Source organism: Macrotis lagotis, chromosome X (assembly GCF_037893015.1).
Source record: "Macrotis lagotis isolate mMagLag1 chromosome X, bilby.v1.9.chrom.fasta, whole genome shotgun sequence".
Taxonomy (NCBI): Eukaryota; Metazoa; Chordata; class Mammalia; order Peramelemorphia; family Peramelidae; genus Macrotis; species Macrotis lagotis.
Genome location: NC_133666.1, coordinates 141,942,002 through 142,014,090, shown reverse-complemented (window position 1 = coordinate 142,014,090; position 72,089 = coordinate 141,942,002).

Here is a 72,089-nt window from a genome sequence, read left to right as displayed (position 1 = left end):
TTTTCTTCTATTGATGGATTTTAACAAAACCAATACAAAGAAGTGAAATTATATATCAGGCCCTGAAAATGGTTAGCCAGTGTTTCTGCATTTTCTGATCCAATTACATTGGTTTACCTGCTGTTTCTCACTCACAGCTTGCCATTTCTCATTTCTGAACCTTTGCCTTGGCTGTCCCTGGTGCCTCCAATGCCATTCCTTCTTATCTCTACCTCCTAGCTTCACTGGCTTCCTTCAAGACAGTTCAAATCCCACTTTCTTGATTCCCTTTTCCCCCTAGCTACTGGGGACTTCCCTCTCAGATTACCTTCTAGCTTTTCTGTACATGACTTGAACTAGGTACATATACCTAGTTATTTATTATATATTATCTACCCTACTAGAATGAGAGTTCTTTCAAGACACAGAGGCTGTGTGATATTGGGCACAGTGTAGCAATATTTCTTAGAGTTTACATTTTTTTTAGTTTTTTGCAAGGCAGTGGGGTTAAGTAGCTTGCCCAAGGCCACACAGCTAGATAATTATTAAATGTCTGAGGCTGGATTTGAACTCAACTACTCCTGACTCCAGGGCTGGTGCTCTATCCACTGTGCCACCTAGCTGCCCCAGCAACATTTCTTAGAATGAATAGATTAGATAAATTCAAAGGGCAGGCAGCACTTTATTAATAAGATAAGAATACAAACTTAAAAAAGGGAAAACCTCCAAATGAAAAGAAATTCCCAAGTGGGTTTCACAAAGGAGTAGGAACAACCAAGCAACATAAGAATACAAACAATAATTTGTATTATTACTAATAATTAATAATTATTAATTAAAATAATTGTATTGATTTCCTCATCAGAAATAACCCCTCATACGGCCTCACACCTCTCAGACTGGTCAATATGACCAGAAAGGACATTGATCAATGTTGGAAAGGATGAGGGAAATATGGGATACTAATGCATTGTGGGGGAGCTATGAACTCATACAACCTTTCTGGAGAGCAATTTGGAATTACACTCAAAGGGCAACAAAAATGTGTATACCCTGAAGAGATCATGAAAAAGATTAAAAACATCACTTGTACAAAAATATTCATAGCTGCCCTGTTTGTGGTGGCAAAGAATTGGAAATTGAGTGAATATCCATCAATTGGGGAATGACTGAACAAACTGTGGTATATGTATGTTATGTAACACTATTGTTCTATTAGAAACGAGGAGAGATGGGAATTCAGAGAAGCCTGGAAGGATTTGCATGAACTGATGCTGAGTGAAATGAGCAGAACCAGAACATTATGCACCCTAACATCAAAATGGGGGTGATGATCAATCTTGATGGACTTGCTCATTTCGTCAGTGCAACAATCAGGGACAATTTGGGGCTGTCTGCAATGGAGAATACCATCTGTATCCAAAGAAAGAATTGTGGAGTGTAAACAAAGACCAAAGACTATTACCTTTAATTTAAAAAAAAAATTATTATGTACCTTATTATGTAATTTTGCTCTTATACTTTATTTTTTCCTTAAGGATATGATTTCTCTCTTAACACATTCAATTTTGATCAATTTATAGCATGGAAACAATGTAAAGACTATCAGACTGCATTCTGTGGGGGGGGGTGGGGGAGGGAAGTGAGATGGGGGGGGGAATTGTGAAATTTGAAAAACCATTAAAAAAAAGAAGGGGGGGGAAAAGAAATAACCCCTCAGCAAGTAGTAGCTTTTCTTTGGTACCCTCCTTTCTCTACATTTTGTTTCTCATTTCTCATTCCTCCCTTCAATATTTTTTACATGTTGGCCAAATGTCAGCTCTTTGGAAAGTGACTAATAAATTCCTTCATGCTAAGGTATAGATGTAGATAAAGGGTGATGTGTGAGGGAGAAGGAGTTTTGCATTTTATTTTTTATTTTCTTGTTAAATTTTAACAAAATCAAAAGAAAGAAGCAAAATAGTATAGCATCTTTGAAAAGATGGGCAAATTAACACAAAACAACCCCAATATTGCTCCTTCTGCTTCATAATTTTGTAATTCCAATTGTTAAAAAGTGCTTAGTGATGATGACTTAAATAAGCCTAAGTTTTCCTATCATATCAGATTGAATTAAATGGTTCTTCACTCTGCATTACTTTTCATAAATCTTCCCATTCTTCTTTGGTTTCTTCCTACCTGTGATTCTTTACATTTAGTTGTATGAATATACTTTAATTTATTCATGTTTTTACCAGTTGTTGGGCACATCATTTCCAATTTTTTGTTTTTATAAATAACAATATTGGTAATTTTTTTTGGTTCATAGGGATCTTTTCTTCCTTTTTATACTTTGTTAGGGTACAAACTTGATAGTGGGATTTCTGGATCAAATAATACAAGGTTAAAGGAACAGAGAAACACCCAGTCATCTTCTAGCTCTGGTGGGTGAAGAACATAAGAAGGTAATCATTATGTGTAACTTGTGGTCAGAGAAACTAGAGCTCCCCAAACCTCTTCTTAACTATGAATTTAATTCTGCAGTCCAATCTAGAACCCATCTTAATTTAAATAGGTTCAAGTTAAAACATTAAAGTAACAGGGATAGAGGCAGGAGTGTTCTACAGTCACCTCTTATTAGCTGAGAGCTGATTGTTATATTTTCTTTTTTTTCCCCTTTCTATTTTTTCTCTTTTCTCTTTTCTAATTCTTTTCTATTTTTTTCATCTTCTGAGTTCAAATATGGCCTCAGACACTTAGTAGTGGTGTGACCCTGAGCAAATCACTTCATCCTGTTTACTTCAGTTTCCTCATCTGTAAGATAAACTAGAGAAAGAAATGTCAAAACCACTCCAGTATTTTGCAAGAAAACCTTAAATGGGATCACAAAGAGTCAGACATTACTGAAATGACTAAGCAATAACAATTATTGCTATCTTTATTATTATTAACTGTATGACCTTGGGGCAAGTCACTTCCTTAATTTCTCCATTTTATTAAATGAAAGAATTGGACTACTGGCCTCCAAGGTCCCTTCCTACTCTAAATCTAGATGAATTTAGCAATATTTTTGAAACTTTTATTTTATAATTTCTTTTGCTTTCCAAAATGGATAGTCTGCAGGGAATTCATTTGGAGGTGGAATAGAATACATTTTAACAAATACAAATTTGGGCGGCCCTGGAGTCAGGAGTACCTGGGTTCAAATCGGGTCTCAGACACTTAATAGTTACCTAGCTGTGTGGCCTTGGGCAAGCCACTTAACCCCGTTTGCCTTACAAAAAAAACTAAAAAAAAAAAACTACATGGATTCCATCCATTTTGGGGCCACTAGGTAGCACAGAGAATAGAGCACTGGCCCTGGAGTCAGGAGTACCTGAGTTCAAATCTGACCTCAAACACTTAATAATTACCTGTGTGGCCTTGGGCAAGCCACTTAACCCCATTTGCCTTGGAAAAAAAAAACCGAAAAAAAAATACAAATTTAACAAAAAAAATACATTTAGCAATAATGTCTTGTTTGTCTACCTTCAGAATATGAGCTCTTTGAGAGTATAGAGTACCTTTTTTTTTTTTGGTGGGAGAGGAAATATTTGCAAGGAATGGGGCTAAGTGACTTGCCCAAGGTCACACAGCAAAGTAATATTAAGTATCTGAGGTTGTATTTGAATTCAGGTCCTCTTGACTCCAGGGCTGGTGCTTTACCACTGTGCCCCCAGTTGCCTCTGCCTTTCTTTCATTTTATATTCTTAATGCTTAGCATGGTACTTTTTTCTACATATTAAGAAATTTTAAAAATGCATTTTTGTTCCTTCTTTCAGTTGATATCTATTGTTTGAATTTGAGACCTTAAGGAACTTAAGGGAAGACTGGGGGAAGGGATGCAGGAAAAGAAATAGGGAAGAGGCCATTTGCTCTCCACTTAACTTTCATACTTGATGCTTGAGATATTTAATAATTAGCTTTGTTCTGACCACTGTTCCCATGACAACCAGCTAAGCTGGGTCATCCATTCTGCCTGTAAGTCAGAAGGGACCTGTTCAATAAAATGTCAAGACCTGAAGGGACCTGCGGAGATCATCTAGGTGGGAGGGTCAAATGAGATGATAATTGTCAGTCCCTTAGCAAAGTGCTTGGGACATCATCAGTGCTATGTAAACATTATTATTATCATCATCATCATCATCATGTAGTGCAAACACTTTGAACAGAGGGGATGGTCACTTGGCAAAGGGGAAGCATCTTAACCAAGATTACAAAATTAAGTCAATAGTAGAACTAGGACTAGAACTCAAGTTTTTTCACTTGCCATTCTTGGCACTATACCAAAAGTGGGTCTATCAGAATTGTGAGGAATGACTTCAGAAATGCTCTAGATTTTTCCTTTATGAGTAGGTAGATACTGCAAAAGTTTATAGAGTTAGTGGATAGAGATGGAGCCCAGAAAAAGAGATAAGGATGACATGGGAGTCAAAAGATCCTGGCCAGTAACTAGCTAACTGACCTTGGGCAAGTCCCTTGTCTCCCCCAACCATCCAGTTTCTGGAATACCTTTCTGTAAAATGAGGAGGTTGGACTAGAGGAGTTCTAAAGTCCCTTTCATCTTTCAGACACTAGAGAGGGGGTTGGAGAAGAATTGAATTCGACATTCCAGTATGTGTGGGTAAAGGGAACTCGAGGCTGCTGTCTGTGTGGGAAGGGTATGCAGGCTGAGGCCACAGAGGCTTGGATAGAAAAGCCATTTTTTTTCTGCGAAGACCTCTCAGTGATTTGAATTTTTTCCAAGACACAGATAAACAAGCTGACTTGATTGTCAGAGACCTCTAAACGCCAGTCCCTTTGGGATCAAAGACTTTGCTTTCAAAAGTAGTGTATTCTCTTTCTCTTCTTCGAGTTCATGGTCTTTGAGTCCTAAGAAAGACAAGAGCTGGCTTGGGGACATTCAGAAGTGGTACCCTCCCCCAACCAGTAATCATGGGTATCTGGGTAACCTGAGCTCTGTTTACTTAGCAAGTAAAAAGATTGAAAGGAGAGAAAAAGACAGCAGAGCATTGCTTATGACCCGGAGTTTGGTCTTACATTGCAAGGCCTTGAGCTGAGTTGGGCTGGGGCTGGGCTGAGCCCCATTGGGCTGGACTGTTTCCACTCTAGTCCCATTCATCAGGGACTTCCATTCATTGGGGAGTTACAGGGTCACTTCCCAGACAGGTGTTTAATTAGGAAAGACCATCCTTCCTTGTTGATTAAATGAATCAAGGGGGGGGCACATTTCCACCCCTATTCCCTGAGAGGGAAATTATATTAAAAAAAAAAATCTGTTCATATGTAAATCCTAGACCAGCTCTTCCTTCTTTCAGATTCTTGTCCAGAAGCCTCAGTACTTTCTGGTTTAATGAAGGAAGGCTGAACCCTTGAACAAATCGCTTCCCCTCCCTAGCCTCATTTTCTTTCTATGTAAAATGAGGAGACTGTACTAGATCTAGGATTTTTAACCAAGAGTTGTGGATAAATTTCAGGGGGTCCATGAAGTCAATGGGGAAAAGTTTACACTTCTTTGTGGAGTGAACTCATGTTCTGCCTTTATCTGACTCTGAGAATCTGTTTCATTTGCCCCCCCCTCAAAAAATAAGACAGACCCCAAGCAATTACTCAATTCTAGCAGTGACTTGGGCCCAAGGGTGAAACACAGTTTAAGTAAGATATAATTCCTACTATTGTGGAGTTTAAGATTAGAAGATAAAACACAAACACAGATAATTATGAACTATAATTATGTTATATGATTAATTAAAAATGAAATTATTTCAATACTAGGGAATGTCCTTTGGGAACATATCCATTGTTTAAAAAGAATTAGGTACAGATAAGGGAATAATTCAATGTGCTTCTCAAAACAATCCTGTAAAGGAAGCAGTACAAATGCAATTGTATTTTTAAATTTTATTTTTCCAATTAACAAAAATTTACTTTTCTTCCTTCTTCCTCCCCCCTACTGGGGGAAAAAAAGAAAAACTAAACTCATAACTAATAGTCATGGTTAAGCAAAACAAATTCCTTCATTGGTCATGTTCAAAAACATGACTCATTTTGCATCTTGAAACCATCACCCATTTATCAGGAGATAGTTATCAGAAAGTGGGGTCCTTCACTGGGTCCCTGGAATCATAGTTGGTCATTGCATTGATCAGAATTTTGAAGTCATTGAAAGCTGTTGGTCTTTATACCACTCTGGTCATTTAGAGGTAAATTGCTCTCCTGGGTCTCCTCACTTCACCCTGCATCAGTTTGTTCAAGTCTTCCCAGGTTTCTCTAAAACAACCCTTTTGTTATTTTCTTCAGCACAATGATGTTCCATTTCATTCCCAGACCCTAATTTGTACAGTCATAGATGGGCACCCTCTTGGTTTCCAATTCTAGGTCACTACTCAAAGAGTTTTGTACCCTCTTTTGTACAGAGGGTTCTTTTCCTCTGACAGAACTATTTTACATATAACACTGGAGTCTAGAGAGGTTAGGTGACAGAAGCAGGTTTGGAATCCAAGTCTAATGATTTGTTAAACCGTCATCACATTGTCTTCTTAATTACTTTTTGGTGCAAAAGATTAAATTTTTTTATCCTCATTGTGGCCTTCCTTTGGCTACATAGGTAACAAAAAAGTATATTTGTTATGCCTATTGAATTAAATTGGACCAACTTGATAAAATCTCTCATTTATCCCTTTGATCTTTCAGACAGTGGAATACATGGACCTAGCTCCAAATCACCTTGCTTTTAGGATTGATGTTCTTGATGCTGCTGCTCAGAATCCGTAGGATTTGGGAGGCTGAGGGTTTAGGGGGATGGGAACACAGATCCCATCATGGATTCTCAGGTGCTGTTTGTTTCTAATCTCTGCTGCTAATGGGCAGGAAAGAGTGGGAGCTGAGCTGAAGGATGGATTGGAGGAAGGCAGTTTATCTATAAAGCTTCAGAAGTCCTCTCAGGTCACTTTGGTCATTGTTTGACCATTAGGGGATTCAGGCTGAGTGAGAGAAGACAGATGGTCTGATGAGAAGGCAGATTGATAAAGCCTAAGGGGAAAGTTAACTGCATTTTTCCTGGCCTCAGATTGGCCATCCACTCTCCTCTTTGACCCTGTCCACACCTTGGGGAGACTCTTGTAGCAAAAGACCCAAAGGCTTCCTGTTAACCCATTTCCAGTCTGTCCCAGAGGGACTGAAGTATGATGGGGAAACCAAGAGGGCTAACTGAAGCAGGGAGAGGGTAGATAAAAGGGATCTGAGCTCTCTTACCCTCACAGAAGCCTCTTGGTTTATTGCCAGGAGACTTTTCTGCCACTACTGCTTATATCCTATTGAAGTCGGAAACCTTAAATTTTTCATGTTAGATTTAGAATCCTGGGACAGCTAAGTAACACAGTAGATAAAAAGCTGAACATGGTGTCAGGAAGATTCATCTTTCTGAGTTCAAATCCAGCCTCAGACAGTTACTTGCTTTGTGACCCTAGACAAATCACTCCACCCTGTTTGCCTCAATCTCCTCATCTGCAAAATGAGTCGGAGAAGAAAATAGCAAAATATACCAGTATCTTTGCCAAGAAAACCCCACACGGAGTCACAAAAAGTCCAACATGACTGAAAATAATAAAACTTTACTTGTGTTTTCTGGGGCATATTCATTTAATCCCTCTGGGGGAAAGAAGGAGAGAAACATAATTTTATTGAGTGTCTACTTCTGCTAAGGCCTTTACCATTGTTATTTCATATCACTGATCTTCCCAACAATTCTGGGAGGTAAATGCCAATATTATTCTGATTTTGTTAGTTGAGAAAACTGAGGCAGAGAGAGGTTAAGTGACTTATTCAGGATCATTGTGGTTCAGTGTATTCAGTCCTGTGACTTTTGACCCCATTTGGGTTTTTCTTGGCAAGGACATAGAGTGGCTTGCCACCTTCTCCAGATGAGGAAACATTTGCCCAGGGGCATACAGCTAGAAAGTATATGAGGGTAGATTTAGATTTAGTTCTTGATTCTAGGTCCAATCCTCTATCTGCAGAACAACTAAGAGAAAAACTTTCAGATTCCTCATCTGTAACATGAATGGATTAGAAGAGATCTCAAAGTCACTTCCATCTCTGACTTTATGTGGTTCTTACAGTATGATAATGATAACCATAATAACTAATATTTCTATTGTACCAACTATGTAGCTTTATTTTCTTAGTTGATTCTCATAGCATCTGTAGGAGGTAAGTGCTATCTTCCTTTTATAGATGAGCAGACTGAGGCTGAGAGGAGTTGTGATTTGCCCAGGTCAAAAAGCAAGTGTCTGTCACTGGATTTGAATTCAGGTCTTCTTGACTTCAGGCTTGGAACTCTGTCCACTCAGGTTCCTCTTTATTACATGATTCATGGCATATTTCAGAGGGATTTGTTTTAAAATACATGCCAGAGATGACGGGATTTGTCCCTGAGAATAGATGATGAATGTGCTTCCCTTCTCTGGCAGGGGGAGGAGGTACTATAGGATGCAGAATGTTGCAGCTGCAGTTTGTTGGGTTTTTTTAAATTGGTTTTCTTTGTTCTAAGAGACATTTTTCTTTGTTGTAAGAAAAGGAGTGGAATAGGAGCAGAGGTATTTTAGAGGAAATTATTAGGATGTGAAGAACAAAAGACATCTGTAAAGATGTAGATAAAAAATGATTTAAATAAAATACATAACACATCATTGGTGGCCAAGAAAATGTAAAGAATCCAGCTGTCTTGTCCTCTCTCCCCATGTCCTTCAGTGGATACAGCTGGACTTAGAGTCAGGAAGACGTGAGTTCAAATGTGACCTTAGACACTAGAGCTGTGTGACCCTGGCCAACAGTCTGCCTCAGTTTCCTCATCTGTAAAATGGGAATAATGACAGCATCTCCTTCCAAGGAGGAGATATCAAATCATATAAATTTATAAAGAGCTTATTTGTAAAGAAACATTTGTTTCTTTTCTTCCTGTGGCCAACAAGGTTAGGTGACTTGTTCACAGTTATATATTGAGAAAGCATCAGAGATAAGATTCTTAGCCAGATTCTACCACATCACACAGATCATCTCTGTCCCTAGAGATATATATAGTCAGCTTCCCATGGGGTCAGATGTCAAGTTCAATCTCTCTGACTGAGATGACCTTACTCCCACCTACCCTATTTTATAAGTAAGACCCAGAAGGCAGAAAGTTCAAAATAAATTAGTGGCAGATGCAGAAGAAACCCAGGTTTTCTGCTACCCAGACCAAAGCTTCTCCCATTATACTTCCTGGTCTTCTCTGATGGAATTCAAATGAATTTAAAAGGGACTTAAAATTTAGACAGATCTTTATAATATCCAAACCTGTTCCTGAGAAAGAGAGAGAGAAAATATACCTTACTCTCTACTTTGCAGAAATAGGAATTATGGAGGTGACATATTAAATCTGCAATTAGATACAGTTAATATATTCATTTGCATGAACTGTTTTTCTTTTTTTGTTTATATTTTTTGTTACAAAGGATAGCTTTGCAGGGGAGAAGGGAAGAAGGGAATATGAAATGAAAAGATATCACTAAACATTTTTTAAAAAGGTATCCAGTGATAATTTATATCCACCTTTTGTCGACCAGTAATTTAGCTTATCATCACACCTAAGGACCGTAGCTCCCCCCTTGCAGAGATGCTGTCTTAGAAATCCTCCTGGATTGTCTGTCTCTTATGCTGAAGTACTTGGGAAGCTGAAGAAATAGCAACTAAAGATTTCTCTTGCTGAATTCACATCAGGTTTCCCCTGCCTGACAGGCCATCAGTTCTAGAGACCCATTGAAAACCCCCAAATTTCTGAGAGTCAATTCAAAGATGGAGAGGGCGGCAGCTTCCACCACCAGATGCTCTAGGACTAAGGCACTCACTCATTTCTTTTCCTTTTCCTTGATTCCAGTTAGGCTGTTAGTCACAATCAGCAAAGTATTATTATTCCCCTGTTTCTCTTTTCTGTTTTTAGCTGGCTTATGGGCAAACTGCATTGTTGGATCCAGCCCAAGCTAGACAGATAAACAGGGCTTTATGTCTAGGCAAAGTAGGCTTACACATAATGGTCTGACCCAGGAGGCAACCCTTCATTCTTTCCCAGGTCATCACCCCAACACTGTCTATCCTCTTCTCCCTTCCTTATCTTGACCCCTTGGAGAACCACTTCAACTCTACACTGTCTTCATCTCTCCAAATACTTGCCTCCTTATTTTATCATTGGTCCCTTGTTCTGCCAAACCACAGCCTTGGATTACTCCCATCATTTTGCTGCCTTTGCTCCTATTCACGTGCTACTAAACACAGCTGGAGAAAACCACAAAACCATGCTGAATGGGTCCATTACAATTTGTGACATAATTTCAACTGGACATTCTCTATAGTAAGGCAATCCTTTTTTTATACCTCCTTAATTGATCTCATATCCCATTTGCCATAATGGATTTTCTAAGCCTCCCATGGCTCCCCACCTCCAACCTCTCAGCTGAGAACCAAGCCTCATTTTTTAATTTTAAATGTTTTGTTTTTTAGTTTTGGTTCTCTCCTTACTTTCAACCCCTCACTCCCCCTCCTATTTTCTCATATTGCAATGAAAAAATGGTGGCCATTTACTGAGAGTTCCCTCTTCTCCCTTACTACATGTCCATCTGTTGTACTATATGATATATTGTTTTTTTGTCAAACAATGGATTCCTTTATAAGAGTTCTCTGATAACATAGTCCAATTCTAATATAGATTTTGAAATGCTTCATTCCAATCCTTACCCACACCCCCAAAACATAACAAACATATAACAAGTGTCTGACATGCTACACAGTGGTTATTTGGCCTGACCTCCAATGCCAGTATTATAAAAAGGTCCCACAGGATTAGAGTTCAGCTTAGGTGGCAGCAACCATAAGATTTAGAATGACTTTGTCAGCTCAAGTTGAAATCCAAATGCTGCCCTATTGGCAGAATTCCTTAGGTTCATGCAGAGACTGTGCTAGGCTACATGCTGACATCTGGATTCCTTTTGATTTTTTCCCCCAATTCAGGACAAAATTCTCAACCCCAAATCTGCTGTCTGCTCAACTTAAATAGGCATTCACATACAGAAGCTTGGGTTGGTGCCCATAAACCCTTTCTACATGCAGAGACTAGGCAGTAATTTCTGCATCCTCGCCAACTACTGCACTGTAGCCCTGTTCTAGGAGTTGGTATATGCATATCCATGTGCCCAGTAGAGAGATGCCAGAATGGTCAGCATTTGGAAGAACTACCTTCCTTCTGTTTGTTGGATTGACTTGATAATAACACTGTCTTTCCCAGGATATAAGGATCCACTGGCCGGTTGGGGAGAGTAGTGAGAATTTCTGGTTATTGAAAATGAGGAAAGGATCTAAAAGAGATGACAAAAATTTCCTGTTAAAGAAGTCAGTGCCTAACAAATACTTTCAATTCTTTTTTGTCTTTGAAGATTCTCATTTCTTAGATCTCCTGGGTTTGCTTGCATTTTGTACTGGATGGTTGATTACCTGGAGCTTTCACTGACTGGTCAGATGGTCTTGTTCTTTGCTCAGCATCATCATCCACTTCTTTGATCAGCCCTTCCTCACTTAAATCTAATTCACTTGCAAGTCATAACATCACCTCCCTGATGTTCTTCAAGAAGGAAGGACAAACAACATTCCTGTTCATTAGACAAAATAAGAGAGCATTACTCCTTACTAAGGCAAACCTTGAAATCTGGGCCCTTGGTCCTTTCTCTTCCTGCCTTCTGCAAGAACTCATTACATTAGAAATTCCTCTTCCCTTATATATCTTCAATCTTTCCCCTCCCCCCATTGGTTCTCTCTAACCCAATAACAACTATACTGAAGTCTCTCCAATCCCTTTAAAAATTTTTTTTAAAATTTAAGGCAGTGGGGTTAAGTGACTTGCCCAAGGTCATACAGCTAGGCAATTATTACATGTCTGAGGCTGAATTTGAACTCAGGTACTCCTGACTCCAGAGCCGGTGCTCTATCTACTGAGCCACCTAGCTGCCCACTCCAATCCCTTTTAAAAAAGCCTTTTCTCCAGGCAAGCTGCTAGTGAGAATATGGAAAAGTCCAGAGAGTAAGCGAAACTTCTTACCAGGGTCTTCTTTCTCCATTATTTTTTCCTTCCAATCTATCCCTCATATTGCCATCAGAACACATTTATTTTTACATAAATTTGGTCATGTTATTCTTCCACTCAGAAACCTTCAGTGACTTTCTATTATACAATAAAAATTCAAACTCCTCCTCTCTAACTTTGTTTCACATCTTAACCCTTGAGAAACACTGCCTTATAGCCAATAGTCAGAGATTATACTTGTCTCTGGATAATTATCTAACCTTGCACCATGCTTTTACCTAGACAGGGACTATATTTTATCCAAACTTTGTATCTCATTGCCTTGAATAGTGTTCCACATAAGGTGGGCACTTAATTATTTTTGTTGAATCAATCAAGTAAATTTCCCACTGTAAATAGCTATATTCTCCACTATTGAATTCTCCACTGACCAAGTGATCATCTGGATTCTACATTGATTGATTGGTCATGAAGATTCTCATATCCTACGCTGATCAACTCCTAGCTCCTGTTCAGTAAATGCTGCTGACTACCAGAATGGATGGTACTATCCAAGCTGGGGAGATACCTCCCCACCCTAAGCTCAAGTTCATTCTCTTGATTCTTGAGTTCCTAGCCTTCTACTTCTTCTTCAACCCTTCCCCTCCTAGCAGAGTACTTGGTTCAGAGGAAGCTTAAAAATACTCTCTATCCATCAATGCAACACCTATCAAAGAGAAGAGCCAGACAGTGAGATATAGGAAGTCAAGGGAAGAGAGAATACTCTACAGAAAGGGAAAAGTCAACAGGGCTTGGTATCCAAGGAACATTGAGACAAGAATCATGAGATAGTTTAATTCATTAGGAGGCGATTAAGCCCAACTAGGTAGGTATTATGGTACCAGGCATTATCTGCCTGGTATGTACCATCTATGTACCAGACTCAGTGGATATAAAAAGAGGCAAAAGACAATCCCTGCCCTTAAGGGGCTCACAATGTAATGGGGGTGACAAGAAATAAACAAATAAATATGTACAACAAGCTACGTTCAGGATAAATTTGAAATAATTAGAGAGAAGATGCTTGAATAAAGAGAATTGAAAAAGTTTCCTATAAAAGATGGGATTTTTGTTGGAACTTAAAGGAAACTAGCAGAGATGAAGAGAGATTATTCTAGGCATGGGGGACAACCTGAGAATATGCCCAAAGCCAAGAGATATGAGTTTCTATTTCTTGAACAGCCTGGAGGCCAGTGTCACTGGATCAAAGAGTACATGATAGGGAGTAAAGTGTAAGAAGATTGGAAAGGTGGAGTTAGAGGATTAGGTTATGAAGAGTTTTGAATGCCAAACAGAATTTTGTATTTGATATTGGAGGTGACAAGAAGTCACTGGAATTTATAAAGTAGAAAAATGGCATGGTCAGACCTGTGCTTTTATAAAATCACTTTAGTGACCAAATGGAAGATGAATCAGGGTGGGGAGAGACTTAAGGCTGGCAGACCCACCAGCATTCTACTGCATTATTCTAGAAAGGAAGTGATAAGAAGCTGCATCAGAGTGGTGACAGGAGAGAAGGGGGGCATATTTGAGAGATGTTGCAAAAAATGAAATTGGAAGATTTGACAATAGATTGGATATGGGAGATTAGATAGGGAGGAATCCAGGATGACTCCTAAGATTTGAGCCTGAGGGACTGGGGAGGATGGTGGTACCCTTTATAGTAATAGGGGAAGAAGGAGGGAGAGAGAGTTTTGGGGGAAAGATAATGATTTTGGTTTTGGATATGCTGACCTTAAGATGTCTATTGGACATACAGTTCAAAATGTCTGAAAGACAGTTGGAGATGTGAGACTAAAGGTCAGCAGTGAAGTTTGGGTAGGATAGGTAGATCTGAGAATTATCAACTTAGAAATATAATTAAATCCATGGGAATTGATGAGATCACCAAGTGAAGTTGTAGAGAAGAAATAGTAAAAAGGGTTCAGGGCAGAATCCTGTGGAACACTTAGAGGGCATGATCTGAATAATGATTCAACAAAGAAGACTGAGACTGGTAGAAGAATTATAATAGAATAGGATCCTAAAAACCTAGAAAGAAGAGCTATAGAAGATGAGAGAATGATCACCTTGACAAAGGCTGCAGAGAGGTCAAGGAGTATGAAGAGTGAAAAAAGGTCATTGAATCTGACAAGGAAGAAAATTGTTAGTAACTTTGAAGAGAGAGAGCAGTTTTGGTGGAATGATGAGGTTGAAGCCAGATTATAAGGGGTTAAGAGAGTGAGAGGAAAGAAAATGGTGTTACTTCTTGGAGAGGAGTTTATTTTAAAAAGGTAGAAAAAAATATAGAAGAATAGCTAAGATGGAAGGATTTTTTTTTTAGGATAAGAGAGACAAGGGCACATTTGTGGGCACTAGGAAATTTGCCACTAGAGCTGGACAGATTAAGTTTAAATGAAAGAATGGGAATGACAGGAGACTATCTGTTGGAAGAGTCAGAATGGAATAGGATCATTTGAATTTCTAGAGTGGTTAGCCTTGGTAAGGAGTAAGGGCACTTCATTATGTGAGATAGGGGGTAATGGAGGAGATGGTGGCGGAAGTCCTCTGAAGGAAAGGAGATGAGGAAGAGAGGAGAAAGGGAGCTCATAGTGAATGGTCTTAATTTTTTTTTAGAAAGATTTTATTTACTTTGAATTTTACAATTTTCCCCTAATCTTGCTTCCTTCCCCCCAACCCCCCCACCACAGATGGCAGTCTGTTAGTCTTTACATTGTTTCCATGGTATGCATTGATCTTAATTGAATGTGATGAGAGAGAAATCATATCCTTAAGGAAGAAACATAAAGTATAAGGGATAGCAAAATTACATAATAAGATAACGTTAGGGGGCAGCTTGGTGATGCAGTGGATAGAGCACTGGCCCTGGAGTCAGGAGTACCCGAGTTCAAATTTGGTCTCAGACAATAATTACCTAGCTGTGTGGCCTTGGGCAAGCCACTTAACCCCATTGCCTAGCAAAAATCTAAAAAAAAAACCCAACAAAAATAAGATAACGTTGTTGTTTGTTTTTTTTTTAAATTAAAGGTAATAGTCTTTGGTCTTTGTTCAAACTCCACAATTCTTTCTAAGGATACAGATGGAATTCTCCATTACAGATACCCCCAAATTGTGCCTGATTGTTGCACTGTTGAATTAACAAGTCCATCAAAGTTGATCATCTGCTCATCTTGCTCAGCATCAGTTCATGCAGATCCTTCCAAGCTTCCCTGAATTCCCATCCCTCCTGGTTTCTAATAGAACAATAGTGTTCCATGACATATGTATACTACAGTTTGTTAAGTCATTCCCCAATTGAAGGACATTGACTTAATTTCCAATTCTTTGCCACCACAAATAGGGCTGCTATGAATATTTTTGTACAAGTGATATTTTTAACCCTTTTTCATGATCTCTTCAGGGTATAGACCCAGTAGTGGTATTGCTGGATCAAAGGGCATGCACATTTTTGTTGCCTTTTGGCCATAATTCCAGATTGCTCTCCAGAAAGACTGGGTAAGTTCATGGCCTTAATTTTTTAATATATTAAGCAAAGTTTTCAACCAAGAGGGTAGGGAAAGGGGAAACCAGAGAAAACTTGAGGAGGGATGAAAAATTAGAGAATAATTTGATTAGAAAATTTATATAGGTATTGAAGGATTTCCTAGTAGCAGGAAAAGCCCAGCTGAAGTTCTGTATTATAAATGTGTAGTTGACCCAATCCAAACCCATCCATTCTGTTAGCAGCATTTATTGAGCAGGAGTTAGGAGTTGACCATTGTGTGATTTTTGCCTACCTTCATTCAGCAGCACCATGTATGTAGGAACCAAGGTAGTGAATGATGGGAGTTGTGAGGAATATGGGGGTATTTGGGTTCCACAAAAGTGTGAAGGGAAAATTGTTAGTTTGCATTACAGAGACTGGGGTCTGCCTATATTGTTGCCTATGGACAGGTGTGTGAGTTAAAATAAAATACTTAGCCTCACCTGATCAAAAAGAAAACCTGAGATTAAGCCAAGTCTGCCCCACCTAGTTCTAAATTAATTTAGGATCTGCCACCTCTTTTGTTCATGCTCAGAGGTAGCTATTCTTGCAAATTAGTATAATGAGCAAGGAGGGGAAAATGTATGGGGATGAATGTAACAATTAGATTTGTGACCCCAGTCAATGATTGGCACAAAGGGGCAGGAACAACACCTTTCAAACCGAATATAAGACCTAACATTCCAGAATTCCTTGCCCCCTCTCCACTTGAGAGAGTGTGCCATTTATTAAGATGTCTTACTAAAAAAATATTTTTAATCACTCTGGACTAAGTATGCATAAGCCATTTATAACATGAGTGATCCAAGACTGAGGCTTTGCAGGTTGTAATTGGTAAGAGAAGGGGACTAGGGGTTTAAGAGAAGAAGACTGTCCAGTATAGAGTTGAATTGGTTCATCAAGGAATCAGGATGGGATATGAAAAGTATATGCTTCCCTTCAATTCTTGCCACCAGGAAATTAACAGTCTTATGGAGAGGTTAGAGGACACTTCAAGACAGGTATAAGCTATGTGGTTTAAGCCCTTAGGTTCAGTGGGAAGCTGAAGGCAAGAGAATTTGGTAGGATCTAGAAATCAATTAGGGCAGACCTCATGGAGAAGGTGAGACTTGATTTAGACTTAGAAGGAAAGATAGGATTCAGAAAAACAAAGGAGAAGGGTATTAAACTTTTAGGGAAAGAGAGGAACCCATAGAAACAAAGGCAAAGATACTGGGTGAATGGGAGGTCAATTAAAAGACTAGCTTTTTGGGGTTTACAATGGGATGGTGAGAGAGTCAGATTAGCTAGAGAGGTAGCTATATCTCCAAATGCAACTGAGTATACAGGAGTGCTCCCTGTCCTCTCACCATTCCCCTTTCCTAGTTCTTGGATAAGAGATGAATTCTCTTTCATTGGTTTATTGGGTCCTTTGAAGAATTTTTCATTTCACCTTTTGCCATTAGCTCAATATCTGTCCTTGAACCTTCACCCTTGACCAAGATAGAGGGAAATCATTCCATCCTACCCCTACCAGAAACTGAAACCTTCCTGACTTTTCTGGAGTTTGGGGAGCATCTGGCTGGCTCAACCCACACCCTGAGATGGAACAAAAGGGAAACCCCAAAGCTATCAAATGTTAGCAATTTCCATAAAAGGCTCTGTGAATGGAGAAGCCAGGTGGTAGAGCCCTTCCTTGCCGGAAGGCCTCAGTGTTCGTCTGCCTAAAAGCTTCCTCTGCTCCTGAAAAACAGGATGTAATTATGGGCTTTGGCACAGGAGAAGTGGTGGAGGGGAAATTAAGAACCTCCCTGGCCAAGATTAGATCCTCTAATCATCTCTGTCTTGCTGAGGAATGCAAGGATATATGCATTTTAGATGAACCCCTCACCCTCTGCCCCCCAATGATGATGGGAGTTATCAAGAATATGGGGATATTTGGGTTCCACAAGAATATGAAGGGAGAATTGTTAGTTTACATTACAAAGACTAGGGTCTGCCTTTATTATTGCTGATGGGTTCTGTGTCTTCTACTCTTATGGAGAGAAGCCATGTAGGTACCCTACAGCTATCACAGTGAATCTGCCTTGTCTAGAGAACCTTGTGCAAGGGGATTGAGCTAGATAATCTGGAGTTCATAAAGTTTTTAAAAAATTTTAAATATTATAGATTTTGTAGATTTTATGGATAAGAAAACTGATTTGTCAAGCTCATTCAGTGAATTAGGGTCAGAAGTAGATTTGAATTCAGTTCTTTCTAAATACTGTTTTGGCTCTGTGTGTATATGTATATGTATATATGTAGTAGAGACAGGGATAAAAGAGGGGGGAGAGAGAAAGATAAACAGACATGAGATGATGGGATTTTCATTAAAAACCTTAATTGAGTAAAAAAAAAAACCTTTTGCTTTAATTCAGAAAATTCATTAATGTACATATAATGCAATAAATCTGACTTCCCCATTTGCAAAGCATTAAGATTGTGAATAGAAATGGGAAGTTGGAAGTACCAGCTTCTTCTCAAGTTTAAACTGTAATAAACAGAACTTCTTTCCTGGATTGGTTAATATTTTTAGCTGACCTGATTTTTTTGTGGATTTTTCCCCTTCTTTACTGTAGTACATACCACTTTACTCCCACAGTGGAAATAACAACTCAGACCAATAAATATTATCATAAATGTGCCTTGAGCAATGATTTTCTCAACATATTTATATTTTGAGATCGACCTTCAGATATGGCACAGTAGACTCTGGAGTCAGGGTCTGAGAATATTAGGTTAGATCCCTGGCCTATTTCGAATCCCAGACCTGCTCTTGATATCTGTCCTTGTGTAGGCATTTAACTTCTCTTGACTTCAGTTCCTTCCTTGATAAAAGATTGACCTAGTTGGTCTGTAAAGTCAGCTCTCCAACTTTGATTCTCTGAGATCTTGCATGTGGTCCTTACACACTACACCTTTAAAGAAGAAAAGGAACTGTGAAGGAAGAATATTTCAGGAAAAGGGATGACTAGTGAAAAGCCAGGGAGACAGAACATAAAGTTCAGTTGGCTAGAATCTAGTTTGGAAAAGGGAAGCACAATGAAGTTGGAAATATAGATTGGTGCCAGTTTAAGGAAGGCTTTAAAAGTTAAACAGAGAAGTTTATATTTGATCCCAAAGGTGATAAGGAGTCATTGGTATTAATTTCATTGTTCTATCAAAACAATATTCTTATTTTACAAGTGAGTAAGCATTAATTTGATTGTCTTACCATGCCTATTTACATGAATATTCATTATATATGTGAGAGACTTCAATATAGTCCTCCTTTCTTTAATAATAGTAATGATAAATTTAATAATAATATTAAATTTAACAATTCAAATCTGGCTTGTCACTTGATGTGCATTACCTGTGTGACCTTCAGCAAGTCACTTAACCCTGATTGCCTCACATACAGGGTCATCTCCAGTCATCTTGATTTCATATCTGGCCACTGGGCCCAGATGGTTCTGGAGGAGAAGTAAGACTGGTGACTTTGCACAGCACCCCCTCACTCAAATCCAATTCATGTGCTTGTCATGGCATCACCTCCCTGAGGTCATGATCTTCTTCAGGAGTGAAGACAAACAACAATAACCCTGATTGCCTCACATACAGGGCCAATTTCCAGTCATCCTGATTCCTAGCTGGGCACTTGACTCAGTTGGCTCCAGAAGACAAAATGAGACTTGTGACTTCTTAGCACAGTACCCCCTCACTCAAAGTCAATTCACATTCTTGTCATGACATCACCTTCCTGATGTCGTGGTCTTCTTTGAGAATGAAGGACAAGCAGCAGCAGCAGCAGCTCTTAACTGAGATACTACTATTATAACAGATCATAAAGTTTGCAGAGCACTTTATATATACTATGTCATTTTGTCCTCAAAGTAGCCCATAAAGAAAATTTATTTTATGCCCAGAAATCTGAAGCCAAGAGATGTTAACATACCCTTTTCCCCCTGTGGCCACATAACTAATAAGTATCTGAGGCAGTATTTGAACTCAGATTCTTCTGAAGTACAACACTGTTTCCTGTGTCTCTAGGCAAAGTAGCAATAGTGAAAAGGGTCTTGGGAGTCAACTGGCTTGGTTCATTTAGTAAGCTAAAAACATTAACTGACTCAGGAAAGCAGTTCTACTTTATTAGAGGATGAACCTCAACAGAAGATGCTACTGTACTTCTTTCTGTTTCTCCTGAGTTATGACAATGGACAGATCACTTTAATCTTTCCAATCTTCAATTTTTTCATTTGTCAAATGGGGATGTTTTCATTATATCTCCCAGGGTTATGGGGAAAGGAGTGTTTTGTTAGGTCTCCAACCATTGTAGTTCTATGAACCATATTATTATTCTTATCCTCTTCCCCAGACTGATAGTCATTTGTAGCTGTCAACTCTCCCCACTCCCTCACTTTTGACTTTGGGATTCAGTCAACAATTAATTGTCTGGGCCAGAAGCTCTAGGACAATGGGCCTCCTGCTGAAGAAGACATGGTCCCTGGAGGATACCAGCACCATGAGACGCATTTCAAAGGGATCTGGGAATCTGTGGCTCCAGGTTGAATTCCTTGACTCCTAAATTGCTCTGATCAGTCCCTGACTTCCCAGGGCTACAGTGCCCAGTTGAGTAGTGAGAGTAGCAATACCCACTCTTCTTCAGTCTGTGGGCCCGAAGAGATGCATTATAGACAGAGGGATCAAAACTATTCTGATCCAAGACAGTAGAGACCCTGTGCCATGACCTCTATTCTTTATTACAAAGCAGTGGGCTGCTGAAAAGTTGTATTAAATTAAGTGCCTAAAATTGATATATTTTTTAGAAATTCACTTTTTATGGGTTATACCTGTGATTTCATAGGTGTAGGAAGTCTTCAAAAGAAAATTTCCCTAACAGTACAAGTCATCACCTGCTCTGCAATTTAGTCAAACAACCTTGGATAAAACACTGGTCTGAAGTTAGGAAGATCTGAATTAAATCTGAGCACAGACATTTATTAGCTGTGTGACCCTGGGCAAGTTACTTAACATTATTTATCTCAGTTTCCTCATCTGTAAATTGGGGATAATAATATCACCTACCTCCCAGGATGGTTGAGAGGATCAAATAAGATAAAATTTGTAAAGCACCCAGCACAGGGTCTGGCACATTTTGGTCAGTCATTCTTTTCAGGAGCATCCAACTCTATGTGATCCCACTTGGAGTTTTCTTGACAGAGATAGTGAGGTGTTTTGCCATTCCTTCTCCAGCTCATTTTACAGATGAAGAAACTGAGGTAAACAATATTAAGTGACTTGTCCAGGGTCACACAGCAAGTAAGTATCTGAGTCTGGATTTGAACTCAGGTCTTCTTAATTCCAAGTCTAGTTTTCTATCTACTGCACAAATCACCTTCCCCAACCTAGCACAAAATAAGCACTATATAAATGTTAGCTATTGCTATTATTAGGAAAGACATCATGTAGAAAGTTGTGTTTCATGTATAATTGATATCATCCTGCTTGCCTTCTAAGTGCGTGTGGGAGGAGGTAGAAGAAAAGAAGAAAATTTGGAACTCAGAATTTAAAAAGAAAAAATATTTGTGTTAATTTTTTAAAAAAGTGTTATAGGGGAAAAAAGTTGTGCTTAAGTTGAGCTTTGAAGAAAGCTGGAGATTTTAAAAAGCATTCCAGACATGGGAGATAGTCAGGACAAAGGCATGGAGATGGGAGATGAAGGGCTGTGTATGAAGAACATCAAGAAAACCAGAAGAACAGTGTAGAAAAACACTGGAAGGAAAGGTGGGAGCCAGATTTCAAAGGACTTTAAGTGCCAAAAAGAGGAGCCTGTATCTGATCTTAGAGTAAATAGGGAGCAACTCTAGTTTGTTGAACAGGGGACTATAACATGGTCTCTTTTTTTTAAACCTGAACAGATTTTTTTTATTTTGAGTTTTACAGTTTTTCCCCCAATCTTGCTCCCCCCCCCCCCAATAGAAGGCAGTTTGTTAGTCTTTCACATGGTTAGTTTCCGTGGTATGTATTGATCTAAGTTGAATGTGATGAGAGAGAAAAATCATATCCTTAAAGAAGAAATATATAGTATGAGATATAGCAGAATTACATAAGACAATTTTTTTTAAATTAAAGGTAATAGTCTTTGGTCTTTGTTCAAACTCCACAATTCTTTCTCTAGATACAGATGATATTCTCCATCTCAGATATCCCAAAAATTGTGCCCAATTGTTGCCCCATTGGTATGAGCAAATCCATTAAGGTAGATCATCACTCCCATGTTGCTGTTAGGGTGTATAATGTTCTTCTGGCTCTGCTCATCTCGCTCAGCATTAGTTCATGCAAGTCCTTCCAGGCTTCCCTGAATTCCCATCCCTCCTGGTTTCTAATAAAACAGTAATGTTCTGTCACATACATATACCACATTTTGTTAAGCCATTCCCCAATTGATGGACATTCCCTCAGTTTGACATGGTCAGTCTTTTAAAGAAAGGAAACTCACTTTGTCAGATATATATAGAGGATGGATTGGAGAGGAGACAGATCAAAGAGAAGGCAACTGCAGCAGTCCAGATGAGACAATGATGAGGTTCTGTGCTAGGACAGTGACTTTGTGAGAGGAAAGAGAAGGGACTGGGATGGAATCTTCCTGAGCTTCCCGAGTAAGAAAAGACAAGCAGGAAAAAAAAGGACAAGCAGGTTGGTTTAGAAAAACATGGAAACACTTGCACAAAATAATACAGAGCAAATGAGTAGAAACAAAAGAACACTGTATACAGCAACAGCATGATTGTTTAAAGAATAACTGTGAATGACTAAGCTATTCTCAGTAACGCAAGCATTCTAATCAACTATGAAAAACTTATGAAGGAGGGTGCTATCTACCTCCAGAGAAAGACTTGATATATGGAATTATGTATTATATAATTCCATATACATATATACATCTATGCATTATTTATATTTACATAAATACATGCCTATATATGGGTGTGTAGATATGTATGTGTACATGCATATGTGTATATGCATGCATACATTTATGTATATTTACATGAATGTATATAGATACAGGTATATATGTATGTCTGTATTTGTCTATCTATATATGAATGTATATGTAAGTATGTATGCATATCTGTATGGATAAGTAGGTAGAAATAGATATATGATAGATAATTAGATGATAGATAGACAGATAGATAGATAGATAGATAGATGATAGATAGATAGATAGATAGATAGATAATTGATCTCTAATGTGGAGTTGGGAGGTAGGGAGGGAGACAACTTGGAACTCAAAATGTAGCAAAAAAATTTTAAAAGAGTGCAATTTATTTCAGATTGCTTTCTGTCAGGTGGAGGGGGAAGAAAAGGGAGAGAGAAAAATATAAAACTCAAAACCTTGCAAAAAATAATGGTTGAAAACTACTATTTCATGTTGTTGGAAAAATAAATAAAATATCTAACTTTTGTTTTTGCAAGGCAAGTGGGGTTAAGTGGCTTACCCAAGGCCACACAGCTAGGTAATTATTAAGTGTCTGAGATCAGATTTGAACCCAGGTACTCCTGACTTCAGGGCTGGTGCCTTATCCACTTCGCCACCTAGCCGCCCCTCTAACTTCTTTGAAAAAGCTAAAAAAAAAGAGAAGACTGAATGTAAAAAATGTCATGGAGGTGGAACTGATAAGATTTGACAACTGATTACATTTGTCAGGAGAGGAAAAATGGAGGTGACTAGAAGAATGAGAGTGCTTTTTAGAGAAATAAGAAAGTTTGTGGGGGGAGTGAGTTTAGTGGGAAAGATGAGTTTAATCTTCAAAGGACATGTTGAGTGTGGGATGCCTATCAGTTATCCAGTTCAAAATACCTTAACAGGCAGTTAATGATATTAGACTGGATCTAAAGAAAAAAAACCTATAAATAGATGTTTAGATCTAGGAGTCATCTTCATTAAGATGATAACTGAACCTATGAGAGTTGGTTAGATAACAGAAAGAATAGTAAAGAGAGAGGAGAAGAGAAGAAAGAGAAGAGAGTCAAGGATAAAGCCTTGGGAAATACACATAGTTAAGGAGCATCATATGCATAATGAGTTGGCAAAGAAAATGGAGAAGAAGTCAAACAGATGGATGGATGACCACAAACAAGTAAAAAAAAAGCCTAGAATTGAGTGAAAAGAGTATTCGAAAGGAAAGGGTTCAAAGATGTGATAGATGACTATTATTATTTTTCTTTTTTTCTTAAAGAGGACTATGACATGGTTCTTTGCATGAAATAAATGTTTACTTAGCACATGTTAATTGAAAGCTGAAATGTCATCATATTGTCTTTGTTATTCTGGGCAAATCACTTAAATCTCTCTGGGCTTCAGTTTCCTCAAGGGGAAAACAGAGGAGTTGGACAACATGAATTCTGAGGTCCCTTTGGGCTCTAGAGTGCTGATCCTATAATTTTGGGTTTGATATTATGAGGCTCTCCTCAATCTGAGTCCACCCTATTTTTACATCCCATGTGTCAAAGTCACTAGCCTGGTGTTCTCATTGTTCTTCAAAGGGGCCAGGCTTATTACAGCTAATTTCCTCCTCCTGAAATGCACCCCAGCTCCCTCTCCTTTCTTATACCCAACCATTCAACATTACATTGCCCTTTCTTTTTGAAACCATTGCTTGTCAAATGCCAATTCAGACTACTCCCGTTTTCTATCTGCCTCCTTTGCTTCTGCTGCTGAATAAGAACACTACAAATTTAGGTTCTCTGATATAACTTGAACCCTTCCAGTAATAAGACAGTAGTTACTTCTCCCTAAGTGGGTCTCCTTTAAACTTCCCAAATCTTCTCTTTTCTCTTCAGACTTGCTACATCACTGTTATCCCTTCATTTTTTCAGTTGAGAACTTTATTTTAGGGTTTTTTAAAAAAAACAAAAAAACAGAGACCACCTATCACTTGTTCCTTTTTTCTTCTGTTTTATACAAGTTCAAAATTCTTTGACGTTACCATAGTTATTGTTTCTTTTACTTCAGACTTTGATGAAGAAATGACCCTTCTCTTTGCTTTTTTTTTAAAAGAAATATAAGGTTTTCCTTTTTTAACTTAATAAGCATTTATTCTCTCTTTTTCCTACCTTTCTTCTATTGGAAAGACAAAAATAAATAAAACCTTTGTAGCAAGAATGCATGGTCAAGCAAAACAAATTCCCATTGACCTTACCCTTCACCTTTCCAAGGCAAACCCATTTATTTATTCTATTGATTCTCTAGCAGATGACCCTTATTATCATCCTCAACCTTTTTAATTTTCCTTTTCTCCCCATCTACTAATTTCTTCTCTCCTGTCTAAAAACATAGCCAGGCTTCTCCTATCCTTAAAAAAAAGCCACTTGACCTACCATTCTCTCAAACTATTGTCCTATATTTTTTACCTAATTTCACAGTCAAAATCTTAAAAAAAATCTGTTTATTATTGTTGTCTAAACTTCCCTTTCTCTTCTATCACTTCTCAACCTTTTGCATTCAACTGAAACTGCTCTCTCCAAAATCACTAATAACCTCTTAATTACCAGTCTGCTGGTTTGTTTAGTTGTTTTTTTTTTGCAAGGCAATGGGTTAAGTGGCTTGCCCAAGGTCACACAGCTAGATAATTATTAAGTGTCTGAAGCCCGATTTGAACTTAGGTCTGACTCCAGGGCTGGTGCTCTATCCACCTAGCTGCCCCAGTTTGTTTTTTTTCTTTAAACAAACTTCCTCCTTTACTTCTCTGCCACTTCTCTGTGACAAAGGTACTCACTCCAGAGTGAGTGCTAGTTACACTCACTCTGAGCCATCAGAACCCAAAATGATCAATGATCTATTGGGCTTGGCCAATCAATGATGGCCAGAGCAATTTCAGTTTAAGACATTATCCATAAAAAAGAAATCTAGCTGATAAACCCCAAGATGTCTTCCAAAGTTTCAGCAATCAAAATTTATATACCTGCAGGTAAGGGTATGATGCCCTATATGGAGAGAGGGAGAGTAGGGAGGGAGAAAAGAAAGGAAAAGGCAGAGGGAAAGAGGAAGGGAAGGAGAGAAGGAAGAAAGGAGAGAAGGAAGAAATGAAGGAAAGACAGAAAGGAAAAGAGCTTTGTTGTCCAACTAGAGCTGGTCAGTTGAGTCCCCAGTGGGGCAGCTCCTGTTATTCACAGGTTATTGTTTGTCCCTCATTCTCAAAGGGGGCCATGATAGCTTTCCCCCATATTGATTTGTTTTGGGGTTTTTTTTTTTTTTGGTTTGCTTTTCACTAAGTAAAAGAGATCATTGTTTGCCTCATTTCTTACCTAGCCTTAATTATTGAATAGGCATTGCCTCAGACAAACTGAGACCTGGGAAAGACCTTAATTTGAAAAGTCCATGGTCTCTCACTGCATCTAGGACCATCTCCTGTTGGTCTATATCCTGCCACTAGATGCAGATGTTTCTGTAGGAGAAAGTGAATCTGGTGACTTTGCACAGCTCTTCCTCACTTAAATTGAATACACTTGCAAGTCATGACATCACCTATGCTAGCTGCTGGAATGGAGGACTTTTTCTAGGTAATAATAATAGCTTTTATTTACATAATGTATCTTTATGGCAGATCATCTTTCCTTATCTCCTTCAGATTTTAAAAGCATTTTCCTTCTACTAGCCCTAGAAGGATGGTAACTGAAGTGTTCTTAGTTAATTAGTCCCATTTTACAGTGGGAGGACTGAGACCCAGCAACATTCTTACTTTAAAAAAAATATGGCAAAGGAAGCAAAAGAGTTGATTTGAGGATATCATTGTTTTCCTATGGCTTCTCATCTGATGAGCACATAATTGAATTAAAGCAATTTACCCAAGTTCACATAGCTGTTAAGTAGCAAAGATCCTTTGAACTTACTCCAAGTTCAAAGCAATTATACTGTGCCATTCTGCCTCTTGAGAGCAGGTCAGATGTCTTATTCATCTTTATATCCCTCATTCCTTATCCTAACAAAAGTGCACATAACAAGCAAATATTTGTTGAATGAATGATTGTCCTCTGGGGGTTGAATCAAAATATGATTCTGCCTTCCTGAGTCCCTCCAACTTATAGGACTTATAAAATGAGTGTATAGAGCCATTCCCCCAATTCATAAATTGTCGAAAGACATGACAGACATTTTTCAGAGAAGGAAATTCAAATTATCAATAGTTGTGAAAAAATTCTCTGAATCACTAATATAGAGTTTGCAAATTAAAGCAGCACTGAGCTTCTATTTTACAACCCACTTTCTGGCAAAACTGACAAAAACAGGCTTGAGGGCCTGTGGGAAAGTAGACATATCAATGCACTGTTGATGAGCATGTAACCTGGTCTCTCCATTCTGGAAAGCAATTTTAGAGCCATGTCCCAAAAGTTATTAATTGTATATTGTAAAGGCATTAAATTAATTGTATATTGTAAAGACATTAAAAGTATTAGCAACTCCAGTTGACACAGTGATTACCCATGACTCTAGAAGTCTCCATCCCCAGATAGAGAAGTCATGGATTCAGAGCATAGATTGAGATGAATATGACCAATGCAGGATTTTTTTTGCTTGTCTTTGTTGTTATTCAGTCATATTAGCCTTAACAGACTCTGCCTGTCTTCTTTTGGAGTTTTTTGGCAGAGATACTGGAGTAGTTTGCCATTTCTTTCTCTAGGTCATTTTATAGATGAGGAAAATGAGGCAAACATCAAGTGACTTGCCCAGAGACACAGCTAGTAAGTGTCTGAGGACAGATTCAAACTCAGGAAGATGAGTCTTCCTAACTCCAAGGCAAGCATTTTATCTATTGTACCACCTAAACCTTGCTTGACTATATACACCTGTAAACAGGGGTTTTATTTTACTTTTTTAATGGAATTGAGGGGGAGTGGAAAAAAAGAGATGGCAAATTTTTATTAATTGCCAAAGGTAAAGTTTAATTTTTTTAAATTACAAAAAATAAAGGGCGGGTAGGTGGTGTAGTGGATAAAGCACCGGCCTTGGAGTCAGGAGTACCTGGGTTCAAATCTGGTCTCAGACACTTAATAATTACCTAGCTGTGTGGCCTTGGGCAAGCCACTTAACCCCATTTGCCTTGCAAAAACCTAAAAATAAAATAAAATTACAAAAAGTAGAAGTAAAACAACTGTAATTTGAAGCAAATGTAGGATACAAGATCATATACTGTCAGCTTTTCCATCCTAATTAAATTTCAGCCCAGCAGGATGAGGAAACGGACGTCCACACATCCCCAGACTTTGGGGTAGTTTCAGGCATCATAGTTTCCTTCCTTGCCGCACATACAGTGCATGAGACTAAGACTCCAAAGGAATCATGGTCCAGGAGATGACAGGGAGAGACTGGCCCTGATTGGAGGTGCTGGTGTTCTGAAGAGACTTCCTTAGTGTGGCAGAGCATCATTTTTCACAGCTCACAGCTCAAGATAATAATTTATGTTTCAACAATTGCTTTCAGTTTTCAAAAGCACTTTCAATCAATAAACATTAAATAGTTTAAACACTACAATAACATGCAAACAATTATGTTTCAAACAAACTATATACAGGATAAATTTGAAATAATCAACAGAGAGAGAAGCACTAGAATTGAGGGATTATCTGGAAAGGCTTCCTGTAGAAGGTAGGATTTTAGCTGGTATTTAAAAAGAAGCCAGAAAAAAGCAGGGAGAAAATTCCATATATAGGAGACAGCCAATGAACATGCCCCTGCAGTGTCTTATTCTCATGGAACAGCAAGAGGACCATTATCATTGTCTCAAAAACCAACTAGATGACCTTTGAGACTCCTTTTTTTTTTTTAAGATTTTTAGATTTTTCAAGGCAGTGGGGTTAAGTGGCTTGCCCACTTGGTTGGATTTGAACCCAGGTACTCCTGACTCCAAGGCCGGTGCTGTATCCACTGTGCCACCTAGCCACCCCAAGACTCCTATTTCTTAAGATTCCATCACTTTATGAATTTAAATCTTCTTTAACAAGATTGAGATCAAGTAGGATTATGGATGAGGAAGATAAGATCCAAGGAAAGAATGTGATTTACCCAAGGTCTTTAGCATTTCAGTCATGCCTTACTCTTTGTGCTTCATTTGGGATTTTCTTGGCAATCTGCCATTTCCTTCTGCAGCAAACAGAATGAAGTGACTTGACCAGGATCATATAGCTAGTAAATGTCTGAGGACAGATGAATCTTCCTGACTCCAGGTCTGACACTTTACCCACTGTATCACTGCTCCAAACTGTTTTCATATAAATAGGCCCTTTTCCTTCTTTTTTGATATTTTTGGCAAATAGACCCAAGGTGTGGGCCCATGGCTTAGCTATTATATAAGGAACTAGTCTAACTCAAGGGAAGGAACATGTAAGCAATTGAAAACAGGAATGTTTGTCCTTCATTTTTGAAGAAAATGTACATGAATTGGATTTGAGTGAGGGGGGGCTGTGCTAAGTCATCAGCCCCTCACTTTCTCCTCCAGAGCAATCTGGATCCAGTGGCCAGATATGTATCAGGACAACTAGAGACAGCCCTGGATGCAAGACACTTGGTGTTAAGTGACTTACCCAAGGTCATATAGCTAAAGTATCTGAGGTCAGATTCAAACTCCTGTCCTCCTGAATTCAAGGCCAGAGCTCTATCCACTGCAACACCTAGCTGCCCTTGTAATCAAGAAAGAATTCAAGTGAATAATAGCAACAACAATAATAAATAGAATTTATATAGCACTTTAAGATTTGCAGCATGTTTTATATATTTTAACTCTTAGGAAGACACATGCCTCCCATACCTTGGCAGAGAAATAATAGACCAGAGGTCCAGGGTGAAATGTACCTTTTTCATGTGTGTGGATTTGTTCTCTTTGATTATATTCATTTGTTGCAAGGGAGAGTTTTTATTTGGTCGTGGGAAGGTAAGTTGCTGGGTTGGGTTAATTTGGATTGAAGCTGTGATTTCTTTGGCACAATGATAAAATTCCCTCTACTAATGCAGATGGGCACCTATCTGCAACTTACAGTTCCAGAGAGTTTCCTTGGGCATTTAAAGGTGAAGTAAACTCCTTGGGGCCAACCTGAAGCCAGATCTTCCTCCCCAATGAGGTTGGCTTTCGATCAGCCTTGCTATATTATCCCTCTCTATGGGATAATGATAGAATTATAGAAGGATAGAAAAAGGGGAATTAATAAAATATTTTAAAGATACACAAAAAAAGAACAAAAATAGTTTCAACACAGGAGACAAGCTGGGTAATTTGGTCACTTCTGTGTTTAATTTATACTTTTAAAAACTATACATAAGTTTTGTGTTTATTTAATCTTTTTATAATAAAATGTCTCTATCCCAAAGAGAGCATAGAAAAGGGGAAAGTACCTATATTTACAAAATATTTTAAATATCTCTTTTTGTATTGGAAATTATGGGGATTCCCAATTAATTGGGGAAAGGCTGAGCTAATTGTGATACATGATTGTAGAGGATGTTCAGGGAAGACTAGCACCTCTGGTGTAACCTGGCAAGTCCTTTTCAGGGCTGCTCATCCACCTTTGGTGTCTACCTGTCTCTTAACTCTCACCTGTGGTTCCAAGAAGCTGTAGTATGTGCAGGGACCACATCCTGGTAAACTAAGTTGAGAGTAACCTATGGCCTCAAACCCATTGGTGAGTTAGAGGGATATCTATCGCAAGCATGTGTAGACTTCCCCTCACAGAATGAACAAATGAGAACAATTTGTTCCAACAAATTGAAAGGCTTAGAGGACTTAGAGTTTGGTCAGACAGCAAAGTTTGCTAAGGTTATCTCCTGCATCCCAGGCTATCATCTTGACTTTTATCTTGCCACTGGACTTTGATGACTCTGGAAGAGAGAGTGAGAAATTTAGGTTTTTGTACAACTCTGCTTCACTTAAATCTGATTCACTTGCGAGTCATCATCCCATGATATCATTGGTCCTTTTCAAAAAAAAGAACAAACAACAATAACCAGAAATGACAAGCAAGATGATTTCAGAAAAACCTGGGAAGACTTAAATGAACTTATACAAAATAAAGTGAGCAGAACCAGGAGAATATTGTGCACAGTAACAGCAATATTACAATAAAGAGCTGTGAACGACTTGGCTTTTCTGTGATCCAAGAGATTTCCAAAAGAATTCTGGTAAAGAATACTATCTATTTCCAGAAAGAGAACTGATTGATTCTAAGTGCAACCTGGAACTTATTTTTTTAATTTTCATTATGTTTCTTGCTTTTTATTAGATTGTGACTTTGGGTTTGGTTTTTATTTTTGGTTACTTGACTAATATAGAAATACGTTTTGCATGATTTAATATGTATAATTGATATCATAATTGCTTGCCTTCTCTAAGGTGAGGAAGGGGCAAGGGGTTGGGTAAGAATTAGGAACTCAAAAAAAATTTTAATGAATGTTACAAATAAATAAAAAATTAAATTCTATGTTTGTTGAGAGTTTAAAAAAACCTTTAAAAAGCCTATAAAAAGGGGTTTGAACTGAGCCATGGGAGTGGGTAGGTTTTAGGTAGTTGCAGAGGAAGAAGGAAGGAAGTCTAGGCAGAATATGGATTAAAGATTTGGGGAGAAGGTTAAAGGAGATGACTGTGCAGTCTGTCTGGTTGAGCTTTTATGGGAGAAAGATCTGGATAGATAATTTAGAGCTTTGGAAACCAGGTTTAGGAGTTTGGATCTAATAATGATTGCTGACACCTATATGTTACTTCAGGGTTTGCAAATCACTACATATATTATGTCATTTAGTCTTTATAAACAATGTTGTTTGGTAGATGCTCTCACTATCCCCATTTTGCAGATGAAGAAACTGAGGCTCGGAGTATTCTATCCATTGCTATGGTGGTGGAAAGCTGAAGATAAATTCAAAAGACAATCAGCTTGAAGGTTTGTCCTTAGTGAAATTGGACACGGGGTCAGTCGTGGGATTACTGACCCAAACTGGATTTATTAACATCATCTACAATAGAGAGACGGGTACTTTGGGATGGAAATTCAACTCAAGTACTAGGACACAAAAGAACAGATTTCTCCTTACCTCATATGCTGATGAAGGAGGGCTGAGACCTGAATCATTCTTCATATAGTCAGGTCAAGTCCAGGCAGAGTGGGTGAGCCGAGTGCCAGAGATCCTAGGAGACCACACAGAATAGGAGTGGCATAGGAAATTCCCAGACAGGGAAACTGCCTCCATCAATGCAAGTCAGCAGATCTCTGCAAAAAGTAGTGTTACAGCAGTGGTTCTCAAAGTCAAAACTATTTTCATGATAAGAATACATAGAGTGTAGGCTGCACCAGAGGATATATGAGTCAACCTTCGAAGGCAGTTTCTTCAAAGTGGGAGCTGACACATACTGGTTATTCTGGGAGCAGAGCCCTCCTGGTTTAGGATTTAGAACTAAAGGGCAATTTATATGAAATATAAATATAATATATAGTATTATATATGTACCATACAATATATAATAAATATATTAATAATAATAAACTTGATATATAAATGTATGATATGAAATATAAATTAAATATAGAAATAAATATATGCTTATATATGAATTTTAGATAACCAATTTACATATTAAATATATATAGCCTATTAGATATAATATATATTAAATATACATACTGTTAATATTCATGTTTCTTATATCTGATATTTCATTTATAAATCCTATTAATTAGATTTATTTGATTTTTCCATATGTCTACATATTCATATATGTATATATGTATGTATATATATAAAGGTGTATGTGTCTGTGTATCTGTATATATATATGCAATGATGATGTTTGTTCTTGGTTCTCAAAGAAGATCACGACATCAGGGAGTTGATGCCATGACAAGCAAGTGAATTGGATTTGAGTGAGGGGGTGCTGTACTAAGTCACCAGCCTCACTTTCTCCTCCAGAGCCATCTGGGTCCAGGGGCCAAATGTGGAATAAGGACAAATGGAGATAGCTCTGGATATGAGGTAATCACAATAAAGCAAATGAAATTTTTTTTAATGAAAAGTTCTGTTGTCCTCTCTCTCTCTCTCTCTCTCTCTCTTTAAACACACACACACACACACACACACACACACACACACACACACACACACAAACACACAAACAGTATGATTTATACCCAGCTCAGCTTAAACCCTAATGTAAAGGCAGATCATGACCTCCTATCAAAAAGAATTATGCATTTTATTTTTTTCCTTTAAAAATCCCTTGGGACCCTAGAGTTTAGCTAGGGCTTTGAGGATAACAAGGAGCTTTAACAAAGCTGTGCTCTCTCATGTAAGGTCAGGGATAGGCAGGATCTGGGTCTGGCTTTTGTGGAGTCATCATTGCATTTTCAGTGTGAGCTTTAGAATTGGCATTTGATACAAATCAGGACCTGATTTACTGTTTCATTGATTAGACTGGTACTAATAATAATACAGATTAAACTCAAATGTATGTCTTATAGACACACCAGAGAGGGGTTTTTAAACCTTTACTGGAACACTCCCTGTAAGCCTTGTTTGATCTCAACAGGAGTGAAGTAGCCTCAAGAAATGAGGCCATCATCCGACAGGAGACCTGGTGACTGTAAGCGAATAATAATAATAATAATAATAATAATAGACTTTTATTTAATGTTTTATAATTTGCAAAGTACTTAAATCAATTATCTCATTTGGGCCTAACACTTTTTTTAGGTGTTTTTTTTTTGAAAGGCAAATGGGGTTAAGTGGCTTGCCCAAGGCCACACACAGCTAAGTAATTATTAAGTGTATGAGAGCGGATTTGAACCCAGGTACTCCTGACTTTGGGCCGTGCTTTATCCACTGCGCCACCTAGTCACCCCTAACGCCTTTTTTTTATCCTCAACACACAATCTTGTGAGATGTTGTTACAATTCAGTCATTTCAGTCATGTCTGACTCTTCATGACCCATTTGGGGTTTTCTTGGCAGAGATACTGGGGTTTGCCTTTTGCTTCTCCAGCTCATTTTACAGCTGAGGAAACCGAGGAAACAGGGTTAAGTGACTTGCCCAGGGTCACACAGCCAGTAAGTATCTGAGGTTCATTTTGAGTTCAGGTCTTTCTGATTCCATGCCCGGTGCTCTATTCACTGTGCCACCTTAGCTGCCCCAGCCTTGCTATTTTTGTACCCATTTTAAAGATGAAGAAACTGAGCCCAAGAGAGGTTATGTGACTTGCCCGGGGTCACACGGATAGTCAGTCCCCGTGGCAGAATTTGAGCTCACATCTTTCTGGCTCCGAGACCAGGAGTATCTGGTGCTGTCACCTCTACTCCAAGTTGGGGGGACCGCCATGGCAGAGATCGCCTATCTGGTTTGTGGCAGAGCGGACCTGAGACTAGCTCCCAACACAGTGCTCTTCAGTAACTCTTAGCTGATTGATTCCCCCCATGCTCCACCCTTCATCCCCCACCTCTGCCTCCCTGCAGCCAGGGCAGAGGATCGGGCTACAGATAACCAGATAACAGTTTCCTGATTCCGGGGCCAGGGCTCTTTCCACTACCACGCCCCGTCTCCCAGGATCTGGGACTGGTGAGTGTCACATTTTATTGGTTTAACTCATAAGAAGCCAGAGAGGGTAACTTTAGTAGGGCAGATGAGATGGTGAGAGGCAACGGGAGAGCCCCTGTCTGCAGGCCAGGCCCTGGATGAGCCCAGACACCGGCGGCAACAAAGGGCCCCTCTTCCCCACTCCCCCAGGAGGGTTTCATGAGTGATTGCCCCACAGATCGTGGCCTGAGAGGGCCTCCCACACTTATCTCCAGTTCCAGATGGGCAGCAGCATTGTCCCTCCTGAAAAGAGCCTATTTGTCAGAGCCCAGAAGTAGCTCTTCACGTGGCATGCCAGCTCCCCACCGGCAGACACCCCAACTCCCCCCAATGGGCTTTGCTTCCTCCTACCCCTGCCGCTCCCCATTTCCCTGGTTGCGCCTTTTGAGAGAGCAGTCGTATTACACAAAAAGCTACGTGATTCCTCCTCCCTCTTCCTCTTGGGTCCTGACTTTCTGCTTGCCTAAGCAGATCTCAGTTCTGCCACTAACTTGTTATATGACCTTTGGCAAACCACTTTCCTATCTGGGCCCATTTCCAAATCAAATCACTTCCCTCTCTCTGGGATGGTTTCCTTCTCTATAAAACCAGAGGTGTGGATTGGGTGATCTCTGACATCCCTTCTAACATTGGCAGTCTAAGATCATGGACTGAGAAACACACTAGGAATTGGAGGCAAATGGGTGTATGACAGGAAAGCACCCACCATGAGTGATCACCTGTGACATTGGACAGGCTGTCCATTTTCTTAGAAGAATAATAGCTTCATATTTATTGTTTAGATATTCTATATAAATTGTATTGTCTGCAGATATTGTTTCCATCAGTGGAATGCAAACTCCTCACAAGGAAGAGACTTTTACTTGTATCCTCAATGGCTAGCTTATTGGGGGGGGGGGGGGAGGAAGGATGGAGACTGGACCTCTGATTTCATTAATAGGGAACTCCCAGAGGAGAAACTCCTTCCACCGTGCTGATCAACCCCTTCTCTGAAATTTCTGGTCTTAGAACAGTGATTCTCAAACTCAAAACAAGTTTTATAATAATATTAAGGGCATTTTATTTCTAAAACTAGAAATATTGGTAGAAATAAGTCACTTGAACAAAAAGTTTTTTGGGGGTCCTCAATAATCTTTAAGAGTAAAAGTAATTTTTAACGCTAAAAAATTTGACTCCCACTGCCTTAGAGTGCTGTGGGAGTCTAACCAGATTAAAATGTAATTGGGTAATAGTTAACAAAATGAATAAAAACCCAAATAATGTGGTTTTCTGAGTCAATATGCAGTTTGGGGAATAGGGATCTTTATGTAAGTTTAGTAGCCTCCATTTCTAGTTGAGTTTGACCCCTCTGGCCTAGTGAATTGAGGAATCAAGGGACTTTGCTCAAGGTCACACAGTCAAGTCTTCTTGGCTCTAATGCTAGCTGTAGTATAACACATTGCCACTTGCCTAGCATATAACAAATGCTTAAAGAGTGAATGAATATCTGTGCTGGTAGAGCACTGCACAGGGGCTTCAAAGAATCCTAGAATATCAAAATTAAAAGGAATTGGAAAAGCTAGATGGTAGTGGATAGAGCACCAGCCCTGGAGTCAGGAAGACCTGAGTTCAAATCTGACCTCAGACACTTAATAATTGCCTAGCTGTGTGACTTTGGGCAAGTCATTTAACCTCACTGCCATGTAAAAAAACAGAATTAAAAGGAATCTTACAGCATAGAACACAGAAGTAGTCATAGGAGGGATCATAGAGACAGTCTGGTTCTTGGGGAAAAGTGAATTTAGAGTCATAAGATCTGAGTTTGAATCCTGACCCAGCTACTTACCTTTGTTGTTTTTGTTGTTCCATCATTTCATGGTCCCATTTAGAGGTTTTCTTGGCAAAGATACTAGAATGGTGTGCCATTTCCTTCTCCAGCTCATTTTACAGATGAGGAAACTGAAGGAAATAGTTAAGTGACTTGCCCGAGGTCACAGCTAGTAAACCAGATTTGAACACAGGAAGATGAGTCTTTCTGATTCTAAGCCCAGTGCTCTAGCTACTGTGACACCTAGCTGCAGTTATGACCTCTCAGACCCTTTGTCTGGATCTAACCCAAACCCTTTGTTTTACAGAGCTGGAAACTAAGACCCAGAGATGGGAAGTGTCTCACCTATATTTAGTGCTAGAATCAGGAGAGTTTAGATAAAATTGTGGGATTGCTATCCTCCAAGATGACCTTTTTGGAATATTTTGGCATGCATTTTCCTAGCTGGAAAGATGAAATATAATTTGATTCTAAGGCAGGAGAACAGAGAACCTAGATTTGAAATTGTCTAGATTAAATTTTAACTTTTTTGTGTGTCTTAGACCCCTATCTAGGGACCCCTTCTCAGAAGAATGCTTTAAAATAAACTCCACAGAATTACAAAGAAAACCAATTATATTGAAATAGTCATAAAATATTTTTAAAAATCAAAGCTTAAGAACGCTGGTATAATGGATACATACATAAATGACCTAACTAACATAAGTACATGATTTATCTTCCTCTATACACAGACCTAACCCCACAGAGGCAATAATGCCTATTTGTACCTCTTCTATGATTTATTATAATAGGATTGAGGGTAGGGGCTAGATGTCACATCCCACAAACCCTCCCCTCCTTTTAGCTCTGATGGGGGTCAGGCAGTGAGACATAGAGAAAGGTTCACTTTGGCAATTCCACACAGTATTTTTGGGACAAAGGGCCTTTTCAGAAAGGGGTGAGTTATGATCCCAAATGACTCCTATTCTTGGAAGTGAGGAGGATTTTCAGGCAGATTGTGGGCAGCAGTGTCTTCTCTAGAAGTTTATGCTTGAAAATAAAATAAAAAATAAAAATAAAGAAGCAAAAAAAAAAAACCAAAGCAGTCTATTTCTTTGAGAAGTCCCACCCACAAACACTGTGGGAGCCCACTCTGCCACCATGGACGAGAAAGAGGGAAGGATGCAGGAGACAATGAAAGTCTTCTGTAGGTACATAGAGGCCCTTCCTGTAAAAATAAAATATAATAATAAAAATAATAATTACTATTATTATTATTTTGAGGCAAACAAGGTTAAGTGACTTTACATTTGATAAGTAAGATGGCATCCTAGGAACAGAAGCCAGAAGGTCTGGATTTGAACTAAGTGAGTCTTAATTAGCTTAGTATTGAACTTGAAGTTAGTTTGTTGTTCCATGTCTGACTCCTTATGACCCAGTTTGGGGTTTTCTTGGTAAAGATACTGGAATGGTTAACCATTTCCTTTTTCAACTCTTTTGACAGATGAGTAAACCGAGGCAAACAGGGTTAAGTGACTTGCTCAGGGTCACATGGATAATAAGTATTTGAAGCTAGATTTGAACTCTGGTCTTTCTGACTCCAGACCCTTCAATCTATCCACTGTGCCACCTAACTACCCAGACTCAGGGAAACCAGGTTTAAATGTCTTTTTTGACACTTACTAGTTTACTAGATTAAGTTTTCTGAGTTTCAGCCCAATTAGCTTTAAAATGAAATTATTAATAATTCTATCTACCAGCAGGGATGTTCTGAGTCTCAAATAAGATAATATATGTAAAAATGATTTGTCAGATTTTAAAATAATTTATGTAAATGTCAGCTATTATTACCTTGCCACCTGTATGACCAGTTAAAACCTCTCTCTGGGTGGACTTCAAAAGGAGGGTGCTAGTCTAGAGGAAATCTAAAAAGATGTTATATAGAAAGGAGTAAAACCAGTCACTTTTTTTTTAATTTTACTTTGTTTTAGGTTTTTGCAAGGCAAATGGGTTTAAGTGGCTTGCCCAAGGCCACACAGCTAGGTAATTATTAAGTGTCTGAGACCAGATTTGAACCCAGGTATTACTGACTCCAGGGTCAGTGCTTTATCCACTGCGCCACCTAGCCACCCCTAAAGCCAGTTACATATAAGGATAAGAATTCTGATTGGCAGACCTCTCAATGAGGAGATGAAATTAGTGTCACGTCAACTTCTCCCCATTACTGCATCACTGAGAGGTGGAAGTAGCCCTCAGGTGGTGGGATTGGTTCTGAGGAGCCCTCGCCCTCTCCTTGAGCACAGTACCCAAAGGTTGAGCAAGGTTAAGATTTCTGAGTCACTCAGATTGACTGTTCTAATAACTGACTTTGCACAATTTCCTCACCCTTACTCCCACCCCTTTGGTGCTAACCCATTTCATGGTGCAGTGTACCACTCAGTTCCATATTGTTCTCTATCCTCAGTTAGATCATCCTAATTTATGCTACTCGTGTCAAATCAGTTTGAGTAAGCACTAGTGGCTATAAACCATAAACAAGGGAACTTACTTAAATTTATATCATGAAATAATTGTACTGTGGCTATAAGTATTACAAAAATCATATTCCTATTTTATATGTCAGGAATGTTCAATGTCAGAAATGTTAAATAAATAATTAAACAGAGTCATAATCCCATTTATGGGGCAGCTAAGTGGATAGGGTACTGAATCAGGAAGACATCTTTGTGAGTTCAAATCCAACCTCAGATACTTACTAGCTATGTGACCCTGGGCAAGTCACTTAAACTTGTTTGCCTCAGTTTCTTCATCTGTCAAATGATCTGGAGAAAGAATGGTAAACCACTCTAGTATTTTTGCCAAGAAAACCCCCAGATGGGGTCATAAAGAGTTGGACATGACTGAACAACAGAAACAAAATCTTTATATTTCTTAAAGAAACAAATCTTGTTAAAAAAAAAAAAAGTTCTGTAGGCAAAAAAGTAAGGTTAAAAATTAAATCACTTAGAGACTCACAATGTACTAATTTGTAAACTTCTGAAGAGTGCTATAAAAATGTCATTTTTTTGGTATTTATCATACTAGGGTCATCCAAGATAAGAAAGCCAAGAATCTAATTAGATGTCATTCATCAACTTGTTTGGACCAATAAAACAACTTCCTTTAGCTTTCAAACTAATGCTAAAGACTACCAGCAAATTCTCTGGAGAGTCTAAATTTTGCCCAGGAATAGGGATGGATTTCCCTGAGCCATCCACATTCTCATGCCCATTTTCTCTTACAACCAGACTACATATTTAGGGCAAGAATCAATTCTGATGTTTGAGACAGAAAACAAGAAGCTACTTGGCCTGTTGAGAGGATAAAATATATTCTTGGCCTCATTTAGCATTAGCTCAACTTAAAGAAAAACACCCAAAATGATTCTAGTAAAAACTGAATATGGGTCTCCTAATTTTGTAGATTACTATAGTGTAATGAGAAGAATAAACATTTTCCTTTTTTCTTAGTAACAAGGTGAAGGAGTACAGGGATGAAATGTTGCATACATCATTAGATGCAGTTATTTATTTTTCTGTGTTATAAAGAGGGTTCCTGAGAGGTGGATGTTAGGAAATGATTGACATTTAAAATAAAAGGAATTAAAATTATTTTAAAAACATGAGAGCTCATATTCCACAGTTTGTTCATGACAAGCCTTAGAGAAGTTAAAAAGTCTCATGACCAGTTTGAGTCCAAACTAGGGTTCAGATCAGATCTGCTGATTCCAAGCCCCATTCTGTTTCCATTGACTAAAATGTCTTGTGGGCAAATTCAGTAATGGAGGTTCTATCCCATTGAGGGACTTAAAGTTATAGGAAAGATGAGATTAATTGTGGGACCAGTGGTCTAACCACCAGGCTCATCTGATCTTTTGAACCTTTCAGCATCAGACTCATAATTCAATATTTCAAAGGATTCATGACCTCATTTCCACGAGTACTCTCACCACTGGCACAGAAGGCAATTGCATTTATATTGTCACCATCTTTTTTTCTCCCAGAGTGCTGTAGGTTCCTTCCTCTTATACATTTTGTGGGTACCAGGACATCAATTAGACTGATGACCATTCCCTTTTAATATGTGGCCAGCTCACCTCCTTCTCCAGTCAGATGTTTTCTGAATAATATATATCATTTATAATAGTACTTATAATGTACAGCAGTGTTTTGAAGATATAGTGGTCTACTCAAGATTCACAACCCTGCAGTATCCCTGGCTGAAAAGATGGATCAGAGGGTCAGTTAGCTGCACAGTATTAGCAGATTCAAATTCAGGTTTTCCTGACTCCAGGGTCCAAGCACTATTTACTGTGCTACTTACTGTCCCTAATGTTTGTCATAGTCTGGGAAAATAAATATTTTTGATTCAATCAGTTTTTCCTGTGGGAATTATATGATCTCTTTTAAATGGTTATGGTTTTCATCTAAGATGTCTTATAATAGTATGAGATTTGATATAATCAACAATCAATAAACAAGCATTAATTAACTCATATGTGCCTGATACTGTGTTGGGCACCAGAGGTACAAATCCAGCCAAGATTTACTCATTTACACATGAGGAACTGAGGCAAATGGTTGGGACACATTATCCCAAAAGTCTTAGTTCAATTTCAAGTTTTAATAACTTCAAAAGTTTAAATGCTACCGACTTACCAAAAGTCCCCAATATTTTAGAGGTCAGTTATTCATATTTTAAAAATACTGATATGTCTCTTATTTATTAAAATTTAACATAACCATTCTCTTGTGCCCTAGTTGATTTTTGAACTTTGTAAAAACGTTCACTAGCTACTGCTTCAGGGTAACTGAAAAGATTGTATTTGTAATACCAGTCTTATGATCATTCAAAGAATGAGATTTTAATCCATACTAGACAATTTTGACATAACCCCACAATAAACATTCTAATGACAGAATAATTGACTGAGATGGCTAAGCAATTTGTCATCTCTCAATCCACCAATCTGTCCAACTTTCATCCAGAAACTGTCAAACATGCAGACATAATTAGCAAAACTAATAGTGTGAAAGACATTTAAATAAACTTCCAAATAATTTTGTAAGTTTGGAGTAATCATACTTCTTTTTTTATTTTATTTTTATTTAAGGCAATGGGGTTAAGTGATTTGCCCAAAGTCACATAATTATTAAGTGTCTGAGGCTGGATTTGAACCCAGGTCCTCTTGACTCCAAGGCTGGCGCTCTATCCACTACACCACCTAGCTTCCCTGCTCTATACTTCTGAAGTTATAAAAGCTTAAAACCATATTAAGAATCTTGGGATATTTTCTATTTAAATGTGGACAACTGCATCTAGGGTCATAACTAAGTCTGTATAGAAGACATAGGATAATATTCATAAATGGGAACATCTAGAAAATCTAACCATTTGTTTTGTTTTTAGGTTTTTTGCAAGGCAAATGGGGTTAAAGTGGCTTGCCCAAGGCCACACAGCTAGGTAATTATTAAGTGTCTGAGATTAGATTTGAACCCAGGTCCTCCTGACTCCACTATGCCATCTAGCTGCCCCTAATCTGACCATTTATATTGAATCCCTCTCCAACTTGGATTCTGCTTGGGACATCCTCTGTGATAATGACAAAAAAGCATGTTTCTCAAGCATACTTTTTTTACACCTCATTTAATACTAACAACAGAGTTATGGAACAAAGGTCTTTCTGTGGTTGCATTTATTAAAGAATTTTGTGAAACCTTAACTCAGGCATGTCCTCTCTCATTGGAGAGTCTTTGTTTAAGGCTATTTTTCCTTGTCATAATAGCTATAATGTTATAAAATATACAAAGCACTTTACAAATATCTCATGTGGTTAGTTATCCCTATTTGACCTATGAGGAAACAGGTTGAGAGAGGGTAAGTGGTGTTTCTAACTCATATAGCTAGTAAGTGTCTGAGGCAGAATTGTAACTTAAATCTTTATGACTAATTGTTCAAAAGTCAAATAATGATCCTACTAACAAACTATGAACTCAATGTATACCTTTTAGTTAGCTACATAACTGAATTGTGGACTTCTTTGTGATAATAATCATCATAATTAATAATAGTTGACTTTTATGTAGTCCTTTAATGTTTGCAAATCATTTAAAATACAATCTCTCTTTTAAATCTCATAACAGCCCTAGGAAGTAGGTACTAAGATATTTCTCTTTAACACATGGAAAAACCAATAGAAAAATCATTTGTGGAAAAAACTGACAGTTCCCTTCCCATGTTTTTATCAGATATTATATATATATATATATATATATATATATGTGAAGATCATTCTCATAAAGATTTTATAAAAATGAGAAAATATGAATACAGGTCAGTAGTAATGTTATCTCAGTTGTCTTTTGGGGGTAGAAATATTGTTCATAAATTTTTCCCATTTTTTCTTTCATTTTCAAAACTATCTTATAAAGTAACCACCATATTCTCCAGTGGTGATGCTTTCAATATGTATTTCCTTGGTATATATTTAGATTGGTTTTCTACTCTTCCTGACTGTCTTTTTAAGCACCATTTCTTCTTTGTCATCAAGCAAACTCATTCAAGCCAGAACTGAATTCAGGAAGATAAATCTTCTTAAGTCCAAGTCCACCAAGCAAACAGACTCCAACTATTGTGGTGACTTTGTCATCAATAATAAAAATATATAATTACATTAATAACCATTAACTAACTTGATAGTTAATAATTATTAACCAATAATATTTAATAACTTATTACTTAAAATTTTATATAGTATGCTATGTATCAGGTACTATGCTCAGTGCTTTACAATTATTATCTCATTTCATCTTTACAACAACCCTGTAAGATGTTATTGTTATCCCCATTTTAGAGATAGGGGAAACTGAGGGAAACAGTTACTTGCCCAGAGTCACAGAATCAGTAGGTATCTGAAGCCAAATTTGAACTCAAGTCTTCCTGACTCCAAGCCAACTACTTCGTTATTCACTAATAGCCACTGTTGTACCCTTTCAATTGTTTTTTTATTTGTGTTTAACTCTTTCTGACCCCCTTTGGAGTTTTCTCGTCAAAGATACAGGAGTAGTTTGCCATTTTCTCCTTCAGTCTCATTTTACAGATAAGAAAACTGAGGCAAATAAGGGTGAAATGACTTGCCCAGGGACACACAGCTAGTAAGTATCTGAGACCAGAGCTGAATTCAGGAAGATAAATGTTCTTAACTCCAAGCCCACCATTCCATCCACCTAGCTGAAGAATTAGAACTGAGAAAGGCCATTGTCTTTGGGAAGACCAAATTTTTTTGTAGACTTACTTTTGTGTCTGTTGCTTATCATTGTTTTATGAGGCAACGGTATTCATAGCTCTCTGCTATCCTGATTTTTTTTGGTCTTTGGACAAAAATCGCATTTAGAATGCTAGAAATTAAATGTTTCTAGCTAGTCAGTAAACTTTGTGATTTTTAGTACTGCCGCTATTATTGGCAGCTAAATGATAGAGGGGGATAGAGGGCTGGGACTGGAATCAGGAATTCAAATTCAGTCTCAGATACTAGCTATGTGCCCTGGACAAATCACTTCACTCCATTTGTCTCAGTTCCCTATCTGTAAAATGAATTGGAGAAGGAAATGGCAAATCACTCCAGTAGCTTTGCCAAGAGAACCCCAAAAGAGGTCATGAAGAGTCAGTCAGGACTAAATAGCAATAACATCACCATTATTAATGGGGAAATGTAATTTGACTTTCAGAACTAAGATCCACTTTAAAAGTTTTTTTGTTTTTTTAGTAGCTACAGACAAAGAATTCTTCAACATTTGGCCAATCTAGATTGAATAGATTTAATTATTACATAACAAATAACAAAAAGAGGACCTTTTTCTCTATTTGGCTTAATTGGCTTTCAGACAATGGTCTTCTTACTCTGGGGCCATATTCAGTACTTCTAAAACATGGTAGAATTTATGTTGCTTTAGCAGAGCCATCAAGATCTCCAGGTGTCTTCTGTACCATAATGAATCATTTGAGTAGGACTTTCTAGGAAGCTTCTAGAACCACAGAATCATAGAATTTGAGAATCAGAAAAGACTTCAGCAGCCCCTAGTCCAACCCATACCTGAAAAGAATCCTCAACTGACAAATGATCCTGCAACCTGTTATCAGACCTCCACTAAACTACTACCTCCTGAGGCACTCCAGCCTTGTCAACATCCATCTATGGCTATTAATTCAGCCATCAGGGTCCCAAAGAAAACAAATCTAGCTAGATTGCACAGTGGAGAGAGACCTAGCTTTGGAATTAAGAATTTGGAATCAACACATCTTCCTAAGTTCAAATCTGTACTTACTAGCTGTGCAACCCTGGGCAAATCACTTAACCCTGTTTGCCCCAGTTTCCTCATCTGTAAAATGAACTGGAGCAGGAAAGGACAAACTACTCAAGTTCCCTTTGCCAAGATGGGGCCATGAAGAGCAGCAGACATTACTGAAATAATTGAAGAATAAAAAAAAATACATGTATTTTATAATATCAACATATTTTATCTTTCAATACCATAATAATTCAGACTTCTGGTATGAAAAGAGGGACAAAAAATTTTATGTGGATTTTCTATCACAGGAGCACCAAATTGTGGAAGGGATGATTTTTTAAAACTACTAATTGTGCCAGGCCATTCAATCAGTTCTTACTGAAGTCTGGAAGACCTGACTTCAAATTCAGGATCAGACACTTACTAGCTGTATTACTCTGGTCAAGTCACACATATTGTCTCTCAACCTCAGTTTCCTTCTAGCTAAAATGGGAATACTTATAGCATTTATAGCCTAAATATGTTGTTGTTCAGTCTCCAAAATGACTAATTTCTCCCAGCTACTTTTTACTCTTTGCTCTAGTCAAGTTAGTACTCTCAATATCCTATCCCTACCCCTATAAAACCCTCCAGCAATGGACCAATGTCAAGTCTTCATTCATGTTGTCCCTTGGTTCTTCCCATGTCTTCCTTTTATCTAATTCCTACCCATTGTCCAAAACCCAGTTTTTCCCTGAAATCTTCCCAGACTATCCCAGTCCAAATAACTCTCTCCCTTATCTTCTTTATTTCTAGTTTGTTCATGATTAATATGGCTCTATGTTTAGCATGGTTATATATGTAGGTTATACATGTTGGATTGCTTTCTGTCAAAACCTTGCCAAAAAATGATTGTTGAAAATCATTGCATGTAGTTGAAAAAATAAAGTAAATATTTAAATTGAAAAAAAAGAAAATTTCTTGATTGCATTATTTATTTATTTATTTATTAGGTTTTTTTTTTTTTTTTTTTTTGCAAGGCAAATGGGGTTAAGTGGCTTGCCCAAGGCCACACAGGCAATTATTAAGTGTCTGAGACCGGATTTGAACCCAGGTACTCCTGACTCCAGGGCCGGTGCTTTATCCACTGTGCCACCTAGCCACCCTTGATTGCATTATTTAAAAAAAAACTAGAATTACTAAAAAAATTAATCTGTTCAATATCATTTAGCACTGAATTATATTAAATTTGTTTCATGTCATGGCTTATCTATTGAATTTAACTGTAAGCTATCTAAATTTCCTTCCAAAGTTTAGTATGAATCTAGGTCATGGTAGAATCTCAGGAAAAATTAATTATATTTATCAATGTAAAAACCCCTGGTTGTTTAACTTTGTTCATCTTTCCCCACCTAGATTTTAAACTCTTTGAGGACAGAGCCTTATAGCAACATGGAGTCAGATTGAAGGTCAAGAGAAACTTAAGAGTTCTGGTTCTTTTTTTGTACTTAAGGGTCTGGTCTCTCAGCTCTCCTGGGCTAGAGCATCAGTGGTCTGTTTAAGAGGAACCAGCCAAACAACTGTCTATTCCCTTTGATCTAGCAATACCACTACTAGGTCTGTGTCCCAAATAGATTTAAAAAAATCCACATGTACAAAAATATTTTAGCAGATCTTTACGTAGTAGCAAAGAATTGAAAATTGAGGGGATGTCTGTCAATTGGGGAATGGCTGAACAAATTGTGGTACATGAATGTAATAGAATACTTTTGAGTTATAAGAAATGATGAGAAGGCAGATTTCAGAAAAACTGGGAAAAACTTACATGAACTGATTACTGGGTGAAGTGAGCAGAACCAAGAGATCATTGTACACAGTGATAGCAATGCTGTTGTATTGATCAACAGTTGTAATGATCAACTATGATAAACTTAACTGTTCTCATCAATATGGTGATCAAAGACAATTCCAAAAGTCATTTGATGAAAAATGCCATCCACATCCAGAGAAAGCACCATGGAGTCTGAATACAGATCAAAGCATACTATTTTCACTTAAAAAAAAACAATTTGTGGCTTTCCCCTTTTGTTCTTTTTCTTCTTTCACAATATAAGTAATGTGGAAATTTATTTACATGATTGCACAAGTATAGCCTATATATAGGATTGCTTGCCAAGAAGGCAAAAGAGGGGGAAGAAAAAATTTGGAACTCAAAATTTTGTTACAAAAAAATGAATGTTGGGGGCAGCTAGGTGGCGTAGTGGATAAAGCACCGGCCCTGGAGTCAGGAGTACCTGGGTTCAAATCCGGTCTCAGACACTTAATAATTACCTAGCTGTGTGGCCTTGGGCAAGCCACTTAACCCCATTTGCCTTGCAAAAACCTAAAAAAAAAAAATGAATGTTGAACATTATCTTTATATGGGCAACTAGAGCACCAGCCCTGAAGTCAGGAGGACCTGAATTCAAATTCAGATCCAGACACTTGACACTAGCTGTGTGACCATGAGCAAGTCACTTAACCCCGATTATGTCCCAAAAATAAATAAATGGTTTTTGAAAAAAATGGAAAGCTATCTTTACATGTAATTGGAAAAAAATTAAATACTATTCCAAAAAAAGGAACTGGCTCTGAGGAAGTTGTAGTGCACTGTCCAAACTGTTTCTGAGTTTACTGAATAGTCAAGCCACTGTAATAATTCACAGGGAGAATTATATAATAAAGTGGACTCACAGACTTCTGAGAAAGGAAGAACCAGATGAAGGCCCCTTATATCCAGGAGTGGTGAAAATGTTAATAAGACCCATAAAGGGACCTGAAGTAAAACAGAATCCTATCACCAATTAAAAGCAATTATTGGGGGAAAAGACTTGGCTGGGAGAAAAGATCCTACAAAGGATCAGAAAGGGAGAGACAGTTGCTCAAAGAGGAGAGGAAAAAAGTGAGAGATTGTAGTTTCTAGAGGCTTTCAACCAGGGAGCTGGGGTGAAGAGTGAAGACATCTGTAGACATAACAAACCAGGCAGTAGGATGTTTAGAAAGTCCCTGAACAAGGTCTTGAGTACAGACTCAAGGTTTTCCCTTGAGCTTATCTAGGCTGGTTCTGTGGTTTCTGATAACTACAGGCATCTCTAGATTCAGTTAGAGTTCATTTGCAAAAGACCACTGGTATGTCAGTAACTCCAAGCCTCAGAAATCCTAATTAGCTTATTTTTGTGAAACTACATTGTCCTGCTTCCCTGTGAAGAAGGATAGTTCCAACACATACCATGGTCATACTAGAGCTCACGTCCACCAAAGCAGATGGAAGTTATAGATATGGGTTGACCCAGTGTCATCACTTGAACACCCAGAATATCACAATTGGAAGACGGTTTAGTAGTTAATTAGTCAAGTGAATGAGGCACAGTGTCTTATTATAAGAGCAAATAACTTATTATAGCTAGCCAGGATAGACTTCGGGCCTCCTATCTCCTTGACCAATGTTCTTTCCACTGCACCATCCGTCTTTGTGGAGTGTTGATAATTGTCTTCTTCACCTGTCCAATTCATATCTCCTCAACTAGATTGACAAGCTGTCTGAGGGTAGGGGACATATCTGAGAAGACTTGCTATCTCCCAAGTCCAGAGAACACAACCTCACACAGAATAGATACTTGGTACATCTTTGATTGACTGGTAACTTTTAGGAGCAGAGCCTGAAATATTCCACCAGACTAGGTCTGCTCAAGTCGGCCAAGGGTTCCTCTTGGCTGATCTCTCCCTTACTTAGCTGCCTAAGAGTACAGAACGATTCTCTCAACTCTCCTCTTTCAAAGGAGATTTGCCCTTTCAGTTCTAATTACATCATGGCCTAGTTTACATCAAAAGGTTGTCCCAGATTGCTTCAGGGAAAGCCTGTCCTTACAGGTTCGTCTCCCTGGGGCTTTTGGCTGACTTCTTTTCAAGGAGGATACAGCTTGAACACAAATTTTGTCTCCTTCTTCTCTGATGGCTCTGCTTCCAAGTCCACTCTGCTGCAGCTACATCAATCATTGTCGAATGTTTGGAGAATCTCAGGTTTGAGCTGCAATAAGGGAGGGACCTCAGGAAAGCTTGTGTCCTTAGATGACAAGAAGAGACAGATTGAAACTTTGTTCAGGATAATAGAGAGGACCTTGAAGGGGTTGGAATGAAAAGTTTCCATTCAATTCTGGGTTTTCTTACATGAGATGCTCATAGGGCTTCTAAGGGCAGCAAAGAAGTAGAATCTTATTTACACTGAAGCCAGAAACTTAGAGTGGCTGAGGAAGGGGGTGAGGAAGGGGGGGGGGAGGTTGGGTATATTTGGAGGGCCAGGAAATGCCTGGTCAGGGAGTGGTGGGGTAAGCACAGTATCTGAGGGACAATTAGAGCATTTTGGATAGGTCAGTAACTGGGAATGCAGGGAGACAGTGAAGATTTGTACTGTTCAGAATAAAGAACAAAAGCCAAGGTGGTTTTGGCTATTGATAATAAAGAAAGGAATGTAGGACAGGAAAGTGGAGGACAATGTCCTTGCCCTCTTATGCCATCCTTGTGATTCCTCAAACGAGACACTCCATCTCTCAACTCCAGTATTTTTTCTGTCTGTCCCTCCTCCCTGGAATGTTCTCCCTCCTCATCTCTGCCACTTGACTTCCTTCAAGTCCTATCGAAAAATCCCACCTTTCACAAACCCTCTTAATTCTAGTGACTTCCCTCTGTTGAATATTTCTAATTTATTCTAACAGTACATAGTTGTCTCTCCAATTAAATTATTAGAGCTCCTTGAGGACATTACTTGTCTTTTGCCTTTCTTTGTACCCCTCAGTGACTAGAACATACAGTAGGTGCTGAATAAGTTTACTGACTGACCCACTTACTTGCTTAATGATTGATTGACTAACAACTCAGATTCATTTGCATTCCAATCCTGAGATTTTGGAAGCAAAGTGAATTTTCTAGTCCCAGCTTCTTTTATTTATTTATGAGGCAATATAGCTAAATGACTTTCCCAGGGTTTTTTTTTTGGGGGGGGGGGACAGAGATCTCCATAAGAGGCCATAAAGAAGACTTTTTACACTAGTGCCCTTAACCTTTTCTATCCTTTAGTCAGTTAGGAACTTGGAGAAAAGACTTTGAATCTAACCAGCAAGAAGAAATAATTTTCAAAAGACAGAAAAATAATTCTGATCTCTTCTAAAAGAACCTAGCCCTTAAGGCTAAGACACAGGAGCTGAGAGCTCTTCTCTCTTTATGGAAAGTTACTTTTCTCTAGCTTAGGTGGCCGAGTGGATAAGCTTAGGTAGCACCAGCCTGGAGTCAGGATGACCTGAGTTCAAGTATGATCTCAGATACTTTACTAGCTGTGTCACCCTGGGTAAGTCACTTAACCCTTTTTGCCTCAGTTTCCTTAATTGTAAAATGAACTGGGGAAGGAAATGTTTCAAACTATTATAGTATTTTTGCCAAGAAAACCCCAAACAGGGTCATGGACAAGAAGTGGGCAAGTTCTGAACAACAAAAGTTTATTTATAATTGAGTGCATGAATACCCAGTTTTCTAAGAGAGCTTAGGTTTAGCCTCTAAGATATAAGCTCTAAAAAAAAAAAACTCCATATATTTATTTTGTATATATTCAGTGAACAGATAGAATCCCTCTAGTTTGTCAGTGAGGTAAACTTGAGAGCAAGTACAGTCAGTCTCATTTTTAGATTTATTGTAGCCTGAGGACTAACAGCATAATACCTGCCATAGGAGTAGGTCCTTAAAAACCATGTGTTGGCATCCAGAGAGGGAACTACAGAGTCTGAATGCAGACCAGAGCTTATTATTTTCAATTTTTAAAATTTGTTTGATGTTTTATGATTTTTCCCCCCTCATAATTTTTTCCTTTTTGTTCTGATTCTTCTTTCATATCATGATTAATATGGAAATATGTTTAACATAGTTATACATGTATAACCTATATTAAATGTTTCTCTATTGGGGTAGAGGAAGAAAGGGAGGGAGGAAAATATGGAACTCAAAAATTTTATTAAAAATGAATGTTGCGCTAGGTAGTACTGTGCATAGAGCACTGGCCCTGGAGTCAGGAGAAGCTGAGTTCAAATTGGACATCAGACACTTGATACTTATTTAGCTGTATGACTTTGGGCAAGTTACTTAACCCCATTGCTTTGTTAAAAAAAAAAAAAAGAAAGAAAAATGATTGTTGAAAACTATCTTTGCATGTAGTTGGAAAAATAAAATATTATTTTAAAAAAGTATGTGTTTTGTTGTAGCTGGGCTCTACTAATGGTGACAGTAGAAAGAACAACCCTGTAGGAGACAGAGAACATCAAGGAACATCAGAGATGAGACAGGCTTCCAGTGGGGCCCAGAAAAAGAAGGACACCCAGTAGGGAGCAGCAGTCACCCAACAGGAAGCAGCGAAACAACATTGTTCTTGGAAAGGACATCACCAGAAGACCTGGTATGACTTCAGAGGTAGGACAGGGAGATCATGAGCATTTATTAAGCACCTAGTATATACCAAGCATTACAACCCTAGGAGAGAGGTGCTCTTATTTATCCCCATTCTACGGATGTGGGAACTGAGGCAAATGAGTTAAGTGACTTATCCAGCTAGGTCAGATATCTGAGGTCAGATATGACTCCAAGTCCTAGATTCTATCCATTTATTGTACCCACTTTGCTGTCTCTCCTGACCACACAACCAGTATGTATATCCTCCTATATAATCTGAATATGTCTACTCTTCTCATTGATGTAATATTTGAAGGAGGGTTACTGAAAGGACCTTATTATCCTCCCTAGGACTGTGTTAACAGCCAAAAGCACCTTTTCCTACCAGCAAAAAGTATTACTATCAACTAGCCTGATAATTTTCCACCAATCCCTTTTAGAATAAGTCTGATAAGTAGATGTCTAGCCTTGGCTTAAAGACCTCCAGTAATAGAGTTCACACCTCCTGAGGCAGTCTATTCCACTTTAGAATGACTCCAGTTGTTAATAAATCTTTGCTGATATGGAGCAGACCTCTGATACTAAGCAACTTCAACCCATTACACCTAATTCTCCCCTCTGGAATCAAGAAGAACAAACCAAGAGTGTGTCTATGGCTCTAAGAAAAGAGGCATATGGGGGCAGCTAGGTGGCGCAGTGGATAGAGTCAGGAGTACCTGAGTTCAAATCTGGTCTCAGACACTTAATAATTACCTAGCTGTGTGGCCTTGGGCAAGCCAATTAACCCCGTTTGCCTTGGAAAAACCTAAAAAAAATCAGAAAAAAAAGGAAAGAGGTATATGAGGAATTTAGAGAAATATGTGAAGACTTGTATAAACGGAACCAGTATGAAATAAGCAGAATGGGGCAGGGGGGGGAGGGGAATGTACACATGGATTACAAAAATATAAATAAAGAGAATACTGAAACAGAGGCTATTCTAATTATAATAGCTAATCCTAGCCTGGGAAAGAGATAAGGAAATGTTCCAATATCTTTCTTTGGAGATATAAGGTGTGGAATGATTAATTGTTTTTTCTCATGAGAGAAAGCTCACTTTGGGGAGGGGAAGAGAGGAGTGCGTGTGTACTTCAAAATGACTCTGATGTAAAAACAAAAGGCATCTATAAAACCTTTAAAGACAATGATAAAATAGTTTCTGCCCTCAAAGAGAGGGGAGGGAAAGGGGAACATAACACTTAAGTATAATACAAGTTAATTTGAGGAGAGAGCATAAGGTGTTTGAAGACAGCTATCTTTTTCTTGCATCCTGGCTTCCTCACCCGATATGCTCTTGGTATACTCATCATCCTTTACCATGGGAGACAGCACCATGCAGCAGAAAGAGCAGTCCTCACTCTGTTACATGCTATCTCAGTGACCTTGGGCAAATGATTTAATCTCTGAACCTCAGTTTCCTTATCTGTAAAAGAAGAGAATTGAAAGAGATGACCTCTAAGATACTCTCCAGCTCCTAATCAATACCCTCCAGCTTCTCAATATTCCTCCTAAAATATGGCCCCCAGAATTGACCCCCAGTTCCTCACCTCCCTCATTGTATTTTTGTAGCCTCAAATCACTCTTTGGGATTTGGCATTTCTGTCCAAAGGAGGAAGTGGCACTTCTTGGGGTGGCATTTTCCTTATATTTGGTTGTATATTTCCTTACATCTGGTTTAACCTCACTGCTTCTATTTGGTGATTCTGAGCTTCCAAAGTCTGCCTTTTTCTAGTATAGGAAAAGATTACACTATCCCTCAATGCACCCCTTGACTAGCTAGCCACTACTTGCCTATTGGCTTTTTGGATAAACCTTTCCTTCCCTCCCAAGTCTCATACACTGAGCTCTGGAGTTGAATCATACTCTTGGAGGAGGGGCAGAGCCAAGATGGCGACAAGAAGGGAGTCTTAGGTGCTCTCTGATAAAACTTGAAACTAAGGACTCTAACTAAACTTTCGAGAGACAGAACCCACAAAGGGGCCCAGTAAGGCAGAGCAGAAAGGCCCTGTTCCCCAGGGTCGGAGGGGTGGCCCATCAGAGGGGTGGCCCACCAGAGCCAAAGAACTTCAACCTCCCAGAGGCAGCCCCAGGGCGCAGGGAGCCACAGCTCACAGCAGTGGGGGAGTCTCCTGAGGTGCACCCTGGGGAGCATCCAGCACAAAGTGGGGGAACAGTGGGGGACCTCTGCCAGAGCGAGCATGTGGAGCCCAGCCCTCAGGGCACACAGGGAGCATCTTGGTCTTTCAGCAGCAAAGATCCAGAAACAGAAGCAGGCGGAGCTGGTAAGCAGGAGCCCCTAGGGCATGAGCCCATTGAGTTGAGGGAGGGGAGTGAAGAGAGAGAGACTGCCTAGCTCTGTCCTCTTCCCCTGGAACAGGACTCTGGGGCTCTGACCACATTCAGATCCTGATCAAAGTCTAGGCCCCCCCATAGAACAGCAGGGCCCCCCCACCTCGGCCCTGTGGCAGAAGGGGGGAAGCACCCCAAAACAGGTGCAGGCTGGGAAAATGAGCAGGCAGAGAAATAAGAGGAAGACCATTGAGAAATATTTTGCATATGAGCCCAAGAAGGATCAAACCACTCAGTCTGAAGATGAGGAAGCACAAGCTCCTACATCTAAAGACTCCAAGAAAAACAGAAATTGAGCTCAGGCTATGACAGAGCTCAAAAAAAACTTTGAAAATAAAATGAGGGAGTTGGAAGAAAAACTGGGAAAAGAAAGGAGAGAGATGCAGGAAAAACAAGAAAATGAAGTCAGCAGCCTAGTCAAGGAAATCCAAAAAAATGCTGAAGAAAATAGCATGCTAAAAACCAGCTTAGGTCAAATGGATAAAACAGTTCAAAAAGTTATTGAGGAGAAGAATGACTTAAAAAGAAAAATTGGCCAGATGGAAAAAGAGATAAGAAAACTCTCTGAGGAGAACAAATCCTTCAGACAAAGAATAGAATTCAGGGAGATTGATGAATTTACCAGAAATCAGGAATCAATACTTCAAAACCAAAAAAAATGAAAAATTAGAAGAGAATGTGAAATATCTCATTGAAAAAAACAACTGATATGGAAAACAGACTTAGGAAAGATAATTTGAAAATTATTGGAATACCTGAAAGTCATGATCAGGAAAAGAGCCTTGACATCATTTTCAAAGAATTACTACAGGAAAATTGCCCTGATATTCTAGAAGCAGAGGGCAAAATAGAAATGGAGAGAATCCACTGATCCCCCCGAGAAAGAAATCCCAAAAAACCAATCCCTAGGAATATTATAGCCAAGTTCCAGAACTCCCAAGTCAAAGAGAAAATATTACAAGCAGCCAGAAGGACACAGTTCAAATATCGTGGAGCTGCAGTCAGGATCACACAGGACTTAGCAGCAGCTACATTGGAAGCTTGTAGGTCTTGGAATATAATATACTGGAAAGCAAAAGAGCTTAGAATGCAGCCAAGAATGAACTACCCAGCAAGGCTGAATGTCCTCTTCCAGGAAAAAAGATGGACTTTCAATGAACCAGGGGAATTTCAAATGTTCCTTTTGGAATGGCCAGAGCTGAACAGAAGGTTTGATCTTCAGATACAGGATTCAGGTGAAGCATGGAGATTGGAAGAGAGGGGGGAAATATGAAGGACTTGATGATGAACTGCATGTATTCCTGCATAGAAAAATGACACTGATAATACTCATATGAACCTTCTCAGTTAATAGAACAGGTAGAGGGAGCTTTTATAGTTGAAGCACAGGAGAAAGCTGAATTTGAAGATAAAATATGGTGTAAAAATGAAGTCAATAGAAAAAAAGGGAAATATAATGGGAGAAAGAAAAAGGAGAGGAGGAATAGGCCAAGATATTTCATATAATAAGTTTTTTCTTTATTACAATGAGCTATTGCAATGATATGGAAGGGGGAATGAAGGAACCTTTGCTCTCATCAGAGGTGGCTAGGAGAGGAAACAGCATATATACTCAATGGGGTATAGACATCTGGAGTAAGAAGCGGGGGAGCAGGGGGAAGGGGTGGGGATATGAATAAAGGAGGAGAGGATGGACCATGGGGGAGAGTGGTCAGATATAATACATTTTCTTTTTTTACTTCTTGCAAGGGGCTGGAATTGGAAGGCCTGTCCAGGACCATAGGGCCAGGTGGATTCTGGGCCTAAGGGGTGGTATGAGGGCTCAGGGCTTCTTGGCCCCAGGACTAGGGATCTGTCTGCTGCGCCACTCAGCGACCCTACAGCAGAGTCAGAGTGAAAGGAGAGAGAAAATATAGTACATGGTAGTGGAGAAATAAGAAAGGAGGGAGTTGCGATCAGCAATGGCAACGTTGGAAAAATATGGAAGTAACTTTTGTGATGGACTTATCATAAAGAATGTGATCCACCCGTGACAGAGTTGTTGGTGTTGGAACAAAGACTGAAGCACGTTTTTTATTATTATTATTATTTGGGGGGGGGGTGCAGGGCAAATGGAGCTGGGTGGCCTGCTTGGGGCCACATAGCAGGGTGATCTTTGGGTGTCTGAGGCCGGATTCGGACCTGGGTGCTCCTGGCTCAAGGGCCAATGCTCTGTCTGCCACCCAGCCACCCCTACTATGATTACTATTTTATTTTATTTTGGGTCTTCTTTTTTCTTCTTTTTGGTTTTTGCAGGGCAGTGGGGATCAGGTGGCTTGCATGTCACACGGTTGGGTCTATGGGGCTGGATGTGGGCTCGGGTGCTCGTGGCTCCAGGGCAGGTGCTTCATCCATTGTGCCACCTGGCCATACCTACAATTATCACTACTATTTTTTTTATTTTAATTTTTTTTCTCTCCCCCTTTACTTTATTGCCCAAGCAAGTCTATATTCATGGGGGGAGGGATATTTTGTTTACTCTTAAACAAGAATATTTTATTAATGTAAAAAAAATTGTACAAAATGAGAAATAAAAAATAAAATTAAAAAAAGATCTGAAAAAAAAGAAAAGAACACTAAAAAAAAAATCATACTCTTGGAGCCTACAGGGAATCATTCCCCTTCCCAGGAGCTGGACAAAGGAGAGTAATCAACTTACTCATCTCATCAAGAAACCTATAATAAGAAATTCAATCTTCCCAGGTCAGACCAACTGCAACCTAAATTACAGAAAGGGCAGAAAAGTGACAGGAGGAATTTTATAGGATAGATTGAATAAAATAGAGAGAAGAGCACATGGGACACCTTCAGAAAAGTACAGAAATACCTATATATGAGAGCCATGAGTCCTTATGCAAATATGTGTGCAGTTATGTATTCTGCACACTCTAATAGTTGCCTTAAACAGGAGGGAAAACTAAAAACAGAATTATGGTTATGTCTGTGTTGGCTGAACCTGAATTCCTAGGGGCTGAAATATAGAATTGCTTTCTTTGTTTTTGTTTTTGTTTTTTTTAGAGGGAAATTGCATAAGTTACAGGTTATTTCAGATTCTGAGCAAACAAAAAGCAGCCCAATGGGGGGGGAGGTGCACAGGGGGGCTCGGGTCTATGACTACTCTTGTTTCTCCAATTGCAAATGGAAAGGCACACCTGCAAGAGGGTGGGGCTTTCTGAAAAGAAAGGATCACTGGTTGAACAGCTGTTGGGCTGGTGAAAGATGAAAGCTCCATTCACAAAACCCTGAGATGCCTCAATTGTGGGTGATGCAAGGAGGAGTGGGTGTGGGGTGTGAGATGTGGGAGTGTGTCTGCCTGTTTAGGTCACTAGCTGCAGATGGGAAGGAAGATTCAAATGTGTGTGTGTGTTTAAAGAAAAAAGCCATTTTTTTTTCCAGGGCATCAGGGTGGGGTAGGGGGAGAGGGAGAGGGAGAGGCAAAGGAAGGGGTAGAGTTCTCTTTGTGTGCGAGGACCCTCTTTGGAAACTGATATTCCCATAATGCTTTAGGATTGAGGAGCTTTTTTCTGACAAGATAAGTGAGAACTACACATCCCATGATTCTTTGGGACCCAAGAAACTCATTGGGAAGGTTTTGAGTAGATAGAAAAGCGACAGTGTTTTTTTTTTTTTAAATAAAGATGACAAGCCTGCAGAAGGTAGGGGAGAGAGAGAGAGAGAGAGAGAGAGAGATTGCTGGGGACTGGGAGATTTACCTGGAGCACTGGAGTCCAGGGAGCTGATGGAAGAAGCAGTTGGGAGGGGAGCTAGCCACTGGGAGGAGGTGCCAAGGTTTCCTCCAATGACCATTGAGCCAGGCTCCAAGACCAGCACACCCCAAAAACTGCAGTCAAAAATGCAGCCTCCCCCAGAGAACCACGTTCCTATGCAGCAGTTTATGCTTTCCAGAATGCCAAGATTTCACAATAATGGCAAGAACTATGTGGCATCCTCATTCTGCAGATGAGAAAACTGAGATTAGGAGATGTTTAGGACCTAAAGCCACAAAGCCAGTTAACACCAGAGTCCAGATTTGAACCAGGGTCTCTTGCCTTTGACAAAGTGCTCTTAGGTGGAGCCAGAAGGGCCTTTTTCTGTCCCCCACCCCAGGTCACTTCTGGGGCCACAGAGGCCGGGGTAATTCTGGGACCAAATCTCGTTTGATTAGGGAAGAGTCATTGCAGAGGATAGGGAAAGGGTAAATTTCACCATATAGACTTGGTCTCCTGTAAGACTTGGGGGAAGCTGGAGAGGGACTAAGAAATAGGATCCCACCCCACAGTCAGGTGTGGCGCTAGGTGGGTTCTTTGTCAGTAGCCTAAAGGACAAGTGAGACTTTATAGAAAACAAGAAGAAAGACATTAAATAAAGGGCTCATTCTTATTCACATCTTGGAAGAGGCAAAGCCTGCCCTTTAAATATGAAGACAAGACAGCGACCACCATCAGGGCAGGATTTGTTGTCTTCCCATTAGTGAGGATGCATACTTCCTTACTTTGATACCCCAATAAACCACAGGCTAGAATTAGAGCTTTTTCCTTTGGTAAGACCAGCAACATTGCCTCCTATATCCCTAAATTACCTTTTTTTCATGCTATCCTTTTCCCCAGTCCCAAGATTTATTCCCCTTGGATGCTCAGGGTCTTTGTGCAATTTCCCCTCCTCAATTCTCTCATTTATACCTCAGGATCAATTCTCAATATATTTTTGTGTTCTAAGTTATGTGTATGTTCTTATCCAGTCAATCTCTGTTGTGCCTCATTTGTGATTTTCTTGGCTTTGAGTGGTTTTCCATTTCCTTCTCCAGCTCATTTTACAGATGAGGAAACTGTGGTAAACATAGTTAAGTGATTTTCCCAGGGTCACAGCTAGTATCTGGGACTGGATTTTAACTCCAGGGCTAGCACTTTGTCCACTGCACCACTGCACCATTTAGCTATACATATATACATATATACATATATATATATATATAAAATTTGTTAAAAATTCTCTAATATTCTAAATTTTATAAGTATTATAATATTCATGTATACATATAGAGAGAGGATTCCTTAAATATTCTCAACAACTTTTGACTGTGAATTCTTAATAAATATATAGGTATGTATATTTACATATAAATATAGGTACATACTTATACATTATAGGATACATAATATGTATATATTTATATATCATACAAATGTCTATTATATGTAGGTATGTATATCTCATGTGTATACATGAGATATGTGTATATACTTTATATAATATGACATATGTGACATATAGTATGTATCTATATATTATACAAATGTATATATAGGTAGTCATCCATATATATATATATATATATATATATATATAATTTATTGAGAATTCTTTGAGTATTCTCAACAAACATTGAGTATGAATTTTCTTTATATGGATATATGTATACAGTGCCTGCTACATAAAAAATATAGTGATAGAGCATGGGAATACAAGGGTGGAGAAAAAAACAGCCCAATATTATCCCTGCCCAGAGGAATTTACAATCTAATAATAGGATGAAACATCATTATTATACTATAAAGCATAGTGGAATGTGATTAAAGGTAGAAAGAGATTAAACGGGGTCCTGAGAAAAGACTCATTTCCAACTGGGGAGACCAGGAAAGACTGTACAGAGGAAGAGGCAACTGGCTGAACTTTTAAGGAGGAGAATTTCTAGATGTGAAGGCTGAAATTCTGGACTACTGCTCCCAAGGAGGTTGTGTGTTAGGGGGGGTCCATAGGATCAGGCATAGGATTGGACCTGTACTAGTTTAGGCCATTCTTGGATGAGGAAAGGATGGTACTTTTTCTGCCAAATATAGTCTTAGAGAGCAACAAGTGGTTGCCTGGAGTACAACTTGTCCAAGGTCAAACAGCTTATATATATTGATCTTAATGACTTTGAGACTAGCCCCCTATCCAATATACCTGTGCTATCAAATTCAAATAGAAATGGAGACCAAATAAACCTTTTGGATTTCTGTGGGAAGAATATTGACTTAGAGACCACATGTTATTATTATCTATGTTCTATTGTAGTTTTATTTATTTTGTTAAATATTTCCCAGTTACATTTTATTCTTGTTCAGGCAACAGCAGCAGCAATGTGGCCCTTGGGTAATGTGCTTGACACTCTTTGGACTATACCATTCAACCCTGTTCTTGCTCTGCTCTCACCAGCCAAAGTGACTAGCCCAATCATTTATTAAGAGCCTCTGATATGCCAGATACTATACTAAGCACAGGGAATACAAGAAAGGTAAAAAAGATAGTTCCTGCCCTCAAGTAGTTCCCAATCTAATGAGATAGCATATAAACAACTACATATGAACAAGTCCTATACAGGATTAATAGGAAATAATCAACAGAGATAAACTCTAGGTTAAGAGGAGTTGAAAAGGCTTCCTATAGAATATGGAATTTTAGTTAGTATTTAAAAGAAGTCAGAGAGGTCTATAGGTAGAGATAGAGGAAAGCATTCCAACCATGGAAGAGAGCCACAGAAAATACCAGAGCCAAGAAATGAAGGATCTTGTTCATGGAACAGTGTCACTGAATCAGTACATGGTGTGAAGTCAGAAGACTGGAAAGGGAAGGAGGGAGGGAGGGTTAGGCAATAATGGACTTTGAAAGTCAGAGGATTTTGTATTGATCCGGGAGGTGATAGGGAGTCACTAGAGTTTATTGTGGAGAAGACATTGTCAGGCCTGTACTTCAGGAAAATCACCTTGGTGCAAAAATAGGGAGAGACTTGTGGCAGGCAGACCAACCCAAGTTGGTAGTATAATACCAAGTACAGTAGTCTAGTTATGAGGACATTAGGGCCTATATCAAAGTGATGACAGTATCAGAAGAGAGAAGGGATATATTTAAGAGATGTTACAAAAGTGAAATCAGTAGCAAAAGATTTAATTGGCAGTGGGATGAGAGATAGTGAGGAGTAAGAATAATAAAAAAGTAGGGAGCTTGGGGAACTGAGAGGATGATGGCGCCCTACACAGAAATGGGAAAGTTAGGAAGAAAGAAGGTTGGGGGGGAAGGAAGAGATAATAAGTTCAATTTGGAATATGTAGAATAATTTAAGATAAACTACTGAACATCTGGTTCTGGATATCTGATAGGCAGTTGGGGGTGTGAGACTGAAGGTCAGCAGAGATTTGGGGACTAATAAGTGGATTTGAGAATCTTCAGCATAGAGATGATCATGGAAGTGATAAGATCACTGAGCAACATAATATAGAGAGAAAAGTAAAGAGACTCAAGGACTCAAGATGAGGATCTACATCATGCCCCACAGTAAAGGAGACTAAGGAATGGTCAGATAAGTAAAAGGAGAAATAGGAGAGGGCAGTGTCCTGAAAACATAGAGAGAAAAGAGAATCAAGGAGAAGCTAGTCAGCAAGTCCTTGTAGAAACTTAGAAAAGAATCCTTCCTACTGGAAAAGATATCTTACCATCTACCTGCAGTTATTCAACTTCTCCCCAATCAGGATTAGCCACTCTCTGGGCATGGAATTCCAGAGATCCATCTCTCCCAATTATGGAGAAGTTTTTGAAGTTAGACTAAATTGAAAGATGTGTCAAACTTCACCTCAGTTCACCATATCTAGTAAGTCCCAAGATACTTCATCTCATCCATCTACCCATTTACCAGGGACCATGATATTAAGGCCTAGCTAGTATTGGCATCTTTCCCTCAGCCCTGCTGAAAATCTATCTCCCTGCTCCAAACATGCACACCTCCCCTTACACCTCTTGCTCAGGGAACAATAATCAATTCCACACTATCACTGTTATTGGAAAGAAAGTCCTTTGACCTTTTTGCTTCATTCAGAATCTTTGTGACTACCTGGACCAATGCTTCTTACCCAGGCTGCCACTTCTTCTTGGTGTTGTTATATTCACCAGTGGGCCTCCCCCCCCACACTACAGGAAAAATTAATCATTTTTGTATTTTGGGTCCTTTTGGAAATCTAGTGAAGCCTATAGACCATGTCTCAGAATAATTTTTTTAAATATATAAAATAAAATAAGAAAGATTACAAAGAAAGCCAAAAGTTAGAAGGAATAAAGATATAATTTCCCTAGACTCCCTGAAATTTATCCACAGTCTGTGAATCCCAAGTTAAGAACCCCTGAGCTAAGGAGTGACCACACTTTTGTATCTATATTCTCAGTGCCTATGACAGTGCCTGGCCCATAGTTGGCACTTAACAAATGTTTATTAGTTGATTCTCCTCTCAGATTTCCTCCATTGTAAAGTGAAGAATCTGAATAAAGGCTTCTGCAGCTCTTAATGTCCATTGCACCTATTCATTGAGCACCCACAGAATGTATAACCATACAATTCTCATGGACAGTGGCAAGAAAAAAGGTTTTCTCCCTAGTCACTGGCCCTGTTGAACCACAAGGCCCCTCCTACCCCTTGACTCTCTTTGGCCTGCTATTTGGAACAGGCTGTGGGAAAATCAAAGGAAGACACTGTGAACAGCATTATCAGGGTGGATTCAATTGGGCCACTGGCCAGCTCCTGAGTCATTGCCTGCATCCTGCCAAAGTGGGGGTGCTCCTGGTACCCTATGGACAGAGAAGTCTGGAGCATCTCTTTATTGTCTCTTGAGGGTCTCCTTTTTCAACAAAGGGAGAACAGAATTTTGGTTCAAGAATACTTGTCACCCCAATATTTTCCTTTAGAACTCTTAATCTCCTAATCTCTCTTCTTTCTCTCCTTCTCACTGTCTCCCTCCTTTCCTCTGTCTCCTCCCTCCCCTCCTCCTCTTCTTGCTCCTTCTCCTCTTCCTCCCCCCTCCTCCTTCTCCTTCTTCCTCTTCCTCCCCCCCTCCTTCTCCTTCTTCCTCTTCCTCCTCTTCCTTCTTCTTCCTTCTCTTCTTCTCTCTTCCCTCTCCCCTTTTCTCTCTCTTCCTCCTCTCCCCTTCACTCCTTCCCCTCTATTCATTCAGGTACATTCTCACTTTGCAATTCCCCTGGGAGGGCGAAACAGGGACTTCAATTTGCTTTATGACCTTGGCTAAGTTAGCAATTTTGTTTGAGTCCCATTTTCCTTACCTGTAAAATAAGGATAGTAAGACCTGCCCTACCTACCTCTGAGGTTTTTTGTTATTTAGTAATTTTTTAGATATATCTGAAAATAGGGGATTTTCTTGGCAAAGATCCTGGAGTGGTTTGCATTTTCTTCTCCAGCTCGTTTTACAAATGAGGAAACTGAGACAAACAAGATCTAAAATATGAAAGACCTTTGAAGTCAGATGGAGAAAGGAAACACCAGAAGAGAGAGTGAAATCTTCTATCATGACCAGAAGAGAAGAGGGTACTACCTTCTTCTGACTTCTTCTACCCAGCCAATCTGTTTTCTGCCTTCCCTCAGGAGTCAGACATTGGAGAAAAGGAAAGAAATCCACCTGTCCTGGCATTTTGTTGGCTGAAGCAGGTCTGAGACTTCCTAAGTTAGACCCTTCAGAGTGGCTTAAGGACCAGAGTGGGGAGCTAGGGTGAATTCATAATGATACTGCTACTTACTCTCCAGAGCATCTAGATCTTGCTGGCCGAACTGCCTTCCCTTACAGAGAAACCTCAAAGGGGAAATTTCTACTTTAATAAAGGTTATTTTGAGGGCAGACTCTTCCCCCACACCATCCTCCATCCTCCAGTCATTGTCAGAGCTTAACAAAGAGAGCAAAGGAATCCCCCCTGGAGTCTCTAGAGGCGGAATTCCAAATTTAAGCAAATGTTCACAATGGCAGGAAGAGACCTCTTCCTTCCAGAGGCCACAGCTGTCCCTGGCACCTGACCCCAGACACCCTCCTTCCCTTTCTTCCCCTTGCAATATCAGGGTACTCAAACAGAGCAGGTCTTTCCTCTCAGGGGTGAGGGACACGGGTTGGACTGGTTTTTCTTTTATAATGCTTTCTGCTAAAGGAAGGAGGGTGCAAACCCTCTAGATGGGAATCCCTTGTGGGGTGTACTGAAGCAAACTTGAACCAGCCCTTGAAAACTGATCCTTAAATTTTCAGTGTGAGGTTTTTCAACTTGACAATCTATAAATTTTTGAAGCAGGGCTTAGTTCATTGTGTGATGGAGAAAATATTAATTATTACAGATTGAACTTCAAACTTTATTGTGCAGACATTTATTTTCCCAGATATTTACCTCTGCCTTCCCTCCCTCCCTAACCCCTTCACATCCCAAGACTAGACCTGTTATCATATTGACGATAGTACTTCCACCTCCTCTGCTATATAGCTCAGTAGAAACAATTCTTAATAAATATACTCATTTAACTCGTAATGCTATATACTATTTCAGAACTTACAAAAATTTTTTCTTACTATGATCCTATCTAAATACTATTAGCCCCAGTTTATAGATGATGTAATTCACTTGCCCTAAGTCACCCAACTTGGTAGTGTCAGAGGCAGGATCTGAATCCAACTCTTCCATTTTCAAGTCCTGTCTTCTCTTTACCCACACTTTCACACTACTAGTCTCTGCCATAAATGACTAGCTAAGTTTTCCCCTTCTCTTTCTCCACCACAGATCAGAATTCCTGGGCTGGGGATAACACTGCCTACTCCATCAGCTCTAGTACCCTCCTGCACTCTCCAATCACCTTCATCTTGTAATTTCTAGTCTTTTTAGTAAGTCATATAGAATGACTTTTATACTTCCAGGCTCTGTGGGAGTACAGAAGACATAGGTTTTGCCCTTTCATTGTTTAGTTGTAGGAATGAGACAAATGAAACAACAAGAAACTCTATAGGACTGAATATAGTTAAATGCTGAAATGGATGGTATAAACAGTATGTTGTTAGAACTCCACTTTAGAAATTGTTTTCTATACTTTATTTTGTTTCCTAATACTACCACCCCTTCCCCAAAATTTAAACCCCTTCCTTGAGGGCAGAGACTTGGGGTTTTATTTTCTTATTTCTAGCTGTTAGTTCATAATTGCTTACTCAGTGTTTGTTCAATTGAATGAAGACTGTAAGAAATCAAGGTGGCCTGACTTGGTCAAGGAAGTCTTTCTGAAAGCAGCAGGACCTGAGATGGGTCTTGAAGGGGAGGTTGGCTTCAGTTAGCTAGAATCAGAATCAGCATGAGGTGGTTGATTTAAAGAGTAGTTTAGGGCAGTAGCCTTGGGGTAAGGAAGGATGCCAGGCACAAGATGGGTGGCTCCTGATCAGGGCAATAAAAAAATAAATGTTAGCCTTGGGTTGGCAGAAACACAAGGAACCCACCCAGCAAGTCAGCAGAATTTATCTGCCACTTTCCTTGGTTACTCCTATCATCTCTCCAGTCAGCTCCCATCTCATCCTGGCTCCATTCCAGACCAGCTCCAACAGGAGCAGGGGTGGGGTACAAAGATTGAACTGAAGAACCCTCCTAGCTATGGCCAAAAGCCCAGCTCATGGGGCTCAACCAAAACCAAATATCAAATTCTTGGTTATTCATGTGAACTATAGAATGTTGGGCTGAAATAGTAATAATAATTTTTACTTCAGGATAGACAAAGCTTTCTTTGCAACTATCTTTTGAGATAAGAACGACTGGCATCTTTACTATTTACAGATGAGGAATTTGAAGCTTACAGAGGCTTGCCCAAGGTCATAGATAATGAATGGCCGTAACCAGAAGCCTGGCATCCAGGCTTCTTTCACTCTAACATTCTCCTACCAGTAAAGAAGAGGTAGTGGGATCCCAGAAAATTCCATACAGTGGATAGTTATCAAAATTTTGCTAGATACAAAGGGTTCTTAATCTGAGGCTAACTGTATTTGAATATAACTGATTTCTTTGTAACTTTATATATTTTATTCAATGCATTAAAAAATTAATTCAGAGAGGAGGTTCATAAATTCTCCTAGATTTTCAAGAGCATCCAAAACACCAATGATGATTTCAGAAATCAATGGTGGAACATGCTTCCTACTTCCTAACAAAGAAATGATGGACTCAAAAGATGCAAAAAAATATTTTTGGACATGGTCAATGAGAGAATTTGTTTTCTCTATGAATATTTTCAAGTTTTTTTTCTTTGTCAAGGGGAAGGAAAAGAAAATAAATTTATAATAATTGGAAGAAATTAATGAAGTCGAAGTCTTTGGATTCTCTGTTGGTTGAAATTCTATTGTCTTGTCCCCACCCCTGCAATAGTAAAAGAATGCTGACCTTTTAGTAATAATACTTTTCCAAAGAAAATTACTCCCTCTGGATTCTCCTGTTTATTTGGTATTATTTTTGTTATTGTAGTTTAGTTGTTTTCAGTTGCGTCCAACTCTTTGTGACTTCATTTGAGATTTTTTGAGCAAAACTAGAGTGGTTTGCCATTTCCTTCTCCGGTTCATTTTATAGATGAGGAAACTGAGGCAAACAGGGTTAAGTTACTTGCCCAGGGTCACATAGCTAGTCAGTATCTAAGACTAGATTTGAACTCAGGTCTTCTTAACTGCGGGTCTAGTGCTCTATGCACTAGGCAACCTAGATGCCCATACTAAAAATATACAGATGAAAAATGGGGCAGTCCTTTCCCTTGAGAATACAATCCCTTAGGGATCTGAGGCCTTTACTTTGCCCTAGAGGTTTTGAATATGTGTATTAAAGGGAAGGGGGGAAAAAGGAAAAAAAGAAATTTATACAATCACTTTGTTATATATTTGCAGGGAATAGTGAGTTATACATTGTAGATTTGCAATTTGTGTAATGGAAATGCTTGTTTTGTTTTGTGAATTGAAAATAAAATAAATAGATGAGAAGAGCTTTGTATACCTGGGCCAATCCCTTCTTACATCCTTGTAAGATTTCATTCCCTGATCCCCAATCTGTGCCTCCTTCTGAACATCTTCACCTCATGTGCACTTCTTCTCGGAGAGGATAATTATTCTTGATGGAAAACAGCGATGGGATGGGGATGGGGGTGAGAACTGACTTACTCAGGTAGCAATGTTTTAGGCCATGACTAGAGCCTGCCAGGTAGGCAGGACAGCCTTAAATAACAAACCAGCTGAGGGGAACAGGAAGAGAGGAATTAGAACTAGAGATGGGGATAAAGCAGTCAGGTTGGTAATCTGACAGGAAGGGAAGGAGGGGCTGGGGGATAGCCAGAAGTCCTAAACCTGAGAAGATGCTGCTTCTTCAGCATGGTGTGGTGATGGGTAATAGGACTTTTGTGGGGGGAGGGAGCCCTGGATTGGAAACTGGGTGATCTCTAGGTTCAAGTCCTATCTCTGTCACTAATCTGAAATGTTAATAGACAAGAGGCTTCACTGTGCTTATCTGCTAAATGATGACTGGATGATGTCCAATGTCACTTCTAGCCTTAAAAAATCTGTAATTTTTTAATATGCTCCTAAATCTTCTGTGCCTATCTTATCCTAAGTAAGCTGACTCCATCAATCACTCTATCAACAAGTATTTTATTAAGTTCCTCCTATGAGCTGGAGGAGGAAATGGCAAACCACTTCGTATATTTGCCAAGAAAACCTCAACCTGGGTCACTAAGAGTCAGATAGGACTCAGACTAATGAATAAGCTCAGCATTGAAGATCCAAATTAAAAAAAAAAAAAGTCTTTCTGCCCTCAAGAGACTTCAATTCTATTAGAGGAAATAGCATGTATTCACTTTAGAATATATTAAATAGGGGCAGCTAGGTGGTGCAGTGGATAAAGCACTGGCTCTGGAGTCAGGAGTACCTGGGTTCAAATCCAGCCTCAGACACTTAATAATTGCCTAGCTGTGTGGCCTTGGGCAAGCCACTTAACCCCATTTGCCTTGCAAAAAAACCCCAAAACAAACAAAAACCAAACCTAGAATATATTAAATAAATATCAGAACATTTTAATGAGGGAGGCACTGGCAGCTAGAAGAACAAGAAAGACTTTATGTAGGAGGTAGCTTTTAAGCAGAGTTTTGAAGGAAACTGAGAGATAGAGATGAGAAAGTTCGTTTTAGAAGGGGGACAGCCTGCAAAGGCAGAGTTGGGAGACATTCCATATGTGAAGTTTAGGAAAAAGGCCAATTTGGCTGGAACATGCAGTTCAGAAGGGAAGTAATGTATAATAAGCCTGGAAAGGTAGGCTGGAGCCAGGTTAGGAAGGAGGTTACATGCCAAGCCCAGTTTACATTTGATCCTACTGGCAGTAGGAAGCCATGAGAGTCTATGGAGGAGGAGCATGATATGGTCATATTTTCTGGCAGTTGTGTAGAAAACAAAGGAGAGAAATTGGAAACAAGGAGATCAAATAGGAAAGTATTGAAATAATTCAGATAATGAGAGCCTGAACTAGGGTTGTGGCCAGGTAGGATCAGAGGAAGGGATGAATGCAAAAAATACTATGGAGGTAAAATTTAAAAGAATTTGGTAACTCATTGGATATGGGGGGATGACAGGGACTGAATTGGTGAGGTTAGAGATCTGGGATGACTGGAAGAACCATGGGTGTTTTTAGAGACCATCATATTTAACTATGGGCTAATTCTCGGCATGGTGTTGTGTACACTTTGGTGTCTCATAAATGCTGTCACAGATTGATGAGGAGTAGTTAGAGCGGGTGGAACACTGGACTGGGGACCAGGAAGACACCTTTCTGAGTTCAAATCTGGCCTTAGACACTTACTAGCTTTGTAACCGTAGGCAAGTCACCTTTATTCTGTATTTTGTTGTTGTTGTTTTTGCATGGCAGTGGGGTTAAATGACTTGCCCAGGGTCACACAGCTAAATAAGTATTAAGTACCTGAGGTCAAATTTGAACTCAGATCCTCTTGACTCCAGGGCCAGTGCTCTATCCACTGTACCACCTAGCTGCCCCCTCACTTTACCCTGTTTGCCTCAGTTTCTTCATCTGTAAAGTGAACTGGAGAAGGAAACAGCAAACCATTACAGTCTATTTGACAAGAAAATTCCAAATGGGGTTACAAAGAGTCAGACAAAACTGCACAACAATAATAACAAATGTTGAGAAGGCAAAAAGTGAAGGAAGTTTCTTCTAGCCATCAAAAGACTAAGAATTCTCCATGGACTGCTCTGGCCAGAAGTGCTTATATCCTGTGCTCTATGTTTTAAGACTCGCTCTAGTTGACCCCTCATTCCTGGGTCTTTTATCTCTGCCAGAAGAGCTAGTAGGATGGTATCAACAACCAGTCATTGAACAAGGGGTTTTTTTTTGTTTGTTTTTTTAATTGTGCACCTACTATGGGCCAGACTGTACTGTGTACTGGAGATACAAAGTTAAAAAAAATTCAGACATAATCCTTGTCCTTGGTGAACTTACATTCTATCAGGAAGTGGATAGATAGATAGATAGATATAGATATAGATATATACATTATATATATTTATACATGCATTTGAATGTATATATACCCATATACATATATTTAAGCAGTGATATATTGCTAAATGTTTAACAAATGATTCCCCCAAAAAGTATATACATTTTAAGTTTAATCTGCATTATTAACATTTTCTCCATCCTTTTCTTAAGTCTAGATAATAATAATAATAATAATTATTATTATTATTATTATTATTATTATAAAAGCAATAAGTCAGGCCTTGATTTTTAATTTGCTAGTTTCTGGAGATGTAAATATTCAAGCTGATAATTTAACAACCAACTCTCTCTGGGCAGTTCAGGTTGATTCTAGCATACACCTGTATATCTGAAATCTAGGATTGGGGCCAGATGTTTATCTGGTATAAAAAAGTGAGAAAACTTCCTATCCTAATAGAGATGAACATCACATAAGCAACTGATGATCTTAGAGAGCTGCCTAAAGAGTAGGTGTTTTGCCCAGGGTCAGTCACCCAGGATCATCATTAAGGTATTGAAATAATTCAGATAATGAGAGACTGTTATTATAGGTAGTACTTGAACTCAGAACATCCAGGTTCACAGTCTAGATCTCTTTTCACATGAGGCCTCTCATACAAAATATATGCAAAATAATTGCATAAATACAAAATAACTTTGGGAAAAAGCACTAGGACCTGGGTGGAGTTTATCACTTTTCAGTTATGCAAATAGCAGGTCTATTCTGGATAGATACCATTACAATTCTCTAGAAATATTGAAAGACATGCTACGAGCAGAGGACTCAACCCAGGGTGGCCAGGTAATTCTTATCACCATGTTCTTTCCCAGACCCCCATTCTTGGACCATACAGAGACTCTTGGATTGCCTGCCTCAATGGTGCCACCTGGTGATCAGTCTAGGTATCCCAGAAATGACAACCTATTAGGGCGTCCTCAGAAGAGAGAAATAAGATAGTATTTCTCAGGATGCAGCTGATCCATCTCCTCCTCCCTTGTGAACTGGGATATTGCAGCCATAAGACTAGTCCTAGCCTAGCTTGTCTACAAAGGCTTCTATGTGAGAGGCAATGTGGTTTAGTTAAAAAAAAAAAAATATATATATATATATACAATAAATAACATAATATTAATATAGTATAACTCTAATTATATGATAACAGACTATTGTTATAATATAATTTATTATTTTAAATAAATAGTTTATGATATAACATAATAAATTATAAATTTTAATATAATAATTTAAAAGAAAAATAAGCATTAATTTCTTCTATATGCCAGATGCTTTATAAAGCCAGTGCTTTATAAATAAGATCTCATTTGATCCTGATAACAACCCTAGTAGGTACTATTATTATTATACTTATTATTATTATTATTATTATTATTATACCCATTTTGCAGTTGAGGAAATGGAATATGAGAGAATGATTGGTCCATACTCTGGAAGCAAGGAGAGTGAGGTTCAGTGTAAAGAGCACTAACTTTAAGATCAAGTGTGATCCCTGCTACACCCTTTAGTTGCTGTATGACCTTGGGTATTTCTCTTAAATCCTCAGTTCTCTTTTCTAAAAAAAAAAAAAAAAAAAAAAAATGAGATTGAACTAGATAACTGCCTAAGGTTGTTTTCAGCCCCAACCTTTTATGTTCTATGCTCTAGGGTCCTCCGGCATTAATATTTCACATTCCCAGGTCTCTTTCAGCTCTGACATACTATGTTCTAGGTTCTTGATTTCTTTTCAGTCTGGTCCTGACGATGCTGAGTTCTAGTGCTTGTATCCTGTGTTCTATATTTTAAGACTCATTCTAACCCTGAAATTCTAGAGATACTAAGGGGATCATAAAGGCCCTAAGATTCCTTTCTCTATTGTTGGCAGTGTTTGTCCAGAAGGTTAAAAAAAAAAAGAGGAGGGAAGGTGGATGTTAGGTCTATATAAACCCCAGTGAATGCAGGTATAATTGGGAGAAGATGAAAGAAAAGCTATTGACAAAACTGGGGAACTGGGGCAATTGTCCTGGACCACACCCCTCCAAATTCAAATAGCTTGCGTTGCTTCATATCACTGGCCCCATTTTTGAGAAGATGAATAACCTTGAAACTGTTCCTTTATTCTAGGAAATATTTTCACACTTCTCAAGAATGAAAAGGCCCCATTCTCATTTATTGATCACTTTGAAAAGGTCATTGTATGAGACAGAGAGAGTCTATGTCATGAGCAAGGTTTAGTATATGAGTGTAAGAGAAGGAGAGGGGCCCAAGATTAGTCTGGACCTATCTTCATCAGTACCAAACTTCCTCTCCTAAGTAGCTCAAGGTCCTCATAAGCCAGTTGATCCATTCCTTTCATTTTATATCTGAGAAAATTGAGACCCAGGGATATAAATGACCTGCCTAAAGTCACACAGGCAACCAAGTCTTAGAATTTCCCGGGGTTCTAAAACCTTAAAAGATCTCTTTAGTTAAATAGTCAATGTGCATCAGAAGAAAGACTCCAATCCAGGTCCTCCTGGCTTTTTTGAATCCAGAAGAATTCTCCTGGCTCCAAGGCAGGCTCTTTTATCTGCAGACTTTTTAAGGAAACAGGATATTTACAAGAAGAGGGATATAAAAATGCAAGACAATATTTGGAAAATATCAAGAAAAGAAAAAATGAGCAGATTATTAGGAATTTAGAAGAGGGAGTTTTGACCAAATTCACCAAGGCCTGGAACTGACCTACACAAAGATCTTCTGGAGGAAGAATGACCTGAGCTGGGCCCTGAAGAATGTATAGGATTTAATCAAAGAGTGAGATATGGGGATTCTAGGATGGGGGAGATCTCAGGGGCATACACGCAGAGAAGGAGGGAGGACAAGTTCTGTTTAGGGTTCAGCCTGAGCCTTTTTCCTCTCCAGTCAATTGTCAGGACAAACCCTCCAGCATCTCACCATAAAAGGGAACCAGAGATAGATTCCCAGAGGTAGGGTGATTCCTTGCAATGCCAAAGAATATCAGATTTTTCACTCTATAAGAACATGTCTCATTTGGGACCATCTCCCAGAGGGGACCCTCCTATACTTAGAAAGAAAGTATCTTGATTCTCCTCTACCAACTAAACTTCCAGAGTAGAGAGAAGTTCCTCAGTCACATACAGGTTATTCAAAGTCCTGAGGATCTCCTCTTCTACTAAAGAAAATATGAGCACTTTATATTGACTGTGGCATCCATGGATCAGGGCTGGCTTGTCTTGTCTTACAAGTCCCAGTCATTGTATTATATAGTTTGGGGTAGAGTCACAAATGGGGTGAGGCAAGTGGGTCTTTGACCTAGTGCACTGAAATTTAAAAGCAGTGGAGACAATACTGTCAGTTCATTAGCACCATAGAAGCAATTTAACACCTTGCTAGCAAGAATGGACTAGAACTGTCATTTTATTGGAAGAGGGAAAGAGTGAGGAAACTCCCTCTCTCAAGACAGATGAGCACTTACCCTGTA